Here is a 70,359-nt window from a genome sequence, read left to right as displayed (position 1 = left end):
TTAAGTACTCCATTGGAGATTCGTCGGATGCTTGAGCCATCCTGGCCAAAGATGACACGGACATCTCCATCCCTGGCCGATAGAATTGTTCATGGAACTTTTCGACCAACTCCTCCCAACTCTGCACAGAATTGGGTGGAAGATTAATGTACCAGGCGAAAGCTGATCCTGTCAATGAAAAGTTAAACAGACGTAGTTTGTAGAAGTCGCTATTAACGTCTCCACACTGCGCCGTGAACCGAGCCACATGTTCTAATGAGGACAAAGATGATTCCCCGGCGAAGAGGCTGAAATCAGGGATCTTAAATCCTCGTGGGTATTCAAACTTTTCTACGTAAGCTGGGTATGGATGAATGAATTTTGGAAACTTCGGCCCCTTCTTCAGGGCCGAATCAATCATTCTCTGGACCTCGGTCATGTTCACGGAAGCGGCTTCTTCTCCCTGGCTTGGTCCCTCAGATCTATTTCCTGGTCCTCCTCTTTCTAAGGTGACCGGTTGCGGTCGAACGGACGCTCTCTCGGCTGGTATGGGCACGTTCGTCGAGAGCTGCCGAGGTTGGCCGACCTGGCCATCTTCGAAGGCTTTACTAACTAATATTTCAAGCATTCTGGTCTGTGTATCGTTGTTACTTCGTATTGCTTCTAGCAAATCATTCATCTTTTGACCAATCGACTGCTCGACCTGACGATACTGCTCATCAAGTCGTCTCCGAAGAAACGACCTAGTTGGTGGATCAGAGCCTTCTCCACCATCGTCGTCGCAGTCTTCCACTATCCCCTCTACAAATATGGGCGTCGTTTGATTCGGGATCGCCGCGTTGTGAGGTTGCCCGCCGAGACAGATCTCATTCTCTCGGCGTGTCACACTTGTAGCCTCAGGTGGCAAAGCAATGACCGGATTTTTTGCTGGGTGCGAATCCTGCCCAAGGCCTTGCACTGGTAAGTTAGCTGTTGACTTTCCCATGTTTGTTTTCTTCTTGGTAGACCGTGTCTCTACGGTCATGAACTCCGAAGGTTTAGCACAATGGTCCCACTGGGCGTGCCAAAATGTTGACCACAAAAATTACAAAACCTACGTGGCGCGCAGGCCGAGTAACTAATGAGCTAACTACGTCCTTCGGTTGAATGCGGGGCGTGCCAACTCGTCGGCCGAGCTCGGCCGAGGAGTAAAATGTGATGTCGCGTTGGGTGCGCTATCGACTTCTGTATCTTGCGATTGCGACCGAGGAAGGAACGCTCTCGGTCTCTGGGTTCTATAGCCTGAAGACAAGGCTACTAATTCTACGGAGTTCACAGGTCGTCGGACCCTGATTCGGTCACTGTGATTATATTCGTAAGAGTATAAGCACGCCGAATCGAGACCAAACTATATGGGCACAGGTACTCGAATGTGATGTATGTCTTGATGGTAAACGTAGTTCGGCCGTCGGAATGCCGAACCCTGAAACTTACTTGCGAGTATCCAATCATAAACTCACTCGACATCCAATACGCCGAGCAATGCAACTCGTAACACCCAACTATGCCGAAAAGGCTTAGTTAGATGACCTCCACCAACAAAGGTTCGAAAACCCTTCTCGGCCGAGACTTAGATAGATAATCGGTCGACCTCGACGCAGTGCTGTTTATCCAAACTGAAGGTGTTTCTCGGTCGGCTGATTCTGCGGCGGCAGTGCTGTTTATCCAAACTGAAGGTGCTCACCGGTTGCTTCCACAGTGCTGTTTATCCAAACTGAAGGTGTGTCGGCAGGAAAAGAAAAGGAAAAATCTCAAGGTGTTTGAGAGGTTTTGCGCAGGGCAATTGTATGCTGATTGTGAAGGGTCTTTTTCTATTGCGTAATTTCTTGTATTTATAGCACCTCGCTCCTTGATTCCCATTCTGATTTGGATTGGGAGTCCTTGTCCCATCTCACCTTTAACTCAAACAATCCCAGTCCTATTGGGATTCTGAATTCTCCTACTTTTGAGGTTTTATCCCTTGCCGGTCGAGAATCCTGGTTGCATCAGGATTTCCTCGACCTTTCCTCGTTTATCTGGACTACTTAAGATAGGATCTGGCCGACCCTGCCAGCTGGTCCGAGTCTCATTATTTGGCCCATAGCATGTGTTATTACCTTGGGCCGAGCACATCCTGCTGCTCGGCCCAATCATAATATTTTGGGCCCAAACAAAACCTTACATTCAAATGTCATATTTTGCTACCAACCCCATCTCATCGAAGATGACCAGCTGGCTATTAGTCCTTGAAATAGATTCTAAGTCCGAATCTCTCCTCCCTGTTGAATCTTTGGGAGTACAGTTCCTCGTCGACGAACACAAAACACGTACTTCAAGCGTCTAAGGACCAAAACAGTCTCAAACATTTAAGGCCCAACAATAAAGGGCTCACACGTTAAAGTGAAGCATGATATAACTTCCCAATAGGCCCAAATTTTGATATTATAGCGATGTGTAATATCTTCTGCTCAACACACCTACAGAACTCCATAGCTTTCGGTTTTTTAGGCTTAATTTTATTCAGTTTTTCTAACTGCTTTTTGGCTGAGATTTCTAACTTGGCTTTTAGGAAACAATCTTGCCAGTCGCAGAGAATTACATTTTTACATGGAAAAATAGATCGGATGAGAAACAACCTGTTCTTGGGAGCAAACCCCAATAAACTTCGCCAAATGTTAAGTACAAAATACGCATGTAATAACTTTAGTATTATAGTAACATCACGTGACAACATTCTAGATACTGTAAATACCCCCTAATTAACAGTCTAAATGTAGCCTCATATAGAAAAATCAACCACCAAAGCGACACAAATGCGCATAGCGTTCTGGTCAACTAAGTGTATATAAAAAAAATGTAGGCTAGAATTGTAATTATATTTCATCCACTACTACAATTGGCAAGCAACTACTAAACTAGGTATTGAAAACCCTAATGAGAATAATCTAGTAAATAATGGGCCATAATTTAAGTATTCCAAGGAAAATTTAGGGTTGATGTAAGATCCCACATCGTCTAGGGGAGTGATCCTTATATGTATATTCTCATCTCTACCTAACACGAGGTTTTTTGGGAGCTCACTGGTTTCGGGTTCCATGGGAACTCCGAAGTTAAGCGAGTAGCGCGCGAGAGCACTCCCATAATGGGTGACCTACTGGGAAGTTTTCATCTGAGTTCCCAGAAACAAAACCGTGAGGATGTGACCGAGGCCCAAAACGGACAATATTGTGCTACAGTGGTGGAGTGGACCCGGGATGTGACAGTTGATACAACTTTCTGTGGCAAATTGGAGGTTTGGAGTTGGAGCTCAAATAGTGCAGAAATGTGAAAGTTGAAAGCAAATACAAACAAGGAAATTAGCCCAGATTTATTGGGGGACAACTCGACAGCTATATGGAGGAGCCGTATGTACAGTTTGTATGAACACTTTTGAAATAAATTTTGTATTGCCCCAGCAAGGACAGATGTCGGCATGATGACAACTCTCTCCAACTTCATTAACTTGGCCTCCAAAGGTGTTGTACACCATATAATATATATGTCCAAACTAGGGTTAAGAAAACATTTACGTATACACCGATCAATTTTCTGTGTTAGTTTCTCCTTCCTCAGTATCGTTTGATGCTTGTAACAAAATAAAACTAAAGCGTAATTAGGTTCAACCATTCAATATATTTTGCTTACAAATTTACAATATTAGAGTTGAACCCCGAAATGTTCAAAAAATTTTAGTACAACAAGGAGGCATTTTGCAGTTGCATGCCTGTCTCAATGAATTTGACTTAATTTTGTTCTTAATTGTGCAGCTATTTTCATTTGAAGCTAGCTTGACACAGCTGCTAGGGTGTCAATCAAGGGCATGAGTTTCAAGTGCTCTGCATTGCTGAAAATTAAAGAGCCTCACAAGTAGGTTGAGAGAAAAAGAGTTGAATAAAACTTGACAAACCGTCGGGATAAAGCTAAGGCTTTTCTTTTTGTTAGTTGAACCGTCCATACAGCAAAAATCAATTCGTGGGAACGATACTGTTGTGTAGTAGTTGGTATTATAAAGGCTCCCTTAATTCACACACACACACACACACACACACACACACACACACACATATATATATATATATATATTACTTCACGGTACTCTAGACTGGTCCAATTATTTTGAGAAGTAAGTTTCTGGAGCCCCAAATACACTACTAAGTTACAATGCGCTAATGTTATAAAGTATCTTATTAGCGAAAGAAACTTACTTACATTGAGAACACATAACTTTACATGAAGAGAAAAAATGAGAGAACGGGGAATTGCTTCATGCAAGTTCTTTGCCTTCTCACCAACCAGACGTGCTCCATGTGCCCACATGTTAGACTTTGAATATTTGTCACATGTGAGGGGGCATGTAAGTCTGTGAATAAAGATTTCGGTGAGGGGGCATGTAAGTATGTGAATAAAGATTCCATGTCGAAAATTTGCCGAACCTTGCATGTTCTTATAAAGAGTTAGATTACTGTCAGTCACTATATTGCCAATTGATTTTACGGTGGAAATTTTTTTTTTAGACAAATTATGTTTAAGCATGTAGGGTTGAAGCTATACTTTTGATTTGAATTTGCAATCCAATAATTCAATAGTTATTTTCAGCAACTTTTTCAGGACCATAATGCAATGACCATTGAGAATGATTAGCAGAAGATTTTAAAGCTGTGAAATTAGGTGGTTTGCAATCAAATCTCCACGAACTATGTTGACTAAATAATTACCCAGTTTTATGATAATAATTAGTTTTGATCACATGCCTGGTGGTAAGTTAGCAAAACTACTGCTGGGAGTGGAAAAGTTAAATCTATAAGAGCAATTCCAGCGTTGGAGCCCTCCCCCCAGGCTATTTACTATTCAATCCACCTGATGAACATTAACTGCCCTTGATGAACAGTAATCGTTTTTTGCATCTCCACCGTTACACTTCAATAGCCCTGGCAATAGGCAATAAAATATTAGTATTTTTATTTATTTATAAAATAATACAAAATAATTTTAATTGTAATTTCGGAAAAGATTTTTAATCGTTCTCGTTGCATCACGTGTCATTATCCGAAGTATTATTAAATAATACAAAATAATTTTATTTGTAATTTCGGATAAGATTTTTAATCGTTCTCGTTGCGTCATTTGTCATAAAATCCGAAAAGACAATTATTGGGGATGGATTTCCAATAAGATTTTTAATCGTACTCGTTGTGCCACGTGTCATTATCCGAAAATACAAATATTGGTGATGGATTTCTGATAAGATTATTAACCAATCACGCCGCGCCACGTATCATAATTTGTTTACAATCTTTGAGGATAGATTTCCATAAGATTTTTAATGAATGACGGCATGCCACGTGGCATTATCTACAACCTAATCCTTTATGAATCCTCCATATAATCCACCATCCATCCTCACAAATCTCACACCAATTTTCTCAAGATCTCTATCATTATTCATAGTTTCTGCTTCCTTCTTCACAAAAATATGTATCATTATTCATAGTTTCTGCTTCTTTCTTACAATGTCTTCTTCTTCCTCAAGGATGATGTGGGAACTCGATCAGGAAGAGAAAGAATTGTTTAACCAATCAGAAGGAATGTTCAATCTCCAAGTGGCAAAAAATGAGAGGGAAGAGGATGAGGAGCGTAGAAGGAGAGATGACGAAGTAAGAATGGGCAGATCCTCACATTCCCGTCGAGTCATCCAAGCTGTGGCTCAGATCTGCAGGCCCAGCTGTTCTGGAAACCTTGATAGAAGCAGGCAATGACGAGGTACGGAACTCTTGGACGATTATTTTGTCCATAATAGTACATTCCCTGATACGTACTTTAGACGTCGTTTTATAATGGAATGACATTTGTTCAACAAAATCATGATTGCTGTTTGCAACCATGATTCTTACTTTGTGCAAAAGAACGATGCTTTTGGTGCTATAGGTCTTCTTCCTCAGCAAAAAATTACTGCTGCCTTGTGGATGCTTGCATATGGAGCATTTATAGACCAAGTGGATGAGATAACGAAGATGGGGAAATCAACCATTCTTGAGTCCCTGATGAGGTTTTGCGGAGTAATCGAATCTATCTACACCACAGAGTACCTCCGGAAACCTACAAACATGGACTTGCAACGGCTTCTGAAGAAGGCTGAGGTGCATGGTTTTCTGGGATGATTGGAAGCATTGATTGTATGCACTGGACGTGGAAAAACTGTCCAAGTGCATGACAAGGAGCTTATAGGAACAGAAAAAGAGCAAAAAGTATCATTTTGGGGGCGGTGACATCTTTTGATACATGGATTTGGCACGCCTTTTTCAGGGTTCCGGGAGTTCAAAGTGACCTCAACATCCTTGCCCATTCCCCAGTGTTCAACGATGTCCTGCAAGGAAAGGCACCAAAAGTCATGTATGAGGTCAACGGACGTATGTACAACGGGCCATACTACCTAGCTGACGGAATTTACCCAAGGTGGTCAACATTTGTCAAAACAGTGCCACGTCCGCGAAGTGCAAAGGAAAAATACTTTGCAAGCTTTCAAGAGGGGTGCAGGAAGGATGTGGAGCGTTGTTTCGGTATCTTCCAAGCTCGCTGGGCGATCGTCAAGGGTGCTGCCAAATTGTTTGATGTAGAGTCGCTTCAATCCATCATGATGACGTGCATCATTTTTCACAACATGATTGTGGAAGATGAGTACGATTATGATGCCGTTGATGAATATGAGCCAGACACGATGAACAATTCAAGAACACGTATATATTGTGCTCATGACGCCACCGATGAGCCCGTGCAACATGAGCCATTACAAAGGCATGGACATTACAATGAAAGGCTCGTTCAACGATATACTGCATTTCAACTGCCAGACACGCACAATGTCCGGCAAATTGACTTGATAGAGCACCAATGGGCATTGAAACAAGCTGAAGATAATTAAGTTCATTTAATGTGTTTTTTTTAATTTGGTATGTTTATGTATTTTTATTTGGTGTGTTTTATTATTTGGTATGTTTATATAATTTTTTTAGTTCAGCTTTAGTGAGTTTCTTATTATTCGGTATGCTTATGTAATTTTATTTGGCGTGTTTTTGTCATTTGAATAAATATTCTCTTAGTATAAATAACTTACCAAATTCATTTGAATAAATATTCAATAAATTGTAAACAACATGAAGTACTATATTCAATAAATAATAAATTACAACCCAAGGTGATTGGAAAATTATGGGCTCCGATTACAAAAACTACTCTATTCATCATCACTTAACTAATTTGTGGTGCTAGGATGATCTTCTTTTGTGGTGCTAGGACCATCTTGACTTGCTCTCGCTTCTCTTGCACGCCTCCTTCGCACCACGTCCGCTTTCTCTGACTTCCAAAAAAATTTAGAATTTGGAGACTTCCCTTCTAAAGGCATATTCATAATCTCACGATCTCATTGAGTCCGTCTTTCTTCTCTAACATGTTCCCTTTCTTGCCTAAGTAGCTCTCTTTCTCTCTCATTAGCCTGAAATTCTCTCTCAATAGCTGCAGATTTTGCGTCATCTTTAGCCTTATCAGCCTCATATTCCGCCATTTCTCTCGCCAAAGTCAATTCACCTTGGCGAGTAAGTTCTTCCATGAACTTTGCATAATTATTCTTGGAAGCACTCCCTTTTCTCTTTGAAGCCTTCTTACCTTGAGGCCTAATTGGATAATGGGTCGAACCTGACGCTTGTTCAGGGAAGGGTGTTTCGGGCACTTCTTCTGCATCATCTTCATGAACATGCGAGACATGATCAAGTGTAGAGTGTAGAGGGGTGTTGTTCATGAAAACTTCGGGACCGACAGACACAACTCTAAATTTAGGACAATCTTTGACAATATTCCAACATTCCCACCGGTTGAATGATTTATTTTTGCTTTTGGTTTTAGCACTGTACCAAGCTTGTGCTTAAAGTTCCTACACAATGCGGAAGAAGAAATAATTATAATGAAAATAGGTAACAAATAAATAATACAAACAAATAATTATAATGTAAGTAGGTAACAAATAAATAATACAAACAAATAATTATAATGTAAGTAGGTAACAAATAAATAATACAAACAAATAATGATAATGTAAATTTGGGTATAGTACAAACAAATAAATAATATATTGTTACCTGATCCGATTAATTTTCCCCACTTCGAATATTACTACTAGCTTGTGCCAAGGCGTCTCTTCACGTACTAAACGATTGACTAAGTAATTTCCAACGACTGGACATCGATTCTTTGGTTCTTTTCCCACCAATTTTCTCAAGATAATTGGTATGAAAAAGACTCCACATTTCTCGCAACTGCATCTCATTACCCGTAAGCGAACTATGAGTAACTTCAACCCAGCTAGTACACAACGCAACATCTTCAAGAAGCGACCAATTCGTACCTGCATCAGTAGTCATTTTGTTGAAAAAAAATGGATTGAAACTTTGAGAGAAAGAAAGGAATGTGATTGAAAGAAGTTGAGAAAATATGAAATTGTGATGTAAGGTAGATGATAATGAGAAGGTATTTAAAGAAAAGTAAAAACAATTCTTTTTTAAAAAATTTCAGAATTTTTTTTTTCTAATTTTTTACAATTTTTTTCTAAATTTTTATTCAATTAATTAATTTCTGCCGTTGGATATAAAAAAAATTGAATTCCAACACTCTAGATTGTGCCACGTGTCACAACGGTAACTTTTCTTAATTTTAAAACTATTTTTTCTTTTATTTATTTATTTATAAAGCATATTAATATCGACCGTTTGTGACATCCCACATCGCCCAGGGGTGATCCTTATATGTATATTCTCATCCCTATCTAGCACGAGGCCTTTTGGGAGCTCACTGGCTTCGAGTTCCTTTGGAACTCCGAAGTTAAGCGAGTAGCGCGCGGGAGCATTCCCAGGATGGGTGACCCATCGGGAAGTTCTCGTGTGAGTTCCCAAAAATAAAACCGTGAGGGCATAGTCGGGGCCCAAAGCGGACAATATCGTGCTACGATGGTGGAGCGGGCCCGGGAAGTGGTCCCGCCCGGGCCGGAATGTGACAATTTGGTATCAGAGCCTAACCCTGGTCGCGTGTGTGCCAACGAGGACGTTGGACCCCTAAGGGGGGTGGATTGTGACATCCCACATCGCCCAGGGGTGATCCTTATATGTATATTCTCATCCTTACCTAGCACGAGGCCTTTTGGGAGCTCACTGGCTTCGGGTTCCATAGAAACTCCGAAGTTAAGCGAGAAGGGGTTAGAGCAATCCCATGATGGGTGACCCACTGGGAAGTTGCTCGTGAGTTCCCAAAAACAAAACCGTGAGGGAATGGTAAGCCCAAAGCGAACAATATCGTGCTACGGTGGTGGAGCGGGCCCGGGAAGTGATCCACCCCGGGCCGGGATGTGACACCGTTGATCTCAGATTGAACGGTGGATATTAAATAAGACTTTTTTTTATTTTTTTTACCGTTGAGATCGAACGGTCCAAGTTAAAGAGCCGTTGAGATCGAACGGACCGTGGGAAGCCACGTAGCTTCCCAATGGTAACTTTTGAATTTGAAAAAGTGGCTGATTTTTCTAAAAATGTGTCGGCGACGCGCCCCCACGCGTGAGTGGGGTGCACACGCCTGACAAAAAAAATAAAAAAAGGCCTGACGCCAGGCTGACGTTAACCTTGGCGTCACATCCACTCAGGCTCTCGAGCTGGCAATTCTTCACAGGCCCGGAGCTCGGGCCTCCACCTTCATTCGGACTCCTTCACGCTGGAACAGATCCACAGGGCCTCGGACCGTATTCTCTGGGCTATCTCCCGAGCAATCCACCACGGTGGAGTTGCTCTAAGCTACATTCATAGGTGCTTCTATATTCTAAGGCTTCAAATTAAATTTTAACCAGGGGTGGTCACAACCATAATCATTAATTTACTGGAACCAAAATTGAATTATTATTATTATAGTGAAGTTGGTAACTGTCACGGGCAAAGTTTGAAGAAGGAATGTATTTCACGAGCATGGAAATTTCATCACAAATCATCAACAACCTGTCCCATGTACTAGCATGTGAAATTGGCTGTCACATTAATGTGATGCTTTCTCACAAATTGTAACAATTAGGTGGTGACTACTGATGTTTCCAAATAAGAACAATATTTATCTGCAGCAGGTTAATTTGATCCATTCCAACACTAGATCTTTAGCACGAAAAGTAAAAACTGTAAAAGGGTTGAAGTTGAGCAAGAGAACAAACTTGAACAGCACATATGCATGTAGCGTGCGCTAGCTTGTCTACAAACTATGCAGTCACGGGGTACAATTTTGTTTACAGCACGTCAAGTTATAGACATAAGAGTACATATACGTTAAGTTGCAGGAGAATGACTTATCTATATTGGCTAATGGAATAATATTCTAAATAAATAACGCATTGTAATATACACCAATGCGGTATTTGTTTTTAATATCCTTATAGTGACTTATCATGTGTGGTCAAGTCTCTTCCCAATTCAAGGACGTAGTCTAATGAGCCTGACCCAACTGAAAATTACATTAATTTTTTCTCATTTCTGAGTTCTGAGTTCTGAGTTCTGACTTGGCAGTAAGTTTAAAAGCTAAAATATTGGTCGAATAACCACTTCAATTGATTACAAGAAGCTGAAATTTCTGGATCCACAAAAAAAAAAAAAAAGAAAAAAAAAGGAAGCTGAAATTTCAAACCAGCTTTTGCTTTTGCATTGCCAACCATACAAGACATTGCCATAAACACAGACTACAACTATAGCTTTGCTTTTGCACAAGTGGGCCTAAGTTTTTACTCCAATCGGCCAATACCCCCGCCTATATAATCCCCCTCTCATCGATTCAAACTTCCACATATACTCATTGCGATCATTGTACAATCATAAAAAAAGATCTAGGTCAAACTCCTTTCTATTTTCTTTGTTGGGTTACTTTCAAAAGTCAAAAGCCAACTCCATGGCTAGCTCATTGGCCATTTTTGGTGTGCTTATGATCATGGCGTTGGGAATGTTGAGTTATCAGGCTGAGGCTCGTGCCTTTTTTGTCTTTGGAGACTCACTGGTCGACAATGGCAACAACAACTACTTAGCCACCACCGCTCGTGCCGACTCTCCTCCTTACGGCATTGACTATCCCACCGGTCGACCCACCGGCCGTTTCTCCAATGGCTTGAACATTCCTGACTTCATCAGTTACGGTTTTCTTCCATTCTCTTTTTCTTTCCGATTTTTCGGGGTTTTTTCACCTCATTCGCATTTACTGAATTGACCTAATATGTGCGTGTGTGTATATATAGGCCAGCAACTTGGCGCAGAACCTACATTGCCATACTTGAGTCCAGAGCTCACAGGGCAAAAGCTACTAGTGGGTGCAAACTTTGCCTCTGCTGGCATTGGAATTCTCAATGACACTGGGATTCAGTTTGTAAGTTTTTTTTCAAACCAAATAAAGGATAATGCAAGATTAGCTCTTTAGTGCCCAGGCACAAATTGCTACACGCTAGTTAATTAATTATCTTCGTAAAGTTGTCAACCAACAATTTTTTTTTATTTTTTAACTAGCAATGGATTATATCATATGTGATATTTTCAGATAAATATAATCAGAATGACAAGGCAATTTGAATACTTCCAACAATACCAGCAAAGGCTGTCTTCCCTAATCGGACCTCAACGTACCAAACAACTCGTAAATCAAGCACTCGTCCTCCTCACCGTCGGCGGCAACGATTTTGTCAACAACTACTACCTGGTGCCTTTCTCCGCAAGATCTCGCCAGTTTGCTCTGCCAGACTATGTCAGATACCTCATTTCCGAGCTCCGAAAACTTCTCTTGGTAACCAATTCTCAGTTATGCTAAGTTCGATAATGAAATTGGTAGCTAAGCGACAATGTCTCATGTTAATGACTTATTATTATGTGTTGTTTGATCATCCTTGGTGTCATAACTTTACAGAAAATGTATGATCTTGGAGCACGAAGGGTTTTGGTGACGGGGACAGGACCACTAGGCTGTGTGCCGGCCGAATTGGCCATGAGAAGCAGGAACGGAGAATGCTCAGCGGAGCTGCAACGAGCTGCGTCTCTGTACAACCCCCAACTCATTCAGATGCTGAGATCAGTCAACAGCCAACTCGGTTCGGATGTCTTCATTGCTGCAAACACTCAGCAGACCCACAATGACTTCGTCAGCAACCCTCAAGCTTTTGGTAAATAAATTATACACACACATATATCAATCTTATGTCCATGGTGTAGTATCATGATCATGGATTAAGCATTAGTTTGAAAGATTTACATATTCGGAAATCTCCAGATCTACGCTTATTTTCAACCCCACCAAGCATTTTGTCGCTTACTATACCCTTTTGTAGTGTTGGTGACATAACATTGTTTGTTTTAATTTTTATTGTGTAGGATTTTCTACGTCAAAGATTGCATGCTGTGGGCAAGGACCTTACAATGGCTTGGGGCTGTGCACGGTGGCCTCAAACTTGTGCCCGAACCGCAACCAATACGCTTTCTGGGATGCATTTCATCCATCTGAAAAGGCGAACAAACTGATCGTTCAGAATATTTTGAAAGGGGATGAAAAGTACATGTACCCCATGAACCTCAGCACCATCTTGGCTTTGGATTCCAGGACCTAAGACATATGTTTATCTGTCTTTCCATTTGAAACTATATTTATATGTACTAGATCATGATCTGTGTTAAATGCGAGTAATAGCTGCCATTGATGTTTGTGTCCGTGCTGGGAAGTCTAGTGATTAAAAACTGATTGGAGCTTCCCAATTGCTTTGTAGTTCTTGTAATGGTTGATGGGAAAGATTTTTCCCAAGGTAACAATGTCAAACTTTCCAAGTTATGTGCAATCACCTTTAATTTCCATTCAGTCTTTTTGTTCATTGGGTTTAGCTTGATCAAAATTTGCTGATCTTGGTTTATTATAGCTATTGAACATAACCTTTGGGCACGACCATTTCTTCGTGTTACATGGGTGTGATTTGTCTACTCTCTTTCTAGAATACCACTTAAAAGTTCGTTTTTGTGAGTGTAATTTAAGAGTTGGTGGAGAATATTTTTTTCGTTATACTCGAGTGACATTCTAATTAGCGTAATCTAAATTATGAAAAAGGAGAAGTATTCCCTTCTCCTCTTCTGTAAGTGGTCTAATATCCTAATAAATACTATAGTGCGTTGAGTTTTCACTCATGTATCCCGAGTTTAAATTTTTTTATACTTTAAATTATTGTAATAGTTTCGAACTTTCTCTCTCTCCTTAATAATAATTTTTTTACGAAAAATGTTGTTGTAACAAACTTTGACTACGCAAAAGTGTATGTCATTGAATAATTAAGCTAGGTTAAACTTTTTCTCTTCCAAGCTGCAAGACTTTCCAGTTTCCCGAGAAATTTGCGCTGGTTGCTCTAGCTAGCTTTTTAGGACCACTTGCTTCACTGCCATGGCCAACCAATTTAATGCATGTCACATACTTCTTGTTGGAGCGCCACGTTTCGAGCATTTCATATCTTTATTATAGGATTTGAATCCTCTTCGAATTCTCTTCTTGGGGTCTCGGAGATCAATGCATAATGACTGTTCATCAAATATTGTGCGATCACAATTAAATATATTTTTTATATTTTTAAAAGTAAAACAGTCTCGTTTTGAGTAAAAAATATTTAATTGTGACCGCACGATTTTTGATGAACGGTTCTTGTGCATTGATCTCCGGAATCTCCAAGGAGGGAATCCAAAGAGGATCCAAATCCTTTATTATATCCTACCTAATACAATCAAATATCCGTCCAATTAACATTCCCCTGATTAATTTTCAATAGTTTTACAACAAAATAATGATGTTTGTGAATAAGTTTTTTGTTTTAGGATCTGTTTGGAATTGTTTTTAAAATAACTAAAAGTTATTTTAAATTAGTAAAATAGATTCTGAACATATTTAGTAGAAAAAAAATTAAAATGCTTCTAGGTTCAAAAAATCACTTCAATTCTTCTAAGCATAACTTCTTTATAAATAAGTAGTTTCAAACGAACCATCAATTAAGAGATATTAAAGATATGAAGAAGAGGCAAACTAAAGACTAGAGTATGTTTTCTAATGTTTGTGCCTACATTTCTCTTCTAGCTAGGTGGAGAGAACAATATTGATCGCCCGAGTACTCTTCTCATTTTCTTCGAAGTCAAGGCATGGAAGACGGACTTCGATATTGATGATGATGTTGCCTCTCTAAACTCTTTTAAGTGGGTTGACTCTGAATCCCACCCTCATTAAGTGATAACTGGTTTGAAAAGAGACTTCTTTCCTCTCCTCAGACGTACCTCCCACTTAAAACTAACCACTACGAAGTTGCTCAGGGTTAATAAAAGCCTAGCTGACAAAATTAACTCCATGCACGTATTGCGCATGCCCTATATAGTTTGCTTCATATGAATTCTCAGTTTACAGTTTACACTGCAATATATATCGATCCTGGTCAAATCACATAATCAAGCGTATCAATGGTTGCAGCCTCTTCAGCTAGTTAGTGATTGAATTATTACTTAATAAAACCGATTAGGTCAAGAATAAGCATGCTCATTTTCTATTGGTCGATCCTGACCAACACAAGGCAAATGCATGCAGTTTTCATCAGCAACCCCCAAGCATTTGGTAATAATTCATGAATTTAATTGGTTTTTGTCTTTAAAAGATGATATGTTGACTACTTTTGAAATGACTAAAAGTGTTTTTTGATAACCAAAAAATTCTTCCGATTGCAAAAGTTGAAAGTGCTTATGGAAGAAAGAAACACACGTAGGGCTGGTTTGGTATTACTGTGCTTTGAAAAAAAGTTGTTTCTGCTGTGCTGTGAGAATAAGCAGCTGTGAAATAAAGCAGTAGAGTGTTTGGTAAACTTTTTTGTAAAAGTGTTTTTGAAAAAAAAAAAAAGCAGTATTATAGTGTTTGGTAAACTTTTATGTAAAACAGATGTGAAAAAAAACCGGTTTTTCAAAGCTGGGTTTTGCAACTTCTTGTTTTTAGCTTTTTTTCATCCAAAACCGTGAAAAAAAGTTGAAACTGAATGTTTACCAAACACAAAAAATAGCTCTCAGCTTTTTTTTATACCAGCTTTTTTTATGTACTTCGTGAAGCATGATGCTTCTTAAGGAAACTCCTTCAAGTTCTTTTTCAAGCAACATTAGGATTTTAACAAAAATGTCAACATGTTTCTATAAAGCACTTCTAGCTAAAAACAAATTACATTCGAAATTGTTATTGATTCACTCATGTTATAACACGTGCATCTATTTATTCTTACAAAATCCCAAATTTGAAACACATTAAACACATTGTTCACTCATTTTCTAACGCGTGGTTGTGCATTCACTGCAGGGTTTACCACATCGAAGGTAGCATGTTGTGGGCAAGGACCCTACAATGGACAAGGTCTCTGCACATTTCTGTCCAATTTGACCCCAAATAGAAACCTGCTTGCGTTTTGGGATGCCTTCCATCCATCTGAAAAAGGCTAATAGAATTTATGCAGAGATGATCACGACGGGCTCCACTGACTATACGAGCCCCATGAACCTCAGTACCATAATGGCCTTGGACTCCACCATCTGACCTGAAAAAATATATATGTATGTATGTGTGTATGTATGTATATATTACATATGCATGTGTTTTTCTAATTTTGTTGGACAAATTTAAGTCATTGCTTAACTATTATTAGTATATGCCCACACACAAGCTGAACTGGACATGAGATAGATTGCATGGCCCGGTGGGTGGCTCCATATGTGGTAATAGTTACAACGGTTATTATGCGCAAGTGTTAATTTGAATTTTGCACTTTAGAAGGGAACACAGATAAATAATATAGATGAATATGGTCCCTTTTTTGTATAACAGAACCAAGCTTGACTCATACCGGACTCCCAAAGCTTAAATTCTTGGTGCATGTATATCAAGTTAACACAGGTGGTGTTAATTGTTGTAGTATTTGTCCATTAATCAGGTGCATTGCAGAGGGTGGGCTTCAGGCCAGTCTAGAGATTTTTGAGGTACGAGGCGATGCAAAAAAAATGTGCCCTCATTTTATATAAGAAAAATATTTGTTTTCACATATAAGACATCGATAAAATTATACTTATAAAAACACTTCAAACTAGATAATTCAGAAACACAGAAAAACTAATTTATTTTGTATTGTGAGAAGGAAACAAAAAAACTCCTGGTTTACAAGTAGATAAATATGAGTTTTATTTTCCATCTGAACTTTTAAAGTGTTTTTGTGTAAATTGTGAGGTGTTTTTTCTTATTTACTAATCTTGTCAATACGGGACTAAAAAAATAATGATGTTTTTGAGTGTTTAATTGATATATATATGTAATAAATGGGTACTAAATTAAACTTTTTGATGACACGTTATATAATTTGCAAATTTGGTCTGAAAATTTGGTCAATGCATTACTTTTCGTTGAAGATTATACTTGAATTGGAACAAATGTTTAAAAATAACAACTCACATAACAACTAGCTACTAATTAGAAATAAATTAACAACCAAACAAAAATTCGTAAAAATTGAAAAGAATAAACATGCACTTAGAATTTCGAATTTAAGACCTCTCGTTAATTTTAAACATAAAAACCCAATGATTCTAATTAAATTTCTTGATCATTTAGCCAAAATTTATATATTTATACTCTTATGAAAAGAAATTTGTAAAAATTGAAAAGTAAATAAGCACCAAATATTTAAAAATAACAACCCACATAATTACTAGCTAAATTAATTTCAAACAACAAAACCATCAGTTCTAGTTAAATTTCTTTGCCATTGAACCAAATTTTGTAAATTTATACTCTAATGAAAACATATATAAATATATTACCCTAATAATTTTGGTGTCCCCAATTATTTTGGATTTGCCAACCAGAAATGTTCTCTACCAGCGTGTCCAAAAAGCAAGGACACCTGCTCCTTATGTCGGGGGGGTTGCATAGCTCTGCAAGCAATGCTTCCCCATTTTGGCTGCACTTGGAACTTCACTCTATACTGATCAAATCTGAATGTGTTTCGTCTTACAGGTTGCTGAAGAGCTTGATGAACTGCTCTCATGTGTCAAGCTAGAAAAAGGAAATACAGAGTTCTGGAAGCGTCGTTTCATGGGAGTAGGCTTCGGTACTGATCAAGAAAAGGCTGAAGATGTTTCGGATAGTGTCACCGTTGATGTTGCATAAGATGTGGAAAATGACGAAGCTGAAGCTGATGATGACGACGACGAAGATGATGATGATGATGATGAGGATGATGATGATGATGATGAGAAGTACCCACAATTGCGGATTGTGCCGTGATTTTGCGTGCGGCAGTAACCAGGAAGGGCTCCTCTGCCGTCAGCTTTCTTGAAGATCTTACAGACTACGCATAGTCTTGGTTATGTATTCGGCAGGTGAGACCATGCTTAGAAAGTTGAGTATGAGAAAACTGAAAACAAAACAGAAACTGGAGATGATGTAGGTGTTCACGTTCATGATCTAAAACACGTTCATCCACACAAATTATCGCTTGCCAGAGAGATTTGATTCTACATTTTGGAGGTCTTGTTTACATCATTTTTTCTTCTCTTCCGTTGCAGTCCCCTTTACGATGAAATCATCTCACTGTGTCTTGACCTCGGGGAGCTAGATGCAGCCGTTGCAATTGTTGCAGACATGGTGACGACTGGAATCACAGTCCCATTCGAGACATTGGACCGGGTGATTTCTGCTAAGCGGACGACCTGATTGTACTGTCAAAGGTAGTTGCAATACAAGGGTTAGAATTTGTTACAGTTCTCCCTTGCTGTGTAATTAAACCTAAATTTTGCCCACTTAGCAGTGTAAGTAATTGACAGCGAGCCTTGGTGCAACGGAAAAGTTGCTGTTTTGCGACAGAAAAGTTACGAGTTAGAGTTGTGGAAACAATCTCTTTATAAAGTAAGAGTACGTAAGACAACAAGGGTACAACTACGTACGACAGATATTCCATTTCCGACTCTCAATAAGCAGGAAGCCTTGTTAGCTTGGGGTTTCCCTATTTCAGTAATGGTAGTAATTATTTTCTGTACTCATTGACTGTTAGCTTAAAAGGCAGTCAAATTCAGTTGTCTTGGTGCATAAGACATATGATTGATGCTTGATCTTAAAGCAAGCCAATGAAAATGTAACTTCAAAGAGAGAACACAATCTAATGCAGCCATTATGTTATTTAATGAGCCGGCCGGGACCCGTCCCCGGAGTAAAGGAACTTGTGTTAGAACCGGAGTGTGGAAATCATTTTTTGATGAAAAATTAAGTTAATAAAAGAGTCTTTTAATGAAAAGAGTTTGGTCTAAGTTTGCTTTAACGAAAAATTATTCTATAACTTTATTTTTCATGAAAATGGGTTAAGTTTATTTAATAAGAATGGTGATTCAAACATGACTCATTTGACGGAATTCTAACAGTTGACAAAATGATCATAACTGCACTTTTCAAGGAGTTAAGAGACCAATAATCTTAAATTTTTAGTTGAAAGACCATTGCTCCAATTAAGTTTAAATTGAGGAACCATTTTGTACAATTTTCTCTACATTTTACTCTCGTATTTTAGTCATGTAGAAGGGTAAACACGACGTTATATTTGGAATTGGATCCGCTCCGGACCTTAGTGTCCGAAGCCTAGGGATCAATTCATCTGGACTGCACAAATTCAATCCAATGGTTCTCATTAACTCATTTTCCTAGCCCACCACACAAAACCAACTGCTCTGATTTCTTTTACACACCAATCAGCAGCCCAGATGAATTTATCTTTAGGCTCCGGACACTAAGGTCCAGAGCGGATCCAATTCCGTTATATTTATCCTTATTCATGAATTGATCCCAAGGATGTCTTTCTTTTTCGAAAGTACTCCAAAATTGCTAATTAGTCCTTTTGCAGTTAAGGACATATTTGTCCTAATGGAGTTGTGTGTACCCACTCCGCTCAGTCGTTTAGTCAGGCACTGATAACAACCGCCTTCAGACCCACACACAGCGGAAACGGCTCGCTCGCGATCTCCTTCCTTCCCACCTAAAAAAAAAAAAAAGCACTCACCCGCAAACTCCGTCAGTCAAAAGCGCTGGCCAAAAAAGCTGCTTAAACTCAAAGCAGAATGCGACGATGCTGCTTTCCTTTCTAATCTAAAGCTTCTACCCTGAAAGCTTCAGTTTTTACTCAGATCTTACTGTAGGAGAGACTTCAGCCATGGCTGTTCCTGTTGAAGAAGCTATTGCCGCTCTATCCACCTTCTCACTCGAGGTCCGAAAAATGGCTTTAATTTTGGTTGAATTCACATTAATTTGATTTAATTGTGTTTATTCTGATTTTTTTTATTTATAATTTTATTTAATTTTGGTTGAATGTAGGATGAACAAGCAGAGGTTCAAGGACCGGGAATTTGGGTTTCGACTGATAGCGGCGCAACGGATAGTCCCATCGGTGCGTTTTTCGTTTCTTTTGTTGGAATTGGAATTGTTTTTGGTGTTGATTTGGAAGTCTTGAGTGAAGTGGTTGATATTATGAACTATATTTAACTTTTTTTTTCCAATTAAAGCAACTGTCTTGAAGTTTAATTGTTGTTATTTACATTTTGTAGAGTATAGCGATGTTTCCGCTTATCGCCTATCGTTGACAGAAGACACAAAAGCTCTCAATCAGCTGGTACATACTTATTTGTTGCTATTTTTGTCTTTGAATCGATTTTCGGTGTAAATGTAGACACAAAGAAGCATTTTTGTACTCATTTTCGGATGCATCTGAATGTTGTCTTTGATTGTGTTTTCGATAAAAATTGCAACTTATGCAGAATGCTCTTATTCAAGAGGGAAAGGAGATGGGATCAGTGCTTTATACATATCGCAGTTGTGTCAAAGCACTTCCTCAGGTTAAGCTCTTCCTTCAAGTCGTCACTGATACAAGCTAGCATTGTTTCGGAAAATCTTTATAAATGTTTGAGCTGACTTGTCTCTAACGTGTGTGTATGTATCTTTTGTGGCAGCTTCCTGATAATATGAAACAAAGTCAAGCTGACTTGTATCTAGAAACATATCAAGTTTTGGACTTGGAAATGAGCCGTTTGCGTGAAATACAACGATGGCAAGCATCAGCTGCCGCAAAGGTATTAGCTTTTTCAAACCTCAATTTACACACTTTGTTTGTTATCCTTGATTTGAAATTTCACTGTGGCATGGATGTTTTTGTACAGCTAGCTGCAGATATGCAACGGTTTTCTAGGCCTGAGCGACGCATTAATGGCCCCACAGTAACTCATCTCTGGTATGCAATAACATTTCCGAAACATTTTCTTTCTTTAGTTTTGATGTGTGTCAATATGGGTCCCACTAATTTGTTCATGGTCTAGGTCCATGTTGAAGTTACTTGACACTCTGGTGCAACTTGATCATCTCAAAAATGCCAAAGCAAGCATACCGAATGATTTCTCTTGGTATAAAAGGTAAGACAATTATTACCATTCTATATCTTTTTTTACTGTACCTTTGACATGGCATGTAATCCATGATTAGTTCTCTTATTTGGCTTACTGTGAGTTTTTCAGGACATTCACACAAGTAAGTGTACAGTGGCATGATACTGATACGATGAGAGAGGAGCTAGATGACTTACAGGTGTGACTGTGGTCTCCTTCACTAGCTTCATGATATGCAGATTTAGATGGATGCGTAATATCACTGTATATGTTGCTGCAGATTTTCCTTAGCACAAGGTGGGCTATCTTATTGAATTTGCATGTGGAGATGTTCCGCGTGAACAAGTATCCTGTGTACCGGAGTCATTGGACGCATTTTGTCAGACATTACAATTCTATATGAAATGAGTAGAAGAAATGACGACTTATTTTGATACTTTCAACTCTACTCTTTTCACTTAATTGGAGCTACTGATTTTATTCACCTTGTCCAAAAATTATAGTGATCTGCCTTTTCTTGTTATTGTCAAATTGTTACATTTGCAATTGGTGATACAGTGTGCTATGAGTTCCTTGACACAATATAGTGTAGAAGACATCCTTCAAGTTCTCATAGTCTTTGCTGTTGAGTCATTAGAGCTGGATTTTGCACTTTTGTTCCCAGAGCGGCATATTCTTCTACGTGTTTTGCCAATTCTTGTTGTTTTAGCAACATCATCGGAAAAGGATAGCGAGTCTTTGTACAAGAGAGTGAAAATCAACAGACTGATCAATATATTTAAGGTAATATATAGTTGTAATGATTTTCAAAGTTCCGAAATTAAAAAGTTATCTGCACTCTCACCTAAAGGCTTCTATTTGTTTCTTTGTTATTTGTCTTCCAGAATGATCCAGTAATTCCTGCATTTCCAGATCTTCATCTTTCTCCTGTTGCAATCATGAAAGAATTGTCAATATACTTCCAGAAGTTTTCCACCCAAACTCGTCTTCTTAGTCTTCCCTCACCTCATGAGCTTCCATCCCGTGAGGCACAAGAATATCCTTTGATTTTTTTTTTCATTATTTATTGAAAGTAAAATTGTGTTTTTATATTGGGAATTTAGCATCACTCAGTTGTATAAGAAAAATTATTTTCATTAATGCAAGTGAATCCACTTTTCTAAAGCTTGTGTTTTTTGCCACAGCTAGATGGAACATTAGACTGCTGACTCAACTCTTACATTGTTATAGAAGTCTCCTAGTACTCTGATTATCTTTTATTGGTCACATGGGTATTTGCTTAGTTACCGAATCTGACTGCAACTTAATAGTTTTGTCTTGTTTAGTGTCTTTGAGATTTGCACAAAATCTCGTTGTTGTTGCATCTATTCAGTGAGGCCTTGACATGTTATACTTATCAGAGACATTATCTAATCATCAATCACATTGGATCCATCCGTGCGGAGCATGATGACTTTGTAATTCGTTTTTCTTCCTCCATGAATCAGGTCTCTTCCTTCTACTCCTCAGTCCTTCATCTCCACAAAATAAAAGTAAACCTGTATTATGAATATGAATTCTTTTCGGCCCTCTTATGTAATTTTCTGAAGTTGCTCCTTCTGCTTTATGTAGTTATTGTTGTTGAAGGCAACAGACAATCCTGATATTGATTGGTGCAAAGAAGTGAAGGGAAACATATATGATATGGTTGTTGAAGGTTTTCAGCTGTTGAGTAGATGGACTGCACGCATTTGGGAACAATGTGCATGGAAGTTTTCTCGTCCCTGCAAGGATATAGTTCCTTCTGAAACACAAGAGGCTTTAGCATCATTTTCTGACTATGAAAAGGTATTGTATCCCATATCTGAAATGTTGTAATTGCATCTGTTGATCCCAGACTCAATAATTTGTAAATATTTTTAAGATTTCGGTACAAGATGCTAGTGTGATTAAGAAATTTAAAACCTGTGGAAAAAAAAGGCATAGCACGTAAATAATGAATCGAGGATTGGTAGTCCATCCTATGGTAACAACACATTACTAAAGAATGTGGTCGATGATGTAAATCTTTTTTCGAGGTCCCATTTAGCTTGAGGTAGGCTTTGAAAATTGGGTTGGAGCCTGGATCTCCATGCACATAATAATTTAATGCTTGGTTCTGTTTACTCAATTTTGAAATTGCCGTTTAGGTTATACATGGAAGAAACGTTAATGACCTAAAAGGCTAATGTTAACATACATATCTAACTTATATGTGCATGTCTTAAGTTTATCGATTCAGTTCTTGTCTGCCTAATTGTGGATCGCAACTATTGTGAAATCTCTCATAGGTGGTACGATATAACTATAGTGCGGAGGAAAGGAAAGCACTGGTTGAACTTGTTGGTTACATAAAGAGCATTGGATCACTGATGCAGTGCAACGACACTTTGGTAGCTGATGCTTTATGGGAGACAATTCATGCAGAGGTCCAGGATTTTGTTCAGAATACATTGGCCACTATGTTGAGGACTACCTTCCGAAAGAAGAAGGACCTATCTAGGTGGGACTTTAAGTTTGTTTAATATGATTTTTTCTTGGGTCTTACTAGAAAAAGAGTTCTTAGTGGACTGGTCCATTGCTTTTGTATTGTTTTCTTTCTCTTTTATAGCATCTGTCAGTTTACCATAACGAAAATTGAAATACCTTATTAATGTAATATAAATTTTTGGTGCATCTTTTTCATTTTGCTTATAAGTTTCATTCAATTCAGGATCCTTTCTGATATGCGGACTCTTTCAGCAGACTGGATGGCAAATACTAGCAAGTCTGAGTCTGGATCCCTACAACAAGGGGGTGATGAAAGCAAAGGAAACTTTTTTTATCCTAGGCCGGTTGCACCAACAGCTGCTCAGGTTTCCTACATCATCCTACTTCTTTCGTGAAATTTGAGATTTTTTTTTATTATCAGTTAATTGGGAAATTTTCCTTACTTGATATTGCTCTTTGTATTTTGGTTTTTTCCTTCCATTTGTTCACTGGGAAACAAAATTAATCAGAAACTTCTATGTTGATCCAATTAGTACTTCCCTTGTAATCTGGATCTGCAAAGACCCACATTTATAATGAATAAGTTAAGGGAGCTTTTAATAGTAATTTATTAGCACCGTCAAGTTTTAAGCATGTATATAACTTAATCTATTTTGCATGGGTCTTATATGTCTTGCACGTTCCTCTTTTCACCCAATACATAGATGCTCAATTGTAAGCTATTAAAGAAGTAGAGCTTGAATCAAGTTTCAAGTTGTGCTTAAGTTTGCAAATTTTGGTAAACTGCCAAGTAATATATTTTTTTGTACATTATCATATAATTCTCTCGCCCTAAGATTGAGCTCATTGATCAATTCAGTTTCTTTTTTCAGGCTCACTGCTTGCAGTTCCTGATATATGAGGCAGTGTCTGGTGGTAATCTTAGGAAGCCTGGAGGACTCTTTGGGAATAGTGGGTCTGAGATTCCCGTTAATGATCTAAAGCAGTTGGAAACATTCTTTTACAAGCTCAGATTCTTCCTGCATATATTGGACTACTCAGGTATTCCTTCCAACTCTCCTTTCGTCTTACATGCCTTAGTCATAACGCTGCTAAGTCTTATGGCTTACAATCAGAGCTTGTCATTTTATCTGAAACTGATAACATATTGATTTGCTCCTTTCTTAAACTAGAATTTTTACCACTTCTATAGAATTCAGCTTTGTCCTTTTGATTCCGTTGCAGTGACTGTGGCAACTTTGACGGATCTTGGTTTCTTGTGGTTTAGAGAATTTTATTTGGAATCTTCTCGTGTTATTCAGGTAGCACACTATTCCACATAATAACTAGATCTCATTTGAATTGCACTAGCATGTTTGACAATAAATGAATTATACTAGCATGTTGAACTTGTATAACAATGCATTCAATAGTTTATTTATTCCCACGCTTTTTTCTTGTATGTTTATAAAGTTGAAAGTGTTTCAGCTGAAAAAGATTTTCTGAAGTTGTATTGTACCCTCGGATAGTTCAGCCCATATTTTCTTAGCTTTGTTCGTTCTTAAATTTTATGAAACGTGTTTTTTCTTATTGATCAGTTTCCCATTGAGTGTTCTCTACCCTGGATGTTGGTGGATTACGTGCTGGAGTCGCAGAATGCGGGCATCCTAGAAAGTGTGTTGATGCCATTTGACATCTATAATGATTCAGCTCAGCAAGCACTGGTTTTGCTCAAGCAACGGTTCCTCTATGATGAAATTGAGGCTGAGGTACCTGAATTTTGTTTACTTATAAAAGATATTAGCCAGCACAATTATATTCATGTTTGCCTTAGGTGCTTGTTGCATTGAACTAATACTTAATTCTAGTAGTGTCCTTGTGGCTTCTGTAGGACAGAAAATTTGCATGCTGAATTTGTATCTTGCTTTGAAAAGAATATTTTAATAGTATTTTGTATTTGAAATGGTACATTTATGGGTCTCATACAACTGTATGCATGAGAATAGATTGTTGTTTATCTCCTTGCACCGTAGTTGATTAATTATTTTCATTTCCCTCTCAGGTGGACCATTGTTTCGATATATTTGTTTCAAAGCTTTGTGATAGTATTTTCACTTATTACAAGAGCTGGGCAGCAAGGTATGTCAACCTCCTTTGGCTTATCAATACCACCAATAGAGTAACCATTTTCATGTGTTAGTTGTCTTATCTTGCAGTGAGCTACTTGATACTTCATTCCTCTTCGCATTGGACAATGGAGAAAAATATTCTGTTGAGCCTATGAGGTTCACTGCCCTACTGAAGATGACGAGAGTGAAGGTAATTTCTAACTTTGATATGTGATTTTCATTAGTTTTCCTATTATAACTGGTTATATTTATGTTTTTCAAATACACGAGTTAAATAAGTATCTCTTTCCTCTACTTAAGAGTGAAAATTTCATTGCCTACAGTTGCTTGGGAGGATGATTGATTTGAGAAGTTTGATTGCTGACCGGATGAACAAAGTTTTCAGAGATAATATTGAGTTTCTATTTGACCGTTTTGAGTCTCAGGATCTATGCGCTATTGTGGTAAGTAGTTTCACAGTTTTACTTTTGTCTCCTGGATAGTGTAAGCAATCCCATTGTTAACAAATATAACTTTTTGGTTGATAGGAATTAGAAAATCTGTTGGATATCTTAAAACATGCCCATGGGTTGCTATCCAGGGATCTCTCAATAGACTCGTTCAGTATCATGTTGAATGAGATGCAAGAAAACATATCACTTGTGTCATACTGTAGTAGACTTGCTTCCCAGGTTTGGCAATTTTTTCTCTGTCATTGTTTCTAAGCTGCTTCGGAACTGTGAATCTTTTATTTTCTATATTCACTTATTCATTTTGTTTTATTCTAGATTTGGTCAGAGATGCAAAATGATTTCTTGCCAAACTTCATCCTTTGCAATACTACCCAGCGTTTCACCCGATCATCAAAGGTGCCTCTTGTACCTATTCAAAAGCCATCGGTTCCCTCTGCCAAACCTAATTTCTATTGTGGTACTAAAGTAAGAAATCTTCTTTGCCAAGCCTAATTCCTCATTTGTCATTGTAAGTGCAAACCTTTTGGTTGAGTATATTTTACTGTATTGAATGTGTCATGGCAGGACTTAAATGCAGCTCATCAGAGTTTTGCACGCTTGCACAGTGGATTTTTTGGGATGCCCCACATGTTTTCAATTGTTAGGCTTCTAGGGTCTAGATCATTGCCTTGGCTAATTCGAGCACTTCTAGATCATGTATCAAACAAGGTATGTCATGCTATGCAGAAGTCCGTAGCTCATAGACAAGATTCAAATGTAAATATACATGGTTATTTGAAGTTGCACATGTTTCTCTGTTTAATTATTTCCATCATGTTAGAAATTTTCTTTGTTTAATGCATGTTAGCTTTTGATAACATTAACGCCATGTTGATTTTCACGGTCATGTGCGCTTCTTTCAGATAGCTGCGGTGGAACCAATGATAACAGGGCTACAAGAAGCTTTGCCGAAGTCTATTGGATTGCTTCCGTTTGATGGAGGCGTGACAGGTGCATAGTGCTATGTTTTGTATGCGTTCTTTGCTAATTAGAAAAACAAAAAAATGAATTGACTGGGTCATGACTCATGAATAAAAGTTAATGTTTGAACCTTTTTTGGATACAGCTGTGCTCTTTTGGTCCTTTTATATTAAGTTTTTCCGTGGAATATTGAAGCAATAAGTAGTGCATCTGCAAATAAAGCAACCCCCACCACACGTAATTTTGTCGCAGTGCTTGCGGTATATTCTGATTTTCCTTTGTAACTCTTTAAACCCAGGTTGTATGAGGCTTGTTAAAGAACAACTTAGTTGGGGAACCAAATCACAGCTCAAAAGCGAAGTTCTTCGAGGGATAAAGGAGATTGGAAGTGTGTTATATTGGTTGGGGCTTCTTGATATCGTGTTGGTTAGTGTTTTGAATACTTCAATGATAGCATTAGTTTTGCCATTGCTATGTGATATTAGGCAGGCGTATCCTGATTTTTGCACATCACATTGATTGCTATTTTAATTGAAATTAATTTTGATGGCTGGTTGATCCATACTTTTACGATCTCAACTGCTTGACAGAGAGAAACAGATACGACACATTTCATGCAAACAGCCCCTTGGTTGGGCTTGCTTCCTGGCGCAGATGGACAAATACTGCATTCTCAAGATGGCGGAGAAAGCCCTATTGTCAACCTCTTCAAATCAGCTACTTCTGTAATTGTGTCAAATCCTGGGTGCCGAAATCCGACTTCCTTCCATACCTTATCAAAACAGGCAGAAGCTGCAGGTGTGCAGTTGCATGTTACTCCTAAAAAGTTCCTGCTTATACCATATAATTATGTAGTTCTTGTAAACTTTCTTTGGAGATTTTTAGATTCACATGCTTTAATTGAAATAAAATGCAGAAACCAGTAATCCTATTTTGGTTCCTGTTTTATTTCTGTTCCGCGTTGATGGTTTCAGATGTCTACTTTCATTGCAGATCTGTTGTACAAGGCTAACATGAATACTGGAAGTGTGTTGGAATACGCCCTAGCATTTACAAGTGCGGCTCTGGACAAATATTGTAGCAAATGGAGTGCTGTTCCAAAAACTGGGTTCATCGACATCACAACGTCAAAGGATTTCTATCGTATATACAGCGGTCTTCAAATTGTAAGATCTGGTGTAACTGGTTTAGTTGTGCTAGAAATCGGAATATTTCTCATCTTTTATTGCTGCTAACTGCTAACATATCGTACTTCTTAAATTGTAGTGGTACCTAGAGGAGTCTGTTCGAGTAACACCAAGCAGTCATGAAGTGCTGGGTGATTCCATAGCTTGGGGTGGTTGCACCATAATATACTTGCTTGGGCAACAGCTACATTTTGAGCTCTTGGATTTTTCATACCAGGTCCTCAACGTTGCCGAAGTGGAGTCTGCATCGATCAGCCAAGCCCACAAGAGTCCTCATTTTGTCCAGGTACAGAAGTTACGCATCCTTTTATCCGCTTCCACTAGTCTATAAATTAATTAGTTACTAATGTTTGTGGTCTACCGTTCCCATATTCCATTTGTTGTTTCTAATGTTTACGAATTTCGCATAAACTCTCCGTTCTCGAGTCGTCCTCTGATCAATGATGTCTTTTTGCATGCAAACATGGTATTGGTTTTAAGTTTTAACTTGGTTGTTTGGTTATATGTGGTGAAGGGATGGGATGGTCTGTTAGAAGTAATGAAGAAAGCAAGGAGGCTAAACAATCATGTGTTCAGCATGCTAAAGGCGCGCTGCCCGCTCGAAGACAAGACGGCTTGCGCTATCAAGCAAAGCGGTGCCCCTCTGCATCGGGTCAAGTTCGAGAACACCGTCTCTGCGTTTGAAACTCTTCCGCAGAAAGAGGGCTGAATTGAATTATATAAGTTAGGTCATTTCATTACTGCTTAATGCCTAAGCTGTTCTCTTCCTTTTGGTTTCTGTACTTCCTAAGCACGATTGCATTCGAAGTTATGTAGATAATGCAAGTGGAGAGAGAGAGAGAGGGAGAGAGAGCATTGTTTTGAAAAGTTCGTTATGAATTGCATACTCTCAACTTTTAGATGCAGACATGGGCTAAGCTAGTCTAATGTAGCATGTCGAAAGCTTTGCTCTCAAGTTTGAATCTCTATTCTCCTATATTGATTAGAATATTATCTTTGTCAAAAGACATGACAAAGTTCTTCCGAAGAATGATAGGCTAGGCCCCGCCCGTTGTGTTCAGGCCGTCCCTTTGGAATCCCGATTCTTGTATCCTTTTTGTGAGGATTTGGGGAATCCGTAAATCGTATCCGTTCATCGTATGAAAGGACATTGAATAATATACTTTCTTTACATATTATAAAAAGTGGTGTACCGATATGTGTGTTAGATATACTGAAAATTTTCTAACCTAGGCAGTTACTCCTTAGTTTGTGAGTATGGCCGTACGCCCGTACAGCCTGGTTGGTCCGGCCGGCCAGTGTTACTGTGTTAGGGTGGCCTTTTTGACATGTCAGCTGTCAATACAGTGCCAGTTGGTAGGTGTTATCGTCAGCAATGACGTATATATTTACGTCCAACTCATATAAAGGCTGTACTTATTAATAAAATTCTTTTTGTAGATCAAAAAGATTAAAAATCTAAATAATTCTGTTAACAAAATTAAAGGAAAATAAGCAAAATAAAAGTTATGGTCAATATAGTAAATTAAATACAAAATAATTTTACTGTTTTATTTTGGTGTTTTACAATCAAGTAACCATATCAGTTGATACCATTTTCTCTTTCACGTTTTTCTCCCAAATAAAATAAACATTTAGTGATGAAACAATTATCCAAAAACAGTCATTAAAATATAAACAACCTTTTTAACGACGAAAAATCTTTTGAAGGTCATCACTAAAAAATTTTAGCGACCATTTTGTATTCTCTCTTCTAAATTTTATTTTCAAAGTTTTAAAGTAATATTTATGACAAGAGGAGAGACCAACTTGATGTAAACACGTACACTACTACATGATTTCTTGATCCAATAACAAAGTTTCAATTGATATTTGCAGTCATTAATGACTCATGGCAAAAGAAAAACAAACATAATGCTTAAGTATCTACAAAAACATAAAGCATTTACGTTTTCCAATCCAAAACAAGTATGGAAAACCTACGTGTTAGCCCAAAAAAATACAACAAAAAAACAAAAGTTATAGTGGAAGAGCGTACGAAGACCGAAAGGGGCAGCGGTACATTTGTTGCGGTGTCTCTCAATCATATATATATAACTTTTTTCTGATAAAAAAAATAAAAAAAAGACAACGAAATCGCAACAATCTTCTTTTTTTGGAGTCAGGAAGATTTATAGAGACATTTAAGCAATTGATCACCATCGTGTGATTCATCAACATTAGAAATCGAACCCAAACGCAATCATAAGTATAATCAAGTTTGACTTGCTGAAAACTAGATCATGCCAACTAAACCTTTTACCAAGACTTGAGGGTTTGACCAGCCGGGATCAGTTGGTTCTTATATGCTTCTTTAAAAAGTATTTTCACTTAAAACGCTTTTATTAGAAGCACATCGATTTTTGAATGAAAACTCTAAGTGCATTTTAAAAGAAGTATAATTTCTTAATTTGTTCTGTTAAACGTGATCTAAAGCGTTTTTAGTTATTTGATCTGAAAGCACTTCATGTTTTTTTATGAGAGTACAATATCAGCAGAACAATACAAAACTGAAACAATCTCAGTTGGTTTTTGTGAAACGCTAAAATATTATGGAAGAGGAGTGAGAGGAGAGAAAAGGTTATGCATCGTGCATGCTTTGTCGGCCATTCCTGTATCACTATCTCCCTCCTCTCTCTCTCTCTCTCTCTCTCTCTCTCTCTCTCTCTCTCTTCCAGATTCACACAAAGTAGGATCTTCTGAATCATTCAGTAGGGTGACAAAATGAATGAACACTCGGCTTCTTATCCTTTAAAATTATCTTTAGAAAGGTGGCAATTCACTGCAATGACGCGCCACTCTTTCTTTTTAACCATAAACATCCAATGAATTTTCCCAGAAAGTTTTATTTTCCCGGGAAAGTGGAATGCGTTTCTTGCCGCTTCCTCGAGTTTTGGTTGCTTCTCTTTGATGAGATTCCTTTTTTTTTTTTTTTCCCACTATTGGTCATCAACTCCAGGTATGTAAAATCATCGTTCCCTGCAAGTTATCAAAACCCTTGTATCTTTCTCAAATCTGAATCTTTTGCTTTTGTGATCACCCTTCATATTTGTTGTGTTAACTTCCTCGAAGTCTAGTTTTCGTCAAAAAAATCATGGAACTGTTGATGAGAAAGTGGTGCTGTGAGTGCTGAAACCCTACAAACTAAGGGTTATTGGTTTCAATTCCATTTGATGGTTATGGTGAACATGTCATATGGTTTCTTGATTACTATAACTGTCCTTGTTGCTGCCCTTTTGGTTTTCGAATCCGCGGGGCTTAACGATGAGGGTCAACATCTTCTAAAATTCAAGAGCGGATTAGTTGATAGGTTTGATCATCTTGGTAGTTGGAATTCCAATGATTTCACACCTTGTGGATGGAGAGGAGTGAATTGCAGCAGTGGATACAATCCGGTTGTGCTGTCTCTTGACTTGAGCTCAATGAATCTTTCGGGTTATTTGTCTCCGAGCATTGGCGGATTGGTTCACCTGAACTATCTTGATCTTTCTTTCAATGAACTGACTCGGAGTATACCTGAAGACATCGGAAATTGTTCGAGTTTGGAGGTTCTATATTTGAATGACAATAACTTTATAGGTCAAATTCCTAAACCAATAGCTACGCTTTCAAGTTTACGAGTACTGAATCTCTGCAACAATAGATTATCAGGGCCTATCCATGAAGAAATTGGAAATCTTTCATCCCTGTCCCAATTGATTGCGTACTCTAACAATCTTAGCGGAATTTTGCCGCGCTCTCTTAGAAATCTCAAAAGATTGAGGACTTTCCGGGCAGGGGAGAACTTAATATCCGGACGCTTGCCTACAGAGATAGGTGAATGTGAGAGCTTGGAGTTTCTTGGTCTAGCGGAAAATCAGTTAAGTGAAGAAATGCCTAAGGAGCTTGGAATGCTTGAGAATTTGGGAGCTTTGTTTCTTTGGGGTAACCAGCTTTCCGGGGTTATTCCAAAGGAACTTGGCAACTGTACAAATTTGGAAATTCTTGCCCTGTATGAGAACAAGCTTGTGGGAGAGATTCCAAGGGAGCTCGGAAACATTGCTTATCTGAAGAAGTTGTATCTTTACAGAAATATGTTGAATGGGACAGTTCCAAGAGAGATTGGCAATCTTTCTCAAGTAGCACAGATTGATCTTTCGGAGAACTTATTATCGGGAGAGATACCGGTTGAGCTCAGTAAGATAGCGGGATTGCAATTGCTTTATCTTTTCAAGAACCAATTCACAGGTGTTATTCCAGATGAGTTCACAAGTCTTACAAACCTGACTAAGCTCGACCTCTCTATCAATTTTCTCACCGGTTCAATTCCTACCAGAATCCAGTACTTGACTGAACTGATCATGCTGCAATTGTTCCACAATTTGCTGAGTGGCGTAATCCCTCAAGGCCTTGGAGTGTATAGCGCGCTTTGGGTGGTTGACTTATCCGAAAACTTCTTAACGGGGGGAGTTCCTCATCATCTCTGCAGAAATTCTAACATGATTTTGTTAAATTTGGGGTCTAACAGGCTCACTGGTAATATACCAAATGGCATCACAAGCTGCAAGTCATTAGTGCAGCTTCGTCTAGTTGGAAACAACCTCACGGGTACTTTTCCATCCGAAATGTGCAAACTGGTTAACCTTTCTACAATGGAGTTGGATCAGAACAAGTTCAGGGGAGCCATTCCTCCAGAAATTGGCAACTGTAGAACTTTGCAAAGGCTGCACCTTTCGGGCAACTACTTCACATCGGAGTTGCCTAGAGAGATTGGTAGCCTCCCACAGTTGGTGACCTTTAATGTCTCATCAAATTCTCTTTCTGGAAGGATACCGCCTGAAATTTTCAATTGTAAAACACTTCAACGGCTTGATCTTAGCAATAACAACTTTTCAGATGCATTGCCAAGTGAGATAGGAACACTTTCTCAGTTGGAGCTTCTCAAGCTTTCTGAAAACAATCTTTCCGGAAACATACCAGTTGCGCTGGGAAACCTTGTACGTTTGACTGAGCTACAAATGGGTGGCAACTCATTCTCTGGCGGCATCCCAGCGGAGTTGGGTTCCCTTTCGAGCCTGCAGATTGCATTAAATCTCAGTTTTAACAACCTTTCCGGGCAGATACCTCCTCAGCTTGGAAATCTTATCTTACTGGAATTCCTGCTACTCAATAACAACAATTTGACAGGTGTAATTCCAGGTGTTTTCCAGAATCTTTTGAGTCTACTTGTCTGCAACCTGTCGTACAATGCCTTGGCAGGGCCTATCCCTCATTTACCATTCTTTCAGAATATGAATGCTGACAGCTTTGTTGGGAATAAAGGACTCTGCGGCGGGCCTCTTGGTGATTGCGCAACATTACCATCTTCACTCTCTTTTCCTCCGGATGTGGCGAAGAAACGCCCCCACTTGGGTAAAATCATCGCTATCATCGCAGCAGCTATTGGTGGTGTTTCTCTCATTTTGATTGCAATCCTTGTTTATGTCATGAGACGTCCCACGAGCGTAGTTTCTTCGTTGCAGGAAAAATCATTCTCTTTGCCGGTTTTGGACATCTAATTTTGTCCAAAGGCTGCAGGGTTCACTTTCCAAGACTTGGTTGCGGCGACTGAAAATATTGATGAGAGCTTTGCAATTGGAAGAGGAGCTTGTGGAACCGTGTACAAAGCAGTCTTACCGACGGGTCATACAGTTGCTGTTAAGAAAGTAGTATCCAGCAGGGAGGGGAACAATGTGGATAACAGTTTTCATGCTGAAATTCTAACTTTAGGAAAAATCAGGCATCGAAATATTGTAAAGCTATACGGTTTCTGCTACTACCAGGGTTGCAATCTTCTGCTCTATGAGTACATGGCGAGAGGCAGCTTGGGAGAATTGCTTCATGGAACATCTTGTAGTCTTGATTGGACAACGAGATTCATGATTGCCCTTGGGGCTGCTCAGGGTCTCTCTTACTTGCATCATGATTGCAAACCGATAATCTTTCACCGTGATATAAAGTCCAATGACATTCTTCTTGACGACAAGTTTGAATCTCGTGTTGGGGATTTCGGGTTGGCAAGGGTGATGGACATGCCACACTCTACGACTCTGTCTGTAGTTGCAGGTTCTTATGGATACATTACTCCTGGTAAGCTATCTTTTAACTAATCTTAATACCATACAACTTAGAAGATCGATTTGATATAACCCCCGAATGCTATCTGTTATAGTTAGGATGATTAATGCTTTAGATACTGATACATAATCTTTTCTTCCAGAATATGTATACACTTTGAAAGTCACAGAAAAATGTGACATCTACAGCTTCGGAGTAGTCCTTCTGGAGTTGCTGACCGGCAGAACGCCTGTACAATCGATAGAGGAAGGCGGTGACCTGGTAACTTGGGTAAGAAACTATTTTCTGCTCCATTTGTTGTCTTCAGGAGTACTCGATGCTCGATTAGATTTACAAGATGAAGCTACTGTCTCTCACATGATTACTGTCTTGAAAATTGCTTTGATGTGCACCAGTATGTCCCCTTTCAACCGCCCGACCATGAGAGAAGTTGTTTCCATGCTTATTGGGTCAAATGAGAGGGAAAGGATACTTTGAAAGTGATTCATCAAATCATGATACCAATTCCATAGATATACTGAACCTTGATTCTAATTAATCCTAATTTTCTGGGGAATTTTGGTTATCCAGGATGAGTTTTTTTTTCTTTTAATTGTCAATTATATGTACTCATCCCTGTATTATTTAAAAATACAATAAACTTCTCCCAGTACATGTACCCTATGACTTCTCGATCCATTTGACGGGGATAACATGTTCCGTTTTTCATACGGGAAGCAGTATCTGTTATGATCCTACATTTGATGAACTTTATACAGTTTTTGATTCATTGTTTGCTTTGTTATTCCAGTAAAATACAATTGTTTCTCGAACGCTCGAAAGACGTTGGTAGCTTGCTCTCTTCTCTTTAACTCAAATATTACAGAATCTAAACCAAGCAAGACTTCCAATCAAATATTTTAGTACAAAACTAATGTACCATCTCACATCGTCTAGGAAAGTGGATCCTGTAAGTCTGATATGTATATTCTTATCTCTACCTAGCACAAGGCCTTTTGGAGCTCACTGGCTTCGGGTTCCATGGGAACTCCGAAGTTAAGCGAGTAACGCATGAGAGTACTCTCAGGATGGGTCACCTATCGGAAAGTTCTCGTCTGAGTTCCCAGAAACAAAACTGTGAGGATATGCTGGGGCTCAAAGTAGACAATATCGTGCTACAGTAGAGTCGGGCCCAGGGGCAGATCACTTCCCGGGGAGTGGATCCTGTGAACCTAATATGTATATTCCCATCTCTACCTAGCACGAGGCATTTTAGGAGCTCACTGGCTTCAGGTTTCATGAGGACTTCGAAATTAAGCGAGTTGGGCCCGGGGCAGATCACTTCCCGGGAGTGGATCCTGTAAGCCTGATATGTATATTCCCATCTCTACCTAGCAGGAGACCTTTTGGGAGCTCACTGGTTTCGGGTTTCATGGGAACTCCGAAGTTAAGCGAGTAGCGCACGAGAGCACCCCCAGGATGGGTGACCCATCGGGAAGTTCTCGTGTGAGTTCCCAGAAACAAAACCGTGAGGGTGTGCTAGGGCCTAAAGCGGACAATATCGTACTACGGTAGAGTCGGGCCCGAGGTGGATCACTTCCTGGGGAGTCGATCCTGTAAGCTTGATATGTATATTCCCGTCTCTACCTAGCATGATGTCTTTTGGGAGCTTACTGGCTTCGGGTTCCATAGGAACTCTGAAGTTAAGCGAGTAGCGCACGAGAGCATTCCCAGGATGGGTGATCAATCGGGAAGTTCTCGTCTGAGTTCCCAGAAACAAAAACGTAAGGGTGTGCTGAGGGCCCAAAACGGATAATATCATGTTACGGTAGAGTTGGGCACGAAAAATGATCCATCTCGGGCCGGGATGTGACAACTAACTTCGTAACAGCCATGACGGATAACGTTAAGAAATCAAACATTCATCCTCAACTAAAACATTCAATTTCCTCCTTCTGCATTTTCCTCATGGTGCACTAATCGTTCCAACTCATTCGTTGAACTGTTGAACGGGATGAAATAAGAAACAATTAGTTAAAGTTAAACTAGTCAGCTTTCTTTAAGTTGAATGTACTGAGGCTCACCATGGATAGCCATTGAATAACAAAGGCAAATCACAATAGCAGGCATCCAGAAAGGGAGGATTATGGTAGCGTCTGGTTTTCGTTACGTCGGAGACAACATCTTGGTTCGCAATTTCCCACTGGAGGAATTCGGGTTGAGACTTAGGTTGCCACACTCTCATATTATGCAGTAACATTGTCGCGAGGACAACTATGGCAAACGGTAACCCTGCACAACTTTTCACCAGTTCCTTGCCGAGCTCCTCCTCGTACGTGCATGCCTTGGCGTCTGAACCTGCATTCATATGTTAAAAACTTCAAATTTAAAGAAAAATCGTAGAATGAATCGATCTAAATCACTGAAGAATAGTAAACTAGCTGCAACCTGAGATCTTCAACACCCTAACTTGAATCGCAAATATGACATTCTATCCGACCCCATATTTAAATTACTCGACCGATCGTCACTAACGCTACTGTGTCTCTCTGAGGGTGAGTAGGCCAACGATATCTATGTGTGTATACATATAACAGCTTGGCAGTGGCCTTGGATTCGCAAATGATACAAACAAAACAAAAAAAAATGAAAGTAATTTCTCGAAGGCAAGGCACACGGTGAACATACACCAAAGTTATGGGATATGCAAAAATGCACTTCAAGTTGGCTAGCTAACCCACTAATGCGAGAAACATGAGATGCATAAAAATAATCATGTTTATGCATTATAGTGTAGATTCCATTTTCATCAATTTTCTTGCCCTCTAACAACTAACTATCTAACCCACTAACGTTGTCGCTCTATTAAAAACAAAGCAAGTTGACTAAGGTATATAGATTATAGTGTGTATGTGACGCGAATTTAAACTAACCTAAATATACTAGCCATCCAATTAGTCTTGTTATAATAAACAAGAAACAAACGTAGACAACCCAATAAAATCTTAAATCATACAGAAAAAAAAAAAAAAAAAAACCCAAGCAAATCGAGGATTCAGATCCAATTCTATATCATACATGTACAAAAGAAAAGATTATATATATATATATATATATATATATATATCAGCAATTAACACGAATGATCATATATTCATTTACTGATTAATATTACCAGAAGTGATCGTTGCCGGCAGGCCACACGAGGTTCGTGAATTGCTGAACATCTTGTAAGTTTGTAGCATGATCAATCGCAAAGGTCTCGTGGTAAGGATTCTGAGGTGGTCGGATGTAGCCACTGGTTGCAATGTTGTTGCAGGCACTGCTGTCTTTGGTTTCTGTGGGCAGATCAAACAGATCCTTAGACTACGCCACCACCTTGTCAACAAGTTGAGAAGAAACTCCGTCGTATGCTGCCACAAAACAACCGTGTTCTTCAAGTGCACGTCGTACTTGATTGGCCTTGGAAGGCCGACAACTACCCGAACCTTCTTCCTGGACCTTACTGCTGTAGAAAACCAAGATCCACAGTTTCTAAATATCTCTCATATATTCATTAATCAGATAACCTTACAATGATGCAGCAGTGTATATATAGACAGTACACTGCTCTTACAATTACAATTATATCCTTGACTAATCTATTTATTTACATAAGAATCATAACAAACATTTAACTAATTTTGCTTGACTCTTTACACCCCCTCAAGCTGAACTTGGAGGCATCGAAAGGTCCAAGGGCAAGCTTGGATTGCAGATACAGAAACCTAGATTTAGACAGAGATTTAGTATGAATATCAGCTAACTGATCTTGAGAACACACATACTGGACTTTGAGTAGGTTAGCAAGGACCAACTCTCGAATATAATGGTAATCAAGTTCAATATGCTTGGTGCGAGCATGAAAGACTGGATTGGATGCAAGAGATATGGCAGACAGATTATCACACCAGAGAGAAGGGACTTGAGGAAGCTGGAGACCAAGATCTTTGAACACTTTGCAAATCCAGGTGATTTCAGCAGCTGTGTGCGCTAATGATCGGTATTCTGCTTCAGTTGAGGAACGAGCAACCGTGGGTTGTTTCTTAGCACTCCAGCTAATAAGATTGGATCCCAGGAATATGCAATAGCCACTAGTAGATCGACGATCGAATGGACAGCCAGCCCAATCAGCATCAGAATAGGCAGTAAGATGATCAGTACCTTTCGTGAACCACAACCCATGACTAACTGTGGCTTTGAGGAATCTGAGAATACGTTTGGCTGCTTGAAGATGTGGTTCGCGAGGAGCATGCATAAACTGACAGACTTGATTGACAGCAAAGGATAAATCAGGTCGTGTCCAAGTGAGGTATTGCAAAGCACCCACAATAGAGCGATATTCGGTTGGATCAGGTAACAAGGGACCAGTGTGATCGAGTTTGATAGGGCCAAGAGGAGTGAGACATGGTTTAGCACCATCCATGCGAGTCTTGTGAAGTAAGTCAAATATATACTTGCTTTGATGTAAGAAAAGACTAGCAGCAGATCTCTGAACCTCAAGACCCAAAAAATAGTGCAAAGGGCCTAAATCCTTCACGGGAAAAACAGTACTTAGTGTCTGAATGAAACGTTGACAAGCTGCAGGATTTGGACCTGTGACAAGTATGTCATCGACATACACCAAGACAAAAACAGGAACAGATGCTTGGAGCACAAATAAAGAAGCATCAGATTGAGATTGATGAAAACCCAAGGACTTAAGTACTGCAAATAATTTGTCAAACCAGGCCCGAGGGGCTTGTTTCAATCCATACAAGGATTTACGAAGCTTGCAGACATGAGTCGGATAATTTGGATCACTGAAACCAGGAGGTTGCTGCATGTAGACATCTTCTTGAAGGTCACCGTGCAGAAAAGCATTACTGATATCCAATTGATTAAGAAACCAGTCATATTGAACTGCAAGAGATAGAAGAATCCGAATGGTGACAGGTTTTGCAACAGGACTAAATGTTTCCTTGTAATCCAAACCAGCTTGCTGATGAAATCCTTTGGCCACAAGCCGAGCTTTGTAACGGTCTATAGTACCATTGGGATGTTTCTTAACGCGAAACACCCACTTACAGCCAACAATATTTTGTTGGGAGGTAAAAGGAACGAGAGACCAAGTGCCGGTTGACTGCAGAGCATTGATTTCATCCTGCATAGCAGCCCTCCAGTGAGCATGTTTTGAAGCCTGAAGATAAGTTGTGGGAAGAATATTAACCTGATCAGGTAAAGGGTGTTTGGTGGCGGAGTAGGCTTTGGGTTTGAAGATACCAGCTTTGGATCTAGTGACCATAGGATGAGTATTAGGAACAGAAGAAGAGGCAGAAGAAGGATTCACTGAAGAGTGCTCAGAAGAGATCACATGAGATACTGGAACAACAGCAGGGACTGGAAGATCCTCATGAGGTACTGAAACATCAACAGAGACAGGAAGATCCTCTGGAGAGACAGGAACATTAACAGATACTGGAGGATGCACATGAGGTACAGAGTGAGCAGCAGGGATTGTGAATTGCAGATTAACAGACGACTGCACTGGAGAAGTGTCAGCAAGAACATTAGATGCACCAGAAAAATCAGAGGATATACTCTGAAAGGGAAAGGTAGTCTCGTCAAAGATGACATGCCTAGAGATATACACTCGTTGTGTAACTGGATCAAGACAACGATACCCCTTGTGTTGAAGACTGTACCCAAGGAAAACACAGGATTTACTCTTGCTGGCCAACTTAGATGTAGTATAGGGTTTGAGCCAGGGATAACAACAGCAACCAAAAATTTTGAGTCGAGAATAATCTGGAGGAGTGCCAAAGAGAAGTTCCCAGGGAGACTGCAGGACACCACCAAGGGGAAGGCGATTGATTAGATATGCAGCAGTAGAAAAAGCTTCAACCCAAAACATATGAGGCACTTGAGATTGCACGAAGAGTGTACGAGCAGTTTCAACTAAATGACGATGTTTCCGTTCAACACATCCATTCTGCTCAGGAGTATGAGGACAGCTAAATTGTTGCAAAATACCATGAAGTTTAAGAAAATTCTGAAATTGATGACTGGTAAACTCACCCCCTGAATCAGAGCGAACAACTTTTATTTTATTACCAAGAGTGTTCTCTACATAGGACTTGTACTCCACAAAGGTTGAAAATACAGAAGACTTGGACTTTAAGGGAAAAAACCAACTATACTTGCTGTGATCATCAACAATAAGCAAGTAATATCTATAGCCACTCACTGATACAACAGGAGATGGTCCCCAGACATCACAGTGCAACAAATCTAGACTTTTAGTAGATACAGATTGATGAGTACCAAAAGGAAGCTTGTGATTCTTTGCTAAAGCACAGTCTTTGCAGAAGAAGGCCAGAGAAGAGGGGCCTTGAATAGCAACTTTATTGGTAGCAGAAGTACTTACAAGTGCAGTAGGAGGAGGAGTGACAGGAGAGAGAGCAGATGAACCATGAAGCGGAAAGAAGCCATCTTTAACTTGGCCCCGTAAAAGCGTCCTCCCCGTAAAACGATCCTTGACAGAGGATCCATGAATGTCAAGTGTTAATGAACAATCATTATCTTTAATAAACTGATAAGCAGAGAGAAGACTATGTTTCATTTGAGGCACATGAAGAACATTTGGCAATTTAAACGAGTGAGCAGGAGTATGCAAAATAGATGTGCCAATATGATCTATAGACAGACCTTTACCATCTCCGATGTACACCTTGTCTTCACCATGGTAGGGAGTAGGAGATTGAAGATTTGATATATCATTCGTAATGTGAGAGGTGGCACCCGAATCAATGAGCCAAGGATTAGAGGACTTTGCAGTATAGTGAGCACACATGGCAGCAAGTTTAGCTGGAGGAAACTTGCCTGAGATTTCGGGATTCATTCTGTCGAAGCAATCAAGAGCTTCATGACTAGTAGAGCCACAAATTTGACAAGGAGTTTTGGATCCGGAAGAGGAAACATGACGATTGAATCCAGAATTATAAGATCCTCGAGTGAAACCAGAGTTGAAATTCCCACGATTGGAACCACGATTGTAGTTGCGATGAGAACCACGGGTAAAGCCTCGGGTAGAACCACGATTGTAGCCTCTGTTAGAATTATACCGAAAAGAATTCTGAAGGGGTGATGATCCAGGATTGTGAGCAGCAAGAGCTTGTGGTGGTGTAGGAAGGAGAGGCGGTTGGCTTTGCACAGAGAAGGCATGAAAGGGCTCAGAAGATGAACTTTTCTTGCGACGCTCCATGGACAACTCCTTAGTAAGCAACAGGCCATGTAATTCATCCAACGAAGTAGAAGAAAGGCGAAGTAAGATGGAATCAGTGAAAGATTCGAAATCATCAGTAAGACCTGCAAGAGTCGCAGCAATGAGATCACGATCAGTAACAGATGCACCAGCGGCAGTGAGAGAATCGGAGATCTCCTTGATTTGTTGAAGATAGTCAGCCATGGATTGAGAGCCTTTTTGAACATTTTGAAGCTTCGAACGCAACTGATGAATATGAACATCTGAAATACCACCAAAGCGCTGCTCAAGCTTGAGCCAGAGATCACGAGCGGAGGAGACACCGACGGTGAACGGAATAATTTCCTCAGATAGCGTCGAATTGAACCAGATAAGCAAATTCTGATCTTTCTCATACCATTGCTCAAAATCTGGATTGATGGAGCGATCTGGAAGAAAGGGAGATGGACAGGGCTCAGTGCCATCAACAATCCCTAGAAGCTTGTAGCGACGGAGAATCGGAGCAAACAAAGCTCGCCACGGCAGATAATTGGATCGCCGGAGCTTGATCGGAACCATACTGCCAATGTTCTGAATCGTGAGAGAATTATACATCTGAGAGGTATTGAGATTTGGGGAAGAGAAATTAGGGTTTGAGGGAGGCACCGACTCAATTGGAGAAGAAGAATCGGAGGGAGACGCCATCAAGATTCAAGAAGAAGAAGCAAAAAAAAAAAATCTAAATCAGAGAACAACACCTCAGACAATCACGGTGGAGAAGACAATCGGAGAAGGCGATCAGAGAAGAGCGGAAGAGAGCAGGATCGAAGAAGCCGTGAGGCGGTGTGGCGATGGTACCATGTAGAAAACCAAGATCCACAGTTTCTAAATATCTCTCATATATTCATTAATCAGATAACCTTACAATGATGCAGCAGTGTATATATAGACAGTACACTGCTCTTACAATTACAATTATATCCTTGACTAATCTATTTATTTACATAAGAATCATAACAAACATTTAACTAATTTTGCTTGACTCTTTAACTGCCACTAATTGTAAAATCAATTATTGTAACTTTTGGCGACGGCATTTCGGAACCCGACTCCATACCTTGTTTCCTCGATCGGTCGTCGCTAAAACAACGGTGGTGGGAATGCAATGAGTGAACCAACTGGGTTGCATATAAATATAGATATATAGTGGCTAGGCAACTTAGGAAAATATTAGGGTTACTATACTTTTTATTGTTATATATATATATTGACATGATTCACATGGTATTTTTTTTTTTGTTCAACACGTCGCACGTGATTTTATCTCTTATATACTATGAATCCTGTGATCAAGGCCGGCTTAGGGTGAACGCTATCGTTGTGTGCGACCGCACAAGATCCAAGAGTCAAGAGCCTCCGGTGGCCACTGGCCAAAATTTGCAGGGAGAGTAGAGGACATGCATGTGCGAGGAAGAAGAAGATGCGTTGTGATAACTTGGTATTTGTTAATTTATGAATTATAGAACTTATAAAATGTGTTTACATTTCAAGTCTCCTGTTTCTTTTAGGATAGTCCTTACGCTCATGGTTATAATTTTATGCTATATTTTGGGGTCTAGAACAATCGAGCTATATATAGCAATTGAAATAATGATATATTAGATGAAGCCACACGCTATGAATGTATAAATATAAAAATTAAGAAAGTATATATGAAAAAGTCAAAAGTTGGAGAGAAATGAGAGAGACGGAAAGAAAATATGGATATATATATATATATTTTTTTTTTTTAAATTACAGATGTTACGATGATATGTGAGTGAAATTTGAATAAAAATTTGAAAAATTAGATATGCTACGATGATATCCTGGTAAGCTATCTTTAACTAATCTTACTTAATACAATAGAACTTAGAAGATCGATTTGATATAACCGCCGAACGCTATCTGTTATATTTAGGATGATTAATGCTTTAGATACTGATACAAAATCTTTTATTCCAGAGTATGCATACACTTTGAAAGTCACAGAAAAATGTGACATCTACAGCTATGGAGTAGTCCTGCTAGAGTTGCTGACTGGCAGAACGCCTGTACAATCGAATGGGGAAGGCGGTGACTTGGTAACGTGGGTAAGAAATTATGTTCTCCTCCATTCATTGTCTTCAGGAGTACTCGATGCTCGACTAGATTTACAAGATGAAGCTACTGTCTCCCACATGATTACTATCTTGAAAATTGCTTTGTTGTGCACAAGTTTTCCCCTTTCGACCGCCCGACCATGAGAGAAGTTGCTTCCATGCTAATTGGATCAAATGAGAGGGAAGGACACTTTGAAAGTGATTCATCAAATCATGACACCAATTCCATAGATAATACTGAACCTTGATTCTAATTAATCCTAAGTTTTTACTCATCCCTGTATTAGTTAAACAAATACAATAAACTTCTCCCAGTACGTACCCTATGACTTCTCAATGCATTTAACGTGGATAACATATATGTTCCGTTTTTCATACAGGAAGCAATCTGTATCTGTTATTATCCTATATTTGATGAACTTTATACAGTTTTTGATTCATTGTTTGCTTTGTCATTCAAGTAAAATACAATTGTTTCTCGAACGCTCGAAGGGCATTGGCAGCTTGCTCTCTTCTCTTTAACTCGAATATTACAGAATCTAAACCAAGCAAGACTTCCAATCAATATTTTTGTTCAAAACTAACCTCGTGACAGTCACGGCGGATAATGTTAAGAAATCAAACATTCATCGGTGACTAAAACATTCAATCTCCTCCTTCTCTGGCTAATTCATATGTACTGCGTCCTTGTCTGCATTTTCCTCATGGTGCACTAATCGTTCCAACTCATTCGTCGAACTGCTGATCAGGATGAAATAAGAAACAATTAGTTAAACTAGTCAGCTTTCTTTAAGTTGTATATACTGAGGCTCACCTTGGATAGACATTGAATAACAAAGGCAAATCACAATAGCAGGCAATATTCTAGTCCAAGTTCTCAATCTTACCCTTATATAAGATCTATCATTTATCTGGCCCTTCTATCAATTTGTCTATTTTATTTTACAATGTGGCATAATATCTTAGGATGCTAGAAACAATCGCCTCACCCAAATACGATTCTTATTGTCAAATATGAGAGAAGTATGTCTGTTCGCTACACAAATTTCATAATCTTCATTTGAAAATCATCCATAAAAAAATTTATTTGAAAAAAAAAAAAATCATTTAGTCATCCATAAGTATGAAAAAAAAAAATTGGTGTAAGTATCAAATAACGTATTCAATCATTTATTCATTTATTCGATACATTTGGAAGAATATCTCTTACTCAAATAATTTTTTTGTAAGAATGATATTGAAATGATTACGAGATTGAAAAATTATAATTATAAAATTTGTACGATGAAAATACGGGATGTGCAAATGCTTGGTGAATGCATCTTTTAAAGAGGAACGTGAGAGTCATTGACAACCAAACAGCCATGCACACATCTTCGTTGTGGAATTAAGTGCAATAATAACTAGAGTGCCCTACCAAATACAGATACCGTCACCTAGACATTATGCGTACAATATTATCTGGAGAATTTTTTTTTTTTTTTTAACAAACGATATTATCTTTTTTAAGAAGGTGGAGAGTGGGTTAAGTCTCACATTAGGCTAGCCATAATAATGTAGTTTAAACTCGCCTTTAGCGAGAATCAAACCTAAAATCTCTCTTATACAAGTGAATATGAATACCACTAGACTGTAATGCTAAATAACTGGAGAAAAGTTTACATATAACATTGTATCATTGATACAAGCCGGCAAAAGCTGCTACTGCTACCATTGTAGTGATGAGCCATTGGATTGCAGGTTGCTTGGAGTCCCACTTCTCTGTCCCTAACTTCATAGTTGTTGACCCCACCATACATTTGCTCCGATGGACTCCGGCTGCAATGTCACAATGAACTTAGTCGGAAATGGACTGATGGACTCGGGTTCAAATCACCCAATAGACTCATGTTTAAAAAGGCCCAATGGGTTCAGATCAAATAGAATTCTTTTTAAGAAGTGATATTGACACTTTGAAAATCTTATTTTACATTTCTTATAAGTATATTTTTTTTTAAATATAGAAAGTTTGGAGTGTAAAATGAGAATTTTAGAGTGCTAATAACAATTCTCTTCTTTTATGAGACCCCACTCTGTAGAATCATACTTGTTCAATTTTTTAATTAAAATGAATGTTTTAATAATTTGAAATTTACTTAATTTCTTTTGTAAAAAATAATTTAGAATAATATTATAAAATATACATGATTTAAATTATCAAAACACGTCACACAATGAATTTAAAATGAGAAAGAGATCCCTTTCAGATCGCTTTTATCAAAATCTACCAATCAATTAATTCGAATCTTTAAAATGTGCGTCTGAAATCTTTATCCCAAAATAATTAAATATACGCACTTTTGCATTCATCGGTCAGCGTAAGATTACGTGTCCAAAACATGTTATTTTTCTTCCGTATTAGGTGAAAACTGCAAACAAGTTGCAGAATGTTTGGAAATTACAACTCAACCGATACGGCACGTCGACATCCAATCACAAATCTGAATCACATCCCCCCATCCGACGGCCCAGATCGTTCCTCGCCCACAGCCGACTTATCCACCTTATATTTAAGCCCCTCTTTCTGTCGCGTTGTCCTCTGTTATTCGCACCAAAAAAAGCACCGAAAAAAAAGCCGCTTCCAAAAAAAGTCGCTTCTTCCAATTACGCAAAACTGTAGAACTCCGAAAAAAAAACAAGTTAGAAGCCAAGGGGCAGACCCAGACAGCTCGAGAGAGAGTTGTGGGCCGTCCGATCGCAGTTGGATGGTAGTGATCGGAGGGGGGTGAGGAGGAGGTTCGCCACGATGATCACGGTTAAGGGCGAGGCTCGTCAGCCGCCGGCGGTGGTCGGAGCTTCTAGGGCACACTTCGGCTCCGCTCGCGATGATTCCTTTGGGATTAAGCCGGAGCCGTCGTCGCTCAGCTTGGTCTCTTTCAAGCCTCATCACGATGCTCGTGAAGGTTCCATTTTCTGATCCAATTTTTTTTAGTTTCATATTATTTTACAATCGGAATATGAATTTCTAAATTGTTTCTTAATTGAAGTTTGAAACTTCAATTGCAATTTTTGGGGTTTTTCAATCGATGAGTGTTCTTCTGGTGATTAATTTGAGCTAAGAATTTTGACAGAAGCCAAAATTCGAATTATAGGGTTAGGGTTTTCATCTATTGTTCCCTATCACCAAGATGCTTTTTTTTTTGGTTAATTATTTGAATTTCTTATTGTTGAGGCTAATTGATGAATTATTTGATTATGAAGTTGATGAAGACGCACATATGACCGTTGCTCATCAAATGTACAAGGCTGGAAACTATAAGGAGGCACTAGAGCATAGCAAAATTGTGTATGAGAAAACCCCAATTCGCACCGACAATCTCCTTCTTCTGGGTGCAATCTATTATCAGGTTCAATAATTCATTAAAGTGTAATTTTATTATTTTCCAATGGTTGATTTTCGTTCAATTAGAATTGGAAACCTGAAATTGATTAATATTACATGCGCTTTATTTTGTTGCAGTTGCATGACTTTGATATGTGTATTGCCAAAAATGAAGAAGCCCTTCGAATTGAGCCGCATTTTGCCGAGTGTTATGGGAACATGGCTAATGCTTGGAAGGTGGTGTCGTGAATGCATGGTTGCCTAGTTTCACCCCTTCCGTTTTTCTGGTTGAACAATTTTCCATAATGTTAAAGTTTCTTCTTTATGCAGGAAAAAGGAAATAATGACGTTGCTATTCGCTATTATTTGGTTGCCATTGAGGTTCGTATACTATTATATAATTATTTTCTGATTATTCCTGCATTCCCTCAAATCGTATAAAGGGATGAAAATGGATGTTCAGTTTTCTTTTAGTGTGTAATTTTCATTTATAGAGTCAAATTTCCCTAATTTGGTTATTAAACTTTTTGGATGTGCTTTGTTTATAAAGTTCAAGTAGTGCTGCTTCAGTTTGAATGGTTAGGTGTCTTTGTCGTCTCATAGACTCATACTTTTGTTTAGTTTATTGATCTTACTTTTTCTTGTCTGCAGCTTCGTCCCAATTTCTGTGATGCATGGTCAAACTTAGCTAGTGCATACATGCGGAAAGGAAGACATGAAGAAGCGGCACAGTGTTGTCGCCAGGCACTTGCATTAAATCCCCATTTGGTGGGCTTCCATCTTGTTATTTTTGACTTTTTACAGGCTGTAATTGTTGTTCTTTTGTCCGATCCAAGGTTACACTCTGCTTTCAATATTATCTGCAAGCTAACTACAATGGGAAATTGATAAAACAGGTTGATGCCCATAGTAATCTTGGGAATCTAATGAAGGCACGGGGATTGGTGCAAGAGGTAAGTTGAAAAATGAATGCATTGCCTTGTATTATGTTTTAGTTACCATATATGTAATGGAAGCTAAGATCTAGATTGCGCTGTATAGGATTTAAGTGCCGTTGGTTATTGTGTTCCCTAACCTTCCATGCTGTTTGCCTAGACCTATAATACCGCCGTATCACTTTCTGTTCAGATTCAGTACAGAATATGGTATTTAAGTCTGAGCTTCTGCTCTAGAATATCCACCTGGCCCAAACTATTCCCCCGCCAAGTTTTGGGGGGGCTTAATAATTTTAGATTTCGCAACAGTCTACTGGAATGTTAATTCTGTTCAACATTTAAATTTTTGTAATGTATATCAAGTAAAGTCACTGATGGAATAATTCATGTGTGGAACTGTGTGTGAATTCACAGTTCAAACAGATATGAAGTTGTTGTCCCCAGGCCAGGGCTCAGATGATGGTTTTGTTGTTACTCCCATCCCCAAGACTGCAAATAGTCAGACTCTAACCTTTTGTGCAGGCATACAGTTGCTACCTCGAGGCTATACGTATCCAACCAAACTTCGCTATTGCATGGTCTAATCTTGCTGGTCTTTTCATGGAGTCTGGTGATCTTAATAGGGCCCTGCAGTACTATAAGGTATCGTAAATTTTGTGTTCGTCCATTATTCATCTCTGTCTTTGTGATGTACTTATTCTTTTATATCTTACTTCTGTACATGATTTCTCATATCTGCCCTATTTAGAAATGTTCTTAATTGTGTTCTTTTTCCTTGGATACTTTTCTATCACAGGAGGCCGTGAAACTCAAACCTGCTTTTCCAGATGCGTATCTCAATCTTGGGAATGTTTATAAGGTAAGCTGTCATGCCTAATGCCAGTAAGGTTCGGTAGGTGCAAGTGGCTGGACTTGTGTTGGAGAAAAACAAGCTATTTCTTTTGCCTTTTCCAGGCTTTGGGACTGCCACAGGAGGCAATCGTGTGTTATCAACGTGCTCTCCAGACAAGACCCAACTATGCAATGGCTTTTGGTGAGTAATATCTTACCATGTCTTGGCCTTTTCATAATTTGGGTAAATTACAATTTTCACCCTCAACTTTCGGTCGCATAACAAACTCATACCTCATCTTTTAAACATTGCAATGTCATACATCAAATTACGAATTCGTTGCAATGTTAGACCTCCGTTTGTCAATCCGTTAAATTGACCATTAAGTGATGATGTGGCAAGACTACATCGCATGTATTTGCTGTCGTGGCATGTATGGCTATCAAATTTGTGCTTTGTGAAAAAAAATAAACAAAAAAAAATTAATTATTTTTAAATATCACTCCAAAATAGTTTTAAAAAATCCAATTCATTCTTATGCCCCGCCCTTCCCCAAAACCCCAGCATCCCTTACCCATATCCCTCACCGCCGCTGCCCCACCCCTACCACCACCATCCCAATCCAGAACTGATCTAACTATACCTGTGGGATTCTCAACCCACCTGATGAAGCGGATCCAGAAGAAGCTTCAGAACCCTGGAATTTCTGGGTGTGAAGAAGTTTCAAAGCCCTGGAATTGCAGTGTGTTTTTCTTGACGACTAACAAACAAAAATTGTGAACGCCCAATTACGCAAACACGACGACTCGAGCTGTCAAAGCTTGGAGATGACGTCAACGAAGATGAAGCCAACCGCCTGCTGTAGCCCCAGTCTGTGTCGCTGTCGTCTTGTTTGATTTGTTCTTGGAATTTGGTTTCACTGCTTAAAATATGTTCATTTTATAGAAAAGAGAGATGTTGATGCTGTGGGTGGATGGGAGAGAAAGTGATTGCGGGATTGGGAGACTGAGAGGGAAGGGATTTTGGAAGAGATGGTGGGGATAGGTTGGGGCAGCGGCGCTAAGGGATTTGGGGAAGGGATGATCTAGAGACTTGGGGAAGGGCGGGTCATGATGAATAAATATTGGATTCCTTTTATTTTCCCCTAATAATTTGAAATGATATTTTTAGATTATTTAGCTTATTTATTTATTTATTTATTCACATAACACACATTTAATACCCATACATGCCATGTCAACAAATATATGCCACGTCGTCTTGCCATGTCATCATTTAACAGCCAAATTGATAGAAAACTTAATGGAGGTCTGACATTGCAACGAATTTATAAGTTGAGGTATGACATTGCAATGTTTAAAACATGAGGTATGAGATTGTGATTAGACTCATACTTGAGGTAGTTTTGTGTAATTTACCCTATTTTTTATTTAGTCTTTACTTATTAGATTACTTGGTTATTCCTTTTTAGAATAAGTTGTTCTGGCATTTTGGATTTGAAATGCATTTACTTTAAGCATAAAGAGAAATTGAGTCAGTTGGCCAAATTCTTGTCTCAAGTCAACTGACTACTTTCATATCTCGTCTGAGTGTGTAATAAGTACCTGTAACATGCAAGTGTTTTTAATTTGTTTTGAAGTCTGTTATCCTCATTTCTTTTTCCAGATGTTAAGATACATTTGTCTTGTGTTAGCAGTTTCATGAATTTTATGTGACCTTAAATTGAATTGTTTGGCGCAGGTAATTTGGCTAGTACGTATTATGAACAAGGTCAACTGGATCTGGCAATCCTACATTATAAGCAAGCCATTTCTTATGATGGAAGATTTTTGGAGGCTTACAATAATTTGGTTGGTTCTCATATCCAGAATGTTATGATTTTTGGATTTGTAGTTGCAACTTTCACTGACTTGATTTTTGTGTTTTGTTTTTGCATCATTTGAAGGGTAATGCTCTTAAAGACGTTGGCAGAGTAGATGAAGCAATTCAATACTACAATGTAGGTTCAACTTTCTATGTTAAATTTCATTTGAATTGCTTGCATATAATCTTCTGTCTCCTTTGACCTTTTATGTCGCTGCATGCAGCAATGCCTCACTTTACAGCCTAACCATCCACAAGCGCTTACCAACCTTGGGAATATTTATATGGAATGGTATGTGATCTTGAAATGATTGTGCATTATTATTAATTTATTAATGTCGAAACAATTAGCTCTGGATGATGAACATGCTTTTAACAACTAAAAGTACTGTATATGCAGGAACATGGTGTCTGCTGCTGCTCAATATTATAAGGCCACATTGACTGTAACAACTGGATTGTCTGCTCCTTTTAATAATCTTGCCATCATCTATAAACAACAGGTATCGTTTCCTTGATTCCATTCTTACATGGATGCAAGAAGTGTATTTTCCCCTGTGGATTGTCTCCCCTCTTTTGGGGTTGGGGTAGAGGGGGGAGGGTGGTAAGGAAGGTGGTACTGCTATTAATTGCTCCTTTACAGCTTTGGGAAAATGTTGGCCTTTTTTTGTAATTTCCTCTTACTAAGATTCATAGTCTTTAAATTATAAAGGTGCATGATATGTGAAGATTTGCCTAGACAATTTCGCACTCCAAAAAAGCTGCCTTTTAGGGGGAGGGGCAGGACCATATTTTAAGAAATCATGCAGGTGAAACCCTCACAGTAAAGGCTCGGTCAGTTTCTAAGATTAAGAGTAGAAATAAAAACTAATAAGAAAAATAAGAATTGTATGGATATATGGTCCTGTTTCTTCTCGTAAAACTTTGTTGAATCTATTTTTATTTATCACCATTTTCTGCTCCAATATCTACTGTGCATGCTTTCATCACAGGGGAATTATGCAGATGCAATTTCTTGCTACAATGAGGTTCTCCGCATAGATCCCTTGGCAGCTGATGGGCTTGTCAATAGGGGGAACACGTACAAAGAGATTGGTAGAGTCAGTGAAGCAATTCAGGACTACATACACGCAATATCTGTCCGGCCAACTATGGCTGAAGCTCATGCAAATTTGGCGTCAGCTTACAAGGATAGGTATGGTACTTCAGTTTTCACTGTTGGCGCTCCAATTTTTGTCAACTGTTTAATATGCCAGGTTCCTGGGAAAAGTTGGTTTACTCCAACAAAAAGTGGAATTCCTTCAGGATTGTTATTCCTATTTTGATCCTTTTAATTCAATCAAATTGATTCTGTGGTGGGTGGTACTGATGGGTGCACTGCTCTTTGGGAGCCTATGAGGGAACAATTTACTTTCATTTGTTCGAATTTAGAGTTAATGCCTTCTTGCCAGGGAATCTAATCTTTGGGTCCCAACAAACTCCAACTGGGTAAATTTTAGTTTAGTAAAGTAGCTTGATGCCTTGGATGGACATTCAAACCATCATATCCCTTGCGTGGAAGTGGAATTAACATTTATTGAACTCTTGCAGTGGACATGTGGAGGCTGCTATTAAGAGCTATAAACAGGCATTGCTTATTCGACCTGATTTTTCAGAGGCAATTTGTAATCTTTTACATACATTACAGGTATTATCTGAATTCCATGGAAGTGGTATTTGACAAGAATTCTTCATGTGATTTGGCTGTGAAATTTGCGCTAATCTAATTTCTACTTAAAAAAGTATTTATTTAGTGCACTAATAGAATTGTGTTCTTGTCGGTTTGCTCTTGGACACTCAACACAAATGTTCACATGCACCAATACCTGTACTCTTTAAAACTCTTGGAGTTGTGTGGATACATCCGTGACCATAGAAATGGCTTTATGTTGGTTGATTTAGACTACATAAGTAGACTTGAAATATAAAGGCATATATGCAGTATTCAGAGGTAGAGGAGCATGTGTTAAATTCCGTCTGTTGGTTGCAGTGCATTGAGCATTGATGTCCTTACATGTAAACTAATGTAATATGATTGTACATTGTAGTGTGTATGCAGTTGGGAGGACCGCGACAAAATGTTTTCTGAAGTTGAAGGGATAATCAGGAGGCAGATTAATGTCGGTCTTGATTTGTTATCATTATACTCTCTATTTTGTAAAACTGATCATTTACCCTTCTAATCTTATTTCAGTCTCATTATCATCACTATAAAACTTTACTAAGAGTCACTTGAATGCTACTTTCTTCTTATTTCAGATGTCTCTTCTGCCAAGTGTGCAACCCTTCCATGCAATAGCCTATCCGATTGATCCAATTCTGGCACTTGAAATTAGGTATCGCCCCTACGTTCAGTGTTTAGGCTTTAAGAAACAAAAGTTAACCAGCAAGAATAATTTTTCTTCTCATTCACAATTTTGTCTTCTCTTTTACAGCCGTAAATATGCTGCACACTGCTCCATAGTCGCATCACGATTTGGACTTTCTCCTTTCAACCATCCTGCTCCAATCCATATAAAGCGTAATGGTGGGCCCCAGAAACTAAGGATTGGGTATGTTTTGACAGGATGCGTAGGACTAATCTCTTTATTTGTCAGAGCTATACTTCTCTTTAACTGTATGAGGACCTTTCTTGAATTGCAGATATGTAAGCAGTGACTTTGGTAATCACCCCTTGTCACATCTTATGGGATCTGTGTTTGGGATGCATAATAAGGACAATGTTGAGGTTTGTAATTTTTGTACTCTTATAGGTTCTTTCTAAGTAAATTACTGCATGCTGGAACTAAGCATTTTGATATAGGTTTTCTGTTATGCCTTGAGTCCAAATGATGGAACGGAATGGAGACAACGCATCCAGTCGGAAGCAGAGCACTTTATCGATGTCTCATCTTTGTCATCTGATATGATTGCCAAAATGATTAATGAAGATAAGATACAGATCTTAATTAACCTTAATGGTTATACAAAGGTATGCTTCATCTGTTGACATTTCTTTTCTCGTCTTTAAATAATCTTTGATGAGGCTTATTGTAAGGACCTTGAACTTGTGCCTATTTATTTGACGCATTGTGTAATTATTTGCTCATAAATATGGTCAGGTATACTACATCAACTAATTGTAGTTTTTTATGCACTCAGCTTTTTATTGTATCATATATTTGTTGTACTTGGTTGGAATGACTTAATGGCACCTTCATCATGCAGGGTGCAAGAAATGAAATATTTGCCATGCAGCCAGCACCCATTCAGGTTTCATATATGGGTTTCCCTGGTACTACTGGGGCAAATTACATTGATTACTTGGTCACTGATGAGGTTTGAATTGGGCCACCTTATGTTTTGGATAGCTTAATTTTGTTGAATGTAGTTTTCTGATGTGCTGTTTCTTTTGTTTCAGTTTGTTTCACCTTTGCGCTTCTCACATATTTACTCTGAGAAGATTGTTCATCTCCCGCATTGCTACTTTGTGAATGATTACAAGCAGGTTGGTGTAGATATGCTCTCTAGTCTGTGTTGTTATTTTATTAACTTCAGCGAAGTTACATGGAACCTGAATCACCTTTTAATGTTGTGTTCAGAAAAATCAAGATGTGTTGGATCCAAGCTGCCGGCAGAAGCGATCCAGTTATGGTCTGCCCGAGGATAAATTTGTATTTGCATGCTTCAATCAGTTGTACAAAATGGATCCTGAAATCTTTAATACATGGTAATATCATCATATTCGTCACGTAGTCGCAATTCCTGAAGAACAAAAAATTACATTAGTACAGATTCTACATAATTTGTCATCTCACTAACGATTCTATGTGCTCTAGGTGCAATATTCTTAAACGTGTACCCAACAGTGCACTTTGGCTCCTCAGATTCCCAGCTGCAGGCGAAATGAGACTTCGTGCATGTAAGTGGAATGGTTTACTTCTTTATAATGAGTTGATCGCACTCATTTAAACCTCTTTTGTGCAAACATATAGGTTTTTTGAATACTCAATCCGAGTAAAAGAGAAAACACAACCTTTGACCTTGCGGTCTGAAGTAAAAACGATTTAATAATGGGCCTTGAGCTCTGTCTTTTCACCCAAAAGTATATGACATTATTATTATTTATTTGACTTTATTCAGATGCTGTTGCTCAAGGAGTGCAGCCAGACCAAATCATCTTCACAGATGTTGCTATGAAAGGTGAACATATCAAGCGGAGTGCGTTGGCAGATTTATTCCTTGACACGTAATCTTCTTTTCCCTGGATTCAACGTAAATCTGAAGTCTCTTTCGTTCTGTACTATACATAGTAAGCTAGAATTTCTGATTGTTTGAGATTGTTTTTAGGCCTCTGTGCAATGCACATACGACAGGCACGGATATTCTATGGGCAGGTCTGCCAATGGTGACCCTTCCCCTTGAAAAGATGGCTACCAGGGTTGCTGGATCACTGTGTCTCGCTACTGGACTGGGAGACGAGATGATCGTTAGCAGGTACGTCTTTTTTACAGACAACCTTGAGACTTGACATACAAGTATTTCATAAAATGATGCCTTTATCATCCACCATCTGCACACAGTGCTTGTCAGTTGTCACTTTGTTCTTGTCTTCTCACTGGACGCTTTTTTCTTACATGTAAATGAGTTTGTAACAATTTCCTTTTCCTGTCTTGACTTCCCATAGCATGAAAGAGTATGAAGAGAAGGCAGTGTCTCTGGCACTGAATCCCGCAAAGCTCCATGCTCTTACCAGCAAGCTCAAGGCAGCCCGGTTGACTTGTCCTCTGTTCGACACTGCACGCTGGGTAAGTCAAAGCAACATGTTTTGTGCATAATGACTACTCGGAAAAAATGGAAGGCACATTAATAATCTCTCGAAACAACTTGTTGCAGGTGAGGAATCTGGAGAGGAGTTATTTCAAAATGTGGAATCTGCATTGCTCGGGCCAGAAGCCGCAGCATTTCAAAGTCACCGAGAACAACTTAGAGTTTCCGTACGATAGATAGAAGGGCGAAGTTAGAGACGGAATTTGTAGATCCGTAAGTACTACACAAATTGATAAATCCTGGACATGTTTCGAGTCGAAGGAGAGATTTGCTTGACGTAGCCGTATTCACTATGTCACTCTTTCCGCTTCCTCCCCTCCTCACCATCCCCTCTACCATATAATCTTGCGATCTGTACGTATCTTATATAATGGAGATGATATATTGGTAATGTGTTGGTTCCACACTGCTCTTGTGCTTCTCGTCTTCGATTGCCAACGGAAATCTTTCTGATGCATTTTCCATTCTTCCTACCTACTTGAACCAAAACTTTGCCGGAAATTGAATCGCTCTTTGTGTTCAGTTTGCAAGCAAATTCTGCCCTACAATACGAAGGAGAAGCATTACTAGGGATTCGTCTCGACTATCTGCGTAAAATATATGAAACATCAGCAGCTAGATTATGGTCGGAAGCGATTTTGGTTTTCAGTAATGGCTTGTAGCCCGCTCTAACAAAACCCGAACCTAAATTGCATATATTGTTGAACACAGAACTGCATCGTTACTTCCTCGATCAAGTACCAACGAGGCCATCAATTCTTCCACGCCCTCCGTGAACCAGGTGCCCCACCGCGAGCACGAGCGGCATGATGCCCAGTGCAGAACCATTAGATCCTTCAAACGGCCAAGAACCAACATCTACAACGCTCGGTTGCCCCATCAAGTGCCGCGGAGAGACGCTTCCAATTGTTCAATCCTCTTAGCCATATCATGCTTCCCACAATTCTTCAATCCGTCAGTAACCAAATCAAAGCACCGCGACATCGGCATCAACCCCATCACAGTCATTTCCACCAAGTAATTCGCGGCCTCAACAAACCGCCCTCGCGTCCAGCCATCGTTATCAACATAGTATACACCGGTCGGTTAGGGGGATGTCCCTTAACCTTCATCTCTCCAAAGAAACAAAATGCATCAACAAACTGACCCCTCCTACACATCTCCTTAATTATGGAAGCATACAAGCTCGGATATGGCCTATGCCCGTCTTCAATCGAATTATGCAAAAGCCGGAACGCATCATCAATCCTCCCCACCTTCGTTAATTTTTCTGCTTTTGATGGTATCAACAGAATGTTCACACTTCCACTAATTTGTCAGCTGAATGTTGACAAAGAGTGGTGTAGAATTCTTCCATCGGAGTTGTGGGCTATTAAAACCGAAGTTGAGGGCTGGAATGATTTTCCTTGTATGTACTCGTACTGTGTTCTTGGTGCCATCTTGGGGTTGGGTGTGGTTAGAGAATGTGACTTAGCCATATGGGTGTCTGCAAATTCACCACAATGTGGAGTTGTGATAGATGTCGCCATGAGGGCTCATATACTTTTACTTTTCTGGTTCAAGCTTTGAAGCGGCTGGCCTCTCAGCTTTCCACACTCTATGGTGCACAAAATGGGAAAGTATTTGCCATAAGCGTTCTCAAGAAATGCATATCAAATGCTGCAATGGCCTCGTTAATTTTCCCATTGGAGCAACAGGTGACAGAGTCTCCTGCTTTAGAAGAGGCTTCATCGAATTTGAATGCCGATGGCAGCGGTGTTAGGAATGCTGAAGCTTTGAAACCACTAAGCACAGATGGTGAAGGGGATTGCATGATGAAGGAAAACATTATCAGTAGGGTGGTATTTGTGTCCCAGGTTGCAGCAGCGGTCGCGGCATTGCATGAAAGGTCCTTGTTAGAAGAAACACTTACAGCACAACGGGTTTCAAAAACCCTTACTAGATATCAACAGTATGCCACTACGCTCAGTTTCATTTTTATCTTGAGTTTGCTTTCAGGTTTTCTTATAAAACGCTAAGTTTCTTTGTAGGGTGGTTGATCATGATCATCTATCACAGAGAGCTCATGAGGAGCGGAAAAACCGAAATCAGTACAAACCCATTATTGACCATGATGGGATTCACTGGGAGAAATCACGTAACCAGGTACCAGATAATATCATTACTTCTAGATAACTTAGCAGAGACATGATACTTGTTTCTAGATAACCAGGTACCAGATAATAGATCATCTTTTCGGTCAAATTCTCATCATAAGGGATAGGTACACATATGAGAATCACAGTTCAAACTCTATGGAACAAAATACGTTTGATGACAGATATGATCCTTTGGAGCCTCGTGACGTATATGAAGACAATCTCTCTACAAACAGAAAGTATGCTAGAGCAAGCAGACATTCTGAAAAAGAGAAAATTCCCAATGACCGTTAGAAATCTGACTGCCATGTCGGTAAGTTATTCTTGATTTTCTTTTATGTACTTGTGGTATGCTCTCACTTGAATTTGAAAGTGATATTTGTTCGTGACGCGGTTTATTGACCAAATTTTGCAGCACGAAGTCATCAGGCTTCAGCAATTTTAACTTCATCTGTATCCTCCTTTGTATCCTTAACTATTTTTCTAATTAGCTGTTAAGCATATAAATATTTCAGTTGCGCGTGTTTCTTCCCTCATTCTTGCTCTGAATAGATGAAAAGTTGATAACAAAACGTTGCTCGTACTGGCAAGGTTGTTGCTATATTCATCATGGTTTTTTAGCCTCGTCAGTCAACACCACAGTTGAGATTGTTATTTGCCGCATCCTCTTGTCAGTATTAAGTATTTACATTAGTTCATTATGATAGCCCATTCTAGTATTTCAAGATATAGCGATTCCCTTTGACTGGTTGGGATGAGCACATCAGAGTGCACATTTGTAGACTTGCAATTGTTATCTCTCGCATTTAGCAATTGTTAGTCTAGTAAGTCAGCGAAAACACAACCACCTTGTTAAACTCTTCTTACGTGTTAATCCTGTTTCTTTACACGCTAACCTCTCTGAATTTTCTGTTGCGCTGGACTTCACTCTGACCAAACCAAATTAAGTATATTGATGTTATTGATGAGCCATGTTAACCCTGTTAACCTCTCTACGAGAAATCTAGCTGATTGTAGCACCAAGCATGTGATGCTGCATTTTTGTCTAGGGGAATGAGTCTATCAGATAACCTGGGTGATGTCTTTTCTATTTTTCTATGCAATTAAAGCTTCATGCGCAATATATACATACATACATATATATATATGAAACAGTTATTAGCACTCCAAAAATCTCATTTTGCACTCCTCAAAAGTGTAAATGACAGAGGCCATGGTTACGAGATCTCAATCTGCAAATGAGGGTCAACAGGTTTGTTGTTGGATTGCAAAGAATAGCATCATTATAACGATTTCTCCGTCCTTCCGACCTCCCACCCCTCGGGACGGTTCCTTTTTTTGTTACTTGCTTTCTACTCTGGTGTTGTAGTATACAGCAATACATGTGATGTCATGGTTGAATTTTCTGATACCCGTATCTCTTTGCTCTGTAGATACTAGAATGCCCCCAGCGTCTGCTAGAATGTTGAAGAAGTTTGTGAATCGTGAAGGGAAGCACCATGCTCCATGCTTCTCTGTCCTGTGGTATTGTCAACATGGAGAGTGACTGATGACATAACTGGATGAAGCATAGTACTGGTGCTTTGACCCTTATTTCTATGCAATAGTTTAGTTTTGCTAATGGAATGCAGTTCTCTGATGAATCGTTTCGACGAGTTCATACAAATCGGAAGCAGTGCTTGTGGGAAAGCTGTCTTCATCTCACCCCTTTGAAATATGTAGATGGAAGAAGAATGCTTGTTTTGTGTTCTTAGTATTTTTAGTTTTGTAGAGATGATGTAAAATTGCTATTTAATTTGGTAGCATTTTTTTTTTCTGCAACATTTTAATTTGTTAGTTTATCCACATGTTTTTAGATGGAAACCTTTAATTAAGGAGAGCCCAAAAGGACATAATAGTTTTTTTTTGGTTTACAACGGGGCATAAGCCCGAAAGAAGGGAAATATTACATAAGAATATTAAGAGGTCACGAGACCCCAACTATACTACAATTAGCAACCGTCAACAAGAGGAGCTTTTCTAACCCGATGAGTCTTATGCCGAATAGCCACGTTTTTAGCTGTTTGGATTGAACAACTCTAATTACAACGAGATTTTTTTCCCAAGCGATAGTGTTTGACCATCCAGCTTATGAGGCTGTTGTACTCAAATCACTCTCCTCCAAACTCTACTAATCCCGCACATTTCTATTAAACTCGTCAACCAATTAATCAGAATAGTATGCCTGTTCTTTTACCCGAGTTAGAACAGCATGCCCATTCTTTTACCTTGAGTTTAAAAATAAAAATAAGAATGGAAGTTCTCCTTACTCAAAGGGACTAGGATTCTTTTCCCTCCTCTTTCTATCCCCTTCCATTCCCTCTTCTCACCTTCTTTATTTAACCTTTCTCTTTTATGATAAAAAAAAAAAAAAGTAATATAAGATGTTAACATGGCTTAACCGTTACCGTTCAAATAAGAGAAAAGAGAAAGGAAGGGAAGGAAAAAAAAAAAAAAAAATGTATGAGAATCCTACTGCTACTCAAAGGGTATGGTGGACTCGGTGAGTCAGCAAGCGACAGGAAAGTACATATATTGTTGAGGTAGTTTAGACGTACCACTTGAAACTGAATTTTGTGTCACACTCCTTCTATCTCCTCTTACTCACACACAAACCACAACAAAAACAAATCCAAGAAAACAGAGCATCTCACTCTCTCTCTCTCTCTCCTCTCTCTCTCTCTCTGACAGACGAGACGATGCAGCAGCAGCCCACAATTCTCGACGTCTGTATCTCCCTGACGACGAAAACCCCGTTCATCTTAAACGAATAATCAGAGCAACAGCAACCCCTGATATCAAATTTTCTTCTTCCGCAAATGGCCAGGAAAGGTGTGGTCTACGAGGAGGGAACTGTGACCGACGCCGACGCCGACGCGTCCACGGCGGCGGCGAAGGCGAAGGCCGTGGAGATAAAGAAGCAACTGGAGAGGCTGGTGAAGGCCATTGTCGATGAAGACGACTACAGGGTCGAGACTGCTGACCAGGCCATCAGAGCCTTGGCTTCTTTGAAAGACTTGAAGTCCGAAAAGTCTTTTTCTTTCAAGCTTCACGGCGGCGGCGGCGGTACTGTAGTCGTCCCTAAAGAATTCAGATGTCCCATTTCCGGAGAGCTCATGGCCGACCCTGTTGTCTTGGCCACTGGAGAGGTATCAGGTTCACAAATTTTGTTACTTTTCTTTTTATTTTTGAAATGTTCGTGGCTAATTCGAATTTGCATGCAAGAATTTCGTGTTTTGAAGATTTGGGTTGTCCTTAAATTTGGGATTTTCGTTTTGTTCTGGTATCAAGATTGGTTCTTTATTTTTGAAATTGGGATTTCAATTGGTTTTTCTTTGTTCTTGCATAATTTGCTCTGTGATTTCTTCGTTCTTTGTTAATTGTGTTTGATATGAAGACGTCTAAAATTAAGATTATACATACATACACACACACACACACACACATATATATATATATACAAATATACATACATACATACATATATATATATATATATTGTAACTCATGCAGTTTCTAATATGGTAGCATTTTGTAGCGTTTATGAATTATTTAGGATCAGATCACGGCTTCTGCAAATATGGTAGCATCGCTTGCTTGCATGTCCGATGTTTTGCTTTGCTTAATAGCACCTTCAATTCATGCAGTTTCTAATATTTGTTTACATATCTTTATTTGATTACAGACGTTTGATCGACCATTCATCCAGAGGTGGTTGAACGAAGGCCACAGAACTTGCCCTCAAACCAAGCAAGTCATCTCTCATACTGTCCTTACCCCTAATCACCTGGTTCGAGAAATGGTTTCACAATGGTGCAGGGAGCATGAAATTGAGCTTCCGAAACCTGTTCAGGATATTGATGAGCAACTTGTCACCAATGCAGACCGAGGATGTCTGAATTCACTGCTTGAGAAGATGTCATCATCTCTATCTGATCAAAAAGCAGCAGCAAAACAGCTTCGACTGCTAACAAAGCGAAGTTCATCATTTCGGGCACTTTTTGGTGAGTCCACTGAGACCATTCCGCAGTTGCTCAATCCACTTTCACCGGGACAGGTTGATGCTCATCCTGATCTTCAAGAAGATCTGATCACAACGCTACTAAACCTCTCAATTCATGACAATAACAAAAGATTAGTCGCAGAGAACGCTTCAGTCATCCGTCTGCTTATTGAATCCTTGGAATATGGAACCGTCCAAACAAAAAGCAATGCTGCCGCAACTTTCTTCACATTATCAGCAATTGATTCCAACAAGATTACTATTGGAGCATCCGGTGCTATCAAACCTTTGATTGACCTTTTAGACGTGGGGCATCCATTAGCGATGAAGGATGTTGCTTCGGCAGTATTCAGCCTGTGTACTGTCCTCGAAAATAAGGAAAGGGCCATCAATGCTGGAGCAGTCGGGGTGATTCTGATAAAGATAATGGATCATGTTTTAGTTGCCGAGTTGTTAGTTATACTTGCAATGCTTTCCAACCATCAGAGGGCCGTTCAGGAAATGTGTGAGCTTGGCGCTGTGCCTTGCTTGATTGGAATCACAAGGGAGAGCGACTGCGAGCGCAACAAGGAGAACTGTGTTGCAATCCTTTACACTATCTGTTTTGCTGACCGGACGAAACTGAAGGAAATTAAGGAAGAGGAAATGGCCAGAGGTACATTTTCTAGACTCGTACAGACCGGAACTTCGAGGGCAAAGAGAAAGGCGAGAGGAATTCTTGAAAGACTGAATAGGACTGGTGCAATAACGCACACTGCTTGACAGAAATCGAACTTTTCTTCTTCTTTTTCCTCCCCCGAAAAGGTATTACCCTATCACACCCCATGTAAATGTCGTATATTTCGTACTAAACTCCAGGTATACCTGTACACAGAAAAGAGCTCACTGATTTGTACACATAACTTGAAATTTTCCTAGGCAAAGTTTTGGTCCATTTCCAGACGTGTAAAGGCCATTGGAATTTCTCCTCTCTTTGATCACAAAAGAAATCACAACTAGTACATTTTGTTTCTCTCTGTTTTGTGGCTCATTTTTCCGATTCTCGGGTAGAACCGGTGGCATATCACACTGTTAGTATCTCTCCCGTCACGTGTTACATTTTTCGGGTTTGTGCCAGCTGTGCATTGCATTTGGCTCTTTGAAATGCCATCATAAATATAATAAGTTTCATTTGGATTTTGTGACTGAATGATGATTGTAGGGCCTCCATTGTTTCTGCCACCCTAAAATTTGAAAGTGTGTCGGCAGGTTGACCACACCAAATTGCATTATTTCGGATCTCTTTTCTTTCTTAATTCAATACTTAAGCACTGGATAAAGTCCTTAAACCCTAATTAGGTTCGATAACGACATGTTTAGTCGGTGCTAATAGGATTTACGAACTTTAATAATGAAACAACAGTTTAATGTTAATAATATAGCAGATTAAGCGCAGAATGATGCTGAAATCTAGTAATTTGTGATTCGTTATTCCACTAATCACCTTGCCTTTCTCAGCATTACACTGTACATAGAGACGATGATTAATTAACATTTTAATTAAGTATTCATCATGATTAATAAAATCTTACTGGATAAAAGCAAATATGATCCCCTCTGCCTTTCTTTTTGTGTTTGCTTTGAAATTTGTAGCCAGTACTTTACTTGAAGGCCTAATTTTCCAACTACCTCTATATACCAGTGACTGATTTTTTTTCATTTATATTTTATAATTAATTGGCCTTCTGCATGCTTAAAAACTCTGGTTGGCCACAACACTGTACAAATATTTAATTATTATTTTAAGGCTTCTTAATTTTGTTTATCCACATCTTTAAGTAACTTTGAAAACTTGGATTCGGGAAAGGTTTTTTTTTGTGTTCGAAATACGGACACATACAACTTATATTATTATATAAGTAGAAAGATACTTTCAAAAAAAATTTGTATCAACTTGTTTAATAACATATAGTGTACAACCCCATATTTAGGGCATATGAAAAAACCTATTGAATACAAAACTTTTTTTTTTTTGGTCTGATGAGCAATATTATTAGACTAAAGGAAAAGAGGATTGGAACTTAAAACACTCGGAGTTGAAGAGCCTTATCTAACACGATGGTGGAGTGTGACTGGGGCATAATTTAGTTGAAAAGAAAACTGCCAACTGAACTAATTTTGTTAATTAAGTAGGATTAGTTATAAACCCTGCTTATTTAGTTGTTGTAATTGTTGCTTGATGGTTAACAAATATCAACCTTCCAACAACTTGTCGCTTGATATCTTTCTATGGCTAATATATATTTGTTCACTCAATATATACTTTTAGGAAGAACTGATTTGAAAGTAATACTATTATGTATATCAATACAAAGATGAAATTTGGTTTCATAGTGCAGAGAAATTCTAATGTCCGCCCATCGGACCATGCAACCATGCTGAGTTGGTTTTACCCTTGCATGAGAGTGTTAGTCGTACACCAGAACTTCTCCTTAATATGATGCAAAGAAAATCTGAATTTCCAAATTCTCACACATCGGGAAAAGGGTGGTGCTATCCACACATTTTTTTTTTATCTCTCACACACTCCTATCAATTTTTAGATCCGTTCGAATGAATTGAAGGATACCAAATGACAGAAATTAATAGAATGTGTGTAGAAAGTAAAAACGGTTATGTGGATAAACAATCTTGAAAAAATGCAAACCACATTTCACTACAAGACATGATAAACCCTAGAGGACAACTCGTATCATGCGGCCCTTCATGGTGCCATTTGCTGGTCCTATCCCATCTTTGCTGACAAAAACCAACATTCATCAAGAATCTCTGAACATTCTAAAAAGATGAGATGCAGGAATCGAATTTCCCCCATGATACTTGGAAGCCATGGATTTAGATTCCCCCAAGAGGCTTATTACTGGCTTCAATTTTTTGATACGTTTGATTTGGCATGTAATAGGTAAGAAGATATTCGATAGTATTATCAAATTAAGACATTTTTTGTGCTAAATACGATCATATGAAGTTGAGTGTGATCAAAATACAGTGAAGTTTCATATTTTTGTACAAATAATGTAGTCGAAAACCATCGTTTCTTTTCTAGTTTCTAATATTTTGTGCTTTCGGTTGAGTGAGGGAGTGGTCCTAAAGGCTAAAACCTTGAAGGAGGGAGGTGGTGGGGGTAGCAACTTTTTGGGTTTGACAAAGTAATACCACAAGAAGAAGATGGACCATGATTAAGAAATTGTTTAATGGTGCTTTAATCCATGCTTAAAAGAATGTTTATGATAATGAAACCCCCCCTAAATCAACGGCCTACACTTTTTAGATCCCTTGTCTGCTGGTGTTGTTTTTACTGCCTCCAAAATATGGACTTTGGAAAATATCAAAAGTAAAAGTAAAGACCATTTCTTCAATTTCCAAACAAAGAAAAACAAAAAAGTAGTGGGGCATCCAAAGAATATTTTATTCTCCATTCAAAGTTCTTTCTTATCCAACAAGTTCGAATCTATGTGCATGAGATGGAAAAATCTTGATTGTAACCGAGAATATATCACTATTTAAACGTCTTACTTGTTATGCAATCAGATTGTGATTCGTGAGACATTTATATGAGGATATATTTCTAGTTAAAAAGTAAAAGCTCTCGTGAACATCATAGTTTGTATGGTGGTCTATAATTGGGGGACCAAGATAGAGAAGAAGGCTAAATTCGCACCTAACATAGGCAATGGCATCTCAAAGTTTCTTCAATTGCTTAACTACCACTAAGCTTTCTGCAAATAGAAAATTATCGCCTGCTGAATGAGATTCTTACCTACAATCAGGAATATATTCAATAAGTCTACATAACTTATCATCTAAGAAGATATATGTCCGGTGACACTAAAACATTTCTCCAAGCAATGAGTTCTTGAGGAAACAGTTCGGGTAACGATTGTCGTAGACTAATGAGGATATATCCTCGGTGACACGAGAGAATCTCTCTGGGCCTTGAGGCCTTAAGGACAGGCTTCAATGGACAGAAAAATTGGATGCAACAGTTGAAGGGTTAAGCTCAGTACAATTCAATTGGGTAAAAAGTGGAACAGAATGCCCAAGACAAGCAAAGGGAAGCCCAACTCAATTTTGAGGTATGGAGAAATCTAAAGATTCTTGAAATGAACAAAATTGGGCAGCCACAGATCCAAAGTGGAGATTCCCGAAGTCCACAAAACACCAGAAAGTGAACAAATATATGTAAAGTGCAATTGTGAGTTAGACCAGTTGTTCAGTATAATATGACCGCTATTTACATTCAATTCAAATTCCATCTTCTATAAAAACATATTTAGAATATCGTTTTGTTAAGAGAAAGACGCACGTACTAAGAGCTACCGCTTGGAAGTGGCAGTGACCCATGAGGGCCATCCCTCAACTAATGATTATAAATCAAACAGAGAAACAAGCTTCATATCATATATCAGTATTTTTTGGCTTTCGAATCATTGATCGATAAATTCTTGGTCACACATCTAACTCTTCATTGCTGTAATACTTGTCATGCACCAAGCATAGCAGAATCTTCTCTACGTCTTGTTTTTATCGGAGGGGCAGATTAACTTGGCTTCTCCTTTCAATATCAGAAATACAAGTACTTCTAGATTAAAAGCTAGTTTGTTTGATAAACTCGGAAATTTCGAAAATTTTGATTTCTTAAATACAAAATAGATAGATAACAAAGTTAAAAATGAGGGGAAAATTAAATAAGAGTGTCACAATTTGGCACTAACTTCTAATTTTCATCTCATTCATAAGCTTGGTTCCATCTTAGCTAGCTACAAGAACAATAATTAACACATGTTGAAGAAAACAACACATATAAAGATAGCCAAGGCACTTGAGTTTTTCTGGTCTCTAGGCATTCTAATTCCTATGAGTTTTGAAACACCTCTTGCTTCATGAAGCACAAGCAGGCACAAAGCAAGCAAACAATCCCAGCATTTTCTTCTGCAGAAAACAAAAATTCAAAAACAATTAAAAAATAATCAAAAGGGTATTTAAAAGAGTAAAAGTGACAAGATTGAGATCCTCTTTAGATTTCTGTGTCTAAAGCAGCCGAATCAGGGAATTCAGGCCGTTCAAGAGAGAGAAATTCAGACCGTTCAAAGACTTTGTTTTTTGTGAAGTGGACAAATAAAATGGACTAACAAAGACCGTATAATTTAAATTAAGAGGTTCAAAATTCTTAATTCAGTTGTTTCATTGGATCTCTACTCATTCCAAAATGCCCCCAAAAGTGTTAAAATTATATACACGACAAAATAGGTAGAAGTCACATCATTATGCATAATGGTGTTGAATTTCAGACCACCGGAGGTCATATTTTCAAACTAATCATGTGGAACTCAGTGCATGATGGACAACTTTTTTTCACTAATTCTCAGTACCGTGTTGAAAATTGAAACACGACAATGTCCCCGAGTATAACTGTCCTGCAAAATGTTTGACGAAAATTCTAATATGTTCTGATGTATAAATTTTTCCACCATATTTGAGAGTAAAACTCTCACACAACATATTCGCAAAAATTCAACTATGTTTCAGTGTATAGAAATTCATATCATGTTTGTTGTTTGCAATAAAAACTCTCATCTAAGTTCCACAAAAATTTTATTATGTTTCGGTGTATTTTATATTTATAAAATGTGGAAATTATACCCGCTTGGTGGTGTGGAGGAGCTCAGGGGGTATCTTGTAGAGATCTTCGTCGATAGGCTTGGGTCTTGAAACGGTGTCGCTCTTGTGATGGTGGAGGTGTGTGCGATTGGGTTGTTGAACATGGAGTTGATAGTGATAGGGTTTAGTTGGCGGTTCCGTCACGTCACAGACTTTTGTCCCCTTCGATTGCTGCCTCTTTTGCTCCATAACATGCGCACGCTGCCCTCGCTTTTCCCTCCCTCGCCCACCACCACCACCTCCTCCTCCTCCTGCTGCTGTTGCCTGCACCAATAAATATACGGTCTCACTCTCACATATTATATCATCATTTAATTAATTTCATCAACTACTCTCTCTGACATTTAAATAATGCATAAGCTAATGTGTGACAATATCATAAATAGGACAGGTGTTACGGAGGGAAAGGAATCCTCTCCGGATCTCTTCTACCTAATCCTCCTCATCAAATAATCTGGACTCTTGAAATTTAAACCAACGGTTAAGGTTATTATAACTTTTAAAATGGATCCCTGTTTTTAGTCGTTGGATCAAATTTCAAGAATTCATACTGTTTGATGAAAAGAATTAGGTGAAAAGGATCCGGAGATGATCTCTTTCCGTTACGGAGTACTCAAAACACCGTCAAATGATGCGTCGATTTTAGTGAAAATCAAAGCATTAATCTTTGTTTTTTATATTAATATCTCATAAAATTGAAATATATTCACCTATTAAAGTTAAAATACATGAAAATATACTACTGGTCGCATAAAAATTTATAGTAAAATAGGCATCATGCTTTTGGAAATGAGCTAGCTCACCTAAGCTAGCTAGCTTAAATAATTAGCTCATAGGTGTAAATAATTAGCTTCTAAAGTCTTGACCAAAAATAATTGCATATCACAAATACCCTTTTACAATGTCAATCTAATTTTGGAAATAATTTCCTTTTACAATTTCTTGTACCACAAATACCCAAATCACATTACTAAATATGCAAAGGGAATGAAAAACAAAAGCAAAAATGCTCAAATTAAATCATAAATCAAAGAAAAAGCAAAAATATTTACAAAAAAGAAGATGTAGGGGGATGAAATTAATGTTAGAACCTTTCGAGGAGGAGCAACGTTGCAAGAAGGCTTCTTGAAGTGATCGACAGGAACAGCATACAAGTCAGGGCGCATATGATCAGTACTCTCGCCGGAGGAAGAGCTGAATCTGATCAAACCAGCTTGTCTTGCACACTCGAAATACTGAGTGATTGGCAGTTCGTTTGCATAATCCCAGTCCCCAAACGCCGGAATCTGCCCACTCCTCTTGTAATAGTCCTGAATCACCACCATCCAAACACAAATCAAAACATTAAAAACCAAACAATAAGAAGAAGAGAAAGGTTACTGAGAAAATGGGTGAAGAACTTACATCCATTGTGTTTGTGGGTCAGTTGTAGAAAATAGCAAGAACCCAATTGAAAGATTGGATTTTGAATGCAAAGGTGAAAGAAAGAAAGAAAATTTAAGGGGTGGTGTGTGGAGATTGGCTGTGAAGAAACTAGGAGTTAAAGGAGGGGGTGTGGGAGCAAAAAGGTGAAAGAAGCTATGAAGAATCCTGAGGAAAAGTCAGAGGATATAAATTATGGTCAGTGTTAAAGAGAGAGAATCTAGGAGGAGAGAGAGCGAGATGATCTCAAAGTTGCTTTCCTTTTACTAGATTTATAGCATCCAGAAGCAAAGGCTCCGAGCACGAAAGATAGCTTATTTGGGTAGGGCAATGGCAGCCCTCAGGGCCTTGTTTTGGGGGGATGGCTACTGCTTCTGCTTCTGCTTCTGCGTCGGCTTCTGCATCATATGTTTACAGTTGCGCTATTCACTATACACACTTGAGAGAGAGAGAGAGAGAGAGAGAGAGAGAGAGAGAGATGGAGGAGATGGTGGTGGTAGTTGACAATTTAATCAAATTCCTCAATCTAGTAATGCCACATTTCAACCATGCCTGATAAAAAGATGGTTTTTTTTCACCTCCTCGGTTCACGCGGTAGACAGGTGGGCCCCAGAAATTCCAGGTTTTCCCACTTGAAAACCTAATAAATATCTCCTGAGAAAGTTGAATTCTTTTTTTCCTTTCAACTGTTTGCAATGCAGAAGCCTAGCTAGTAGCTGGTCTAGTGGTTGTGACCGTGTGACCAAATGTATGGCCCAAAGTTGAAGAAGTGCTTATGAATAATATATGTATAGTTAGGTCTGCTGCCAAACTTTGCTTATTGCTACTACCGTGGGAGGAGAGGATTATTGTGGTGGATTTAGTGGTAAAAAGCGACTTTTGGGAAGAAGCACTTTTCGATAAGTCATGCCCACCATTTCCGGATCCTTGTCCATTTCCCAGCTTGAATCCAGTAAAATAAGACTTGGTTTGGTACTAAGATAATTCTGAAAAAAAATTATATAAAAAAAAGCTGGAAGCTGTTTTTATGTTTGGTAAACATTTAGTTTTAACTTTTTTTCACAGTTTTGGGTGAAAAAAAAACCAAAAACAAGAAGTTGCAAAACCCAACTTTGAAAAACTGGTTTTTTTTCACATCTGTTTTACATAAAAGTTTACCAAACACTATAGTACTTTTTTTTTTTTTTTTTACAAAAGCACTTCTACCAAAAAGTTTACCAAACACTCTGCTACTTTATTTTACAGCTGCTTATTCTCACAGTACAGTAAAAGAACATAAAAACATGATGAACCCTAAAAATACCAAAGGGAGATATAAATGGTATTTGATTATGCATACAGATCACTATGCCTCTAGCAAATGAGATATATTTAGGAATACAAGTATTACATGCTTATGTGTATAATAACGAATTATACTCAAATAAACTAACTAGGAATTGAAGAGCTTTAATTTAGCTCAATTTTTACATGCTTATGGGTATAAATACATGTGTTATACACATATGCATGTATTTATGAATACTTTTATTTTTTTTTATACATTTCTCGAAATTCAAAAACATGACAAACATCCATTTTAAAAAACAAATGTTTTATATACATGTTCGTACACCTCAAGTTTAGGGGTTTACCAGTCTCGTATTTCACCAGCTATTATTGAGTATATTGATATTGGATGACAATGTTCTATAAACATGTATGCAGGTATCCACTTTAGGGTGCGTTGTTTGCCATCATTAGTTTTTACTGAACTGGACTAAGAGTTAATATAATTTTGAATTTTTTACCTGCAAAAACTAGTTTTAATGGAATTAGAAGAAACACATCTCCACTAAAGAGTTTGCTAAACAGTCTTAGCAAGACCACCCCCCCTTTTTCTCCCCGCTTCTTTCTTTCTAATACTATATTAGTCACGTATTTAGTCAAACTTCAAGTGAGAATGAGTAT

General features: G+C 38.7%; 6 protein-coding genes, 1 long non-coding RNA gene and 1 pseudogene across 8 annotated transcripts; 7 read left to right on the top strand and 1 right to left on the bottom strand.

Moving 5' to 3' along the window:
- Positions 1–10,877: 10,877 nt before the first annotated feature.
- On the top strand, positions 10,878–12,930 carry LOC103968112 (GDSL esterase/lipase At5g33370). Its single transcript, XM_009381449.2, has 5 exons — positions 10,878–11,227; positions 11,333–11,460; positions 11,629–11,871; positions 11,992–12,244; positions 12,453–12,930. The coding sequence occupies exons 1-5, from the start codon at positions 10,993–10,995 to the stop codon at positions 12,683–12,685; spliced, it is 1,092 nt and encodes a 363-aa protein (XP_009379724.2). The 5' UTR covers positions 10,878–10,992; the 3' UTR covers positions 12,686–12,930.
- A 4,079-nt stretch (positions 12,931–17,009) lies between these two features.
- Positions 17,010–18,265, top strand: LOC125469970. The gene is made up of 2 exons (XR_007252295.1): positions 17,010–17,498; positions 17,685–18,265. It is a non-coding gene; the product is annotated as an uncharacterized LOC125469970 (long non-coding RNA).
- A 792-nt stretch (positions 18,266–19,057) lies between these two features.
- On the top strand, positions 19,058–28,707 carry LOC103968111 (protein PIR). Its single transcript, XM_009381448.2, has 30 exons — positions 19,058–19,369; positions 19,477–19,549; positions 19,707–19,771; positions 19,917–19,994; positions 20,109–20,228; positions 20,316–20,386; positions 20,472–20,564; positions 20,667–20,736; positions 20,818–20,882; positions 21,125–21,320; positions 21,422–21,573; positions 21,931–22,024; positions 22,149–22,364; positions 22,847–23,058; positions 23,269–23,410; positions 23,918–24,086; positions 24,270–24,346; positions 24,623–24,793; positions 25,087–25,163; positions 25,241–25,343; positions 25,477–25,596; positions 25,681–25,824; positions 25,921–26,070; positions 26,170–26,313; positions 26,508–26,595; positions 26,864–26,991; positions 27,156–27,363; positions 27,559–27,731; positions 27,832–28,038; positions 28,267–28,707. The coding sequence occupies exons 1-30, from the start codon at positions 19,316–19,318 to the stop codon at positions 28,459–28,461; spliced, it is 3,855 nt and encodes a 1,284-aa protein (XP_009379723.2). The 5' UTR covers positions 19,058–19,315; the 3' UTR covers positions 28,462–28,707.
- Positions 28,708–30,367: 1,660 nt separating this feature from the next.
- On the top strand, positions 30,368–34,604 carry LOC125468042 (annotated as a pseudogene).
- Positions 34,605–45,849: 11,245 nt separating this feature from the next.
- Positions 45,850–55,511, top strand: LOC103968109 (probable UDP-N-acetylglucosamine--peptide N-acetylglucosaminyltransferase SEC). The gene is made up of 28 exons (XM_009381446.3): positions 45,850–46,210; positions 46,509–46,654; positions 46,768–46,866; positions 46,960–47,010; positions 47,281–47,397; positions 47,526–47,582; positions 48,087–48,206; positions 48,361–48,423; positions 48,519–48,597; positions 50,137–50,246; positions 50,342–50,395; positions 50,484–50,551; positions 50,660–50,762; positions 51,252–51,454; positions 51,850–51,946; positions 52,347–52,418; positions 52,558–52,634; positions 52,734–52,850; positions 52,942–53,026; positions 53,102–53,269; positions 53,506–53,616; positions 53,699–53,785; positions 53,880–54,007; positions 54,117–54,199; positions 54,421–54,526; positions 54,628–54,774; positions 54,965–55,085; positions 55,174–55,511. Exons 1-28 carry the CDS (start codon positions 46,054–46,056, stop codon positions 55,285–55,287), a joined length of 2,940 nt encoding a protein of 979 aa, XP_009379721.2. The 5' UTR covers positions 45,850–46,053; the 3' UTR covers positions 55,288–55,511.
- A 154-nt stretch (positions 55,512–55,665) lies between these two features.
- Positions 55,666–59,068, top strand: LOC103926518 (U11/U12 small nuclear ribonucleoprotein 48 kDa protein-like). Its single transcript, XM_048568240.1, has 3 exons — positions 55,666–57,058; positions 57,138–57,558; positions 57,661–59,068. Exons 1-2 carry the CDS (start codon positions 56,586–56,588, stop codon positions 57,280–57,282), a joined length of 618 nt encoding a protein of 205 aa, XP_048424197.1. The 5' UTR covers positions 55,666–56,585; the 3' UTR covers positions 57,283–57,558; positions 57,661–59,068.
- A 775-nt stretch (positions 59,069–59,843) lies between these two features.
- LOC103968108 (U-box domain-containing protein 9-like) lies at positions 59,844–62,463 on the top strand. 2 transcript variants are annotated; one of them, XM_018642347.2, is made up of 2 exons: positions 59,844–60,433; positions 60,970–62,463. In XM_018642347.2, the coding sequence occupies exons 1-2, from the start codon at positions 60,104–60,106 to the stop codon at positions 62,047–62,049; spliced, it is 1,410 nt and encodes a 469-aa protein (XP_018497863.2). In that variant the 5' UTR covers positions 59,844–60,103; the 3' UTR covers positions 62,050–62,463. The 2 variants fall into 2 exon arrangements, with proteins under 2 accessions (XP_018497863.2, XP_009379720.2); XM_009381445.2 differs by having other exon boundaries at positions 60,320–60,440.
- A 3,446-nt stretch (positions 62,464–65,909) lies between these two features.
- On the bottom strand, positions 65,910–68,869 carry LOC103968107. The gene is made up of 4 exons (XM_009381443.3): positions 68,392–68,869; positions 68,079–68,297; positions 66,970–67,251; positions 65,910–66,258 (listed from the first exon to the last, which is right to left on the bottom strand). Exons 1-4 carry the CDS (start codon positions 68,395–68,397, stop codon positions 66,208–66,210), a joined length of 558 nt encoding a protein of 185 aa, XP_009379718.2. The 5' UTR covers positions 68,398–68,869; the 3' UTR covers positions 65,910–66,207.
- Positions 68,870–70,359: the final 1,490 nt, after the last annotated feature.

The sequence above is a fragment of a genome, unplaced genomic scaffold, assembly GCF_019419815.1.
Source record: "Pyrus x bretschneideri cultivar Hongxiangsu unplaced genomic scaffold, Pyrus_bretschneideri_v1 Contig48, whole genome shotgun sequence".
NCBI classification, from domain to species: domain Eukaryota; kingdom Viridiplantae; phylum Streptophyta; class Magnoliopsida; order Rosales; family Rosaceae; genus Pyrus; species Pyrus x bretschneideri.
The sequence above is the reverse complement of the archived record's forward strand: the minus strand, read 5'-3'. Positions and strand labels throughout refer to the sequence as shown.

Coding starts and splice junctions, on each gene's coding strand:
- LOC103968111 (XM_009381448.2), top strand. CDS start 19,316: ATGGCTGTTCCTGTTGAAGAAGCTATTGCCGCTCTATCCACCTTCTCA. Junction 19,772..19,916: donor CAAAAGCTCTCAATCAGCTG/GTACATACTTAT, acceptor CAACTTATGCAG/AATGCTCTTATTCAAGAGGG. Junction 21,574..21,930: donor CCATCCCGTGAGGCACAAGA/ATATCCTTTGAT, acceptor GACATGTTATAC/TTATCAGAGACATTATCTAA.
- LOC103968112 (XM_009381449.2), top strand. CDS start 10,993: ATGGCTAGCTCATTGGCCATTTTTGGTGTGCTTATGATCATGGCGTTG. Junction 11,461..11,628: donor ATGACACTGGGATTCAGTTT/GTAAGTTTTTTT, acceptor TGATATTTTCAG/ATAAATATAATCAGAATGAC. Junction 12,245..12,452: donor CAGCAACCCTCAAGCTTTTG/GTAAATAAATTA, acceptor TTTATTGTGTAG/GATTTTCTACGTCAAAGATT.
- LOC103968109 (XM_009381446.3), top strand. CDS start 46,054: ATGATCACGGTTAAGGGCGAGGCTCGTCAGCCGCCGGCGGTGGTCGGA. Junction 47,398..47,525: donor TTGCATTAAATCCCCATTTG/GTGGGCTTCCAT, acceptor TTGATAAAACAG/GTTGATGCCCATAGTAATCT. Junction 55,086..55,173: donor TGTTCGACACTGCACGCTGG/GTAAGTCAAAGC, acceptor AACTTGTTGCAG/GTGAGGAATCTGGAGAGGAG.
- LOC103968107 (XM_009381443.3), bottom strand. Junction 67,252..68,078: donor ACGTTGCTCCTCCTCGAAAG/GTTCTAACATTA, acceptor TTATTGGTGCAG/GCAACAGCAGCAGGAGGAGG. Junction 66,259..66,969: donor TCCTCCACACCACCAAGCGG/GTATAATTTCCA, acceptor TGTTTTCTGCAG/AAGAAAATGCTGGGATTGTT.
- LOC103968108 (XM_018642347.2), top strand. CDS start 60,104: ATGGCCAGGAAAGGTGTGGTCTACGAGGAGGGAACTGTGACCGACGCC. Junction 60,434..60,969: donor TTGTCTTGGCCACTGGAGAG/GTATCAGGTTCA, acceptor ATTTGATTACAG/ACGTTTGATCGACCATTCAT.
- LOC103926518 (XM_048568240.1), top strand. CDS start 56,586: ATGGGTGTCTGCAAATTCACCACAATGTGGAGTTGTGATAGATGTCGC. Junction 57,059..57,137: donor ACCCTTACTAGATATCAACA/GTATGCCACTAC, acceptor GTTTCTTTGTAG/GGTGGTTGATCATGATCATC.